This window comes from Onychomys torridus, chromosome 4, assembly GCF_903995425.1.
Source record: "Onychomys torridus chromosome 4, mOncTor1.1, whole genome shotgun sequence".
Lineage (NCBI taxonomy): Eukaryota > Metazoa > Chordata > Mammalia > Rodentia > Cricetidae > Onychomys > Onychomys torridus.
Window position 1 is genome coordinate 145,714,980 of NC_050446.1, and position 71,723 is coordinate 145,786,702.

The 71,723-nt window shown below is 44.4% G+C and overlaps 2 protein-coding genes across 4 annotated transcripts; one reads left to right on the forward strand and one right to left on the reverse strand.

The window, feature by feature from the left end:
• Positions 1 to 17,022: 17,022 nt before the first annotated feature.
• On the reverse strand, positions 17,023 to 46,804 carry LOC118581974 (asparagine synthetase domain-containing protein 1-like). The gene is made up of 3 exons (XM_036184364.1): positions 46,658 to 46,804; positions 21,510 to 21,530; positions 17,023 to 17,454 (listed from the first exon to the last, which is right to left on the reverse strand). The coding sequence occupies exons 1-3, from the start codon at positions 46,802 to 46,804 to the stop codon at positions 17,023 to 17,025; spliced, it is 600 nt and encodes a 199-aa protein (XP_036040257.1).
• Foxa2 (forkhead box A2) lies at positions 46,429 to 50,518 on the forward strand. Of its 3 annotated transcripts, XM_036186471.1 has the most exons (3): positions 46,429 to 46,538; positions 47,494 to 47,563; positions 48,581 to 50,518. In XM_036186471.1, exons 2-3 carry the CDS (start codon positions 47,495 to 47,497, stop codon positions 49,889 to 49,891), a joined length of 1,380 nt encoding a protein of 459 aa, XP_036042364.1. In that variant the 5' UTR covers positions 46,429 to 46,538; position 47,494; the 3' UTR covers positions 49,892 to 50,518. The 3 variants fall into 3 exon arrangements, with proteins under 3 accessions (XP_036042364.1, XP_036042363.1, XP_036042365.1); XM_036186470.1 differs by lacking the exon at positions 46,429 to 46,538 and having other exon boundaries at positions 47,442 to 47,563; XM_036186472.1 differs by lacking the exons at positions 46,429 to 46,538; positions 47,494 to 47,563 and adding an exon at positions 47,929 to 48,118.
• The last annotated feature ends 21,205 nt before the right edge of the window (positions 50,519 to 71,723 follow it).

Sequence of the window (71,723 nt, forward strand, 5' to 3'; positions counted from 1 at the left end):
AAATGGTGCTGCTTACATATTTTTGTCTCTCTTGACAAGTGGCTGTCTTGTGATGTAAGCCAGTTAGATGGTAAATTTCATTGTAAAGTTTAGTCCAATTGACTCTGAAATCACTGTTAGCTAACAGGTCATCAGCCCTAAAACTCAAAAGCTATGTGTTGCACATGCATAATAAACATAACTCTGCATGAGTATTTACCTAGAGAAGAAAACTCCAAATCACCTGTGAAGACAAAGGAAATGTTTCCAACCTGGCACCATTAACAACTGCATTAGCATAGAAATGTCTTGAGTGACACATTTTACAAAATGCTAAGAGGTGGGAGACTAGTGATGTTGAGGGGGTCAAAACAGAGCAAATCTGTCCTTTCTGGCAGGAAATCAATGATGAATGTAAGCCTTATCTGATCCATGTAACGATGCCATCTAGAAAGGCAGGGAGAACAGTGTGCAGCCTCACCACCTCCTCCAGACCACACCACAAGGCTTCTAGGATGGACAGGTCCTTCCTAAGGGCCTCTAGATAGATGGAGAGAGCAAGCCTGCATCTCTCTAGCAATGATCATGATTCTGTTATTTAGCCATCCCACTGTCTCATCTCCAAATGAATGCAGCATTATCCTTGGAATTCTCTAGATCTGATGAACGGCTAGGTCTCAGGTTTGTCTCTGGTGAGATCTAGACAGAAAATGTCTCTCTGCGGAACATAAACTTGAAATGTATGCAGCCCTGCACTGTTCTTAGTTCCTCCCTGGCACTGAGATCTACCTAACGAAGGACAGCAAAGCTGTCATCGAAGGCATTGATATCTATGGGGAAGCAGAGATGTTTGCCCTTGTCAGATGTCCTGAATTCCTTATAAATCTTTCTAGGAACACAGACATATAGTTTCCCAACAAGGTACTGTTGGAGAAACCCACCTCAATAAAACAAAGCAATTAGATTGAAAAATGCCTCTTTTATCTGATTTCTCTTCCCTCCCAGCCCTCACAAATCTAAGCAGAGACTATTTACAAAGTAATACCGTGAAACTATAAGTTCATCCAAAACTTTGGTTTTGTATTTCAAAATAGTTTTATCAAAAGCATTCCCTGTTCCTCAGTTAGGCAGAAATACAGCCTTGAGGGAACGGTCCCAGTTTTGGAAGTCCACATGAAGTTGGGGTGATAAAAGCTTCTAGGTTATCCTCCATCTTTTAAGCAATCATTTAAATGTGTGAATGACTCCAGCTTCCTCAGCTTGATCCCAATCATTAACTCCTCAGAAAATGTTCACAATGAATTAAGAGTAGTCACTGGGTAGTGAATCTAATTAGCAAAGATTCAGCAATGAAGATCCTCAAATAGCTCAGCAAATATTATCTTGTGCAATTGTCATATTTCACTCTTATGCCTTATACACTTATACTGTGTTAGTGCCCTAGAACTAACTTTCATAGGCCAGAGAAAATTCTACCAAAAATGAAACACCATTTCTTTAAATACTACTTCCTGGTGCTGGGCCATAAAGAGGGATGAATACATTTCTCATCATGAATCTCCACTTAGCTGCTCACTTCAGGTATGCATATCCTGTCCAGATCTAAGGTTCATCTAAATCACGTTTGTATGTGTGTGAAAGGAATACTGAAGGCAGAGCCCAGGACCTCCTGAATGCTAGGCAAATACTCTACCACACCCTCAGGCTCCCAAACGTTTTTTACATTATTAAGGATTGAGCTCAGGGCGTTATGGGTACTAGGTAAGGGCTCTACAACTGAGCTGTACCCTCTATGTTTGTTTGAAAGTTTGTCTCCTTCCAGCAAGGCGGTGATGGCACACACCTTTAATCTCAGCACTCGGGAGGCAGAGGTAGGTGGATCTCTGAGTTTGGTGGATCTACAGAGTGAGTTCCAGGGCAGCCAGGGCTACACAGAGAAACTCTGTCTTGAAGAAACCAAAAAAGAAGGAAGTAAAAAAGGAAGGAAGGGAGGGAGGGAGAAAGTTCATCTCCTTCTAAAAGCGAGTTAATACCCTTCATCAATTGCTTTCCTAGCTCTTTTATCCAAACCATTGAGAAGCGGCTCAGCCTGGCTTGAGGACACTCTAAGGCTTTTGAACTCATAGACACAATAACTAAGTTCACTTCTCCTGGTGGAAAAAAGTAAACATTTGAAAATCCCTTTGGTGTTGGCCTTTAATCCTAGCACTTGGGAGGCAGAGGCAGATGGATCTCTGTGAGTTCCAGGCCAGCCTAGATATATAGTGACATGTTGTCACAAAAGAAAATGAACAGAATAGAAACCTGTTCCTACTCTTTACATTTTCAGTGGGACCTGAAACAAGTCCAGATTTTGGGAATTTAAAATTCATTGAAATTTTAGAGTTCTTTCAGCTTTCCTGACACAAGTGACCTAACATTTCCCAAGAGTGCTGGGGGAGTGGGACAAGAAGCATCAGAACAGACTGTCTGACTCTGGCTATCTCCTGCCCCCAGGTGCCTGCTCATACATACAGTCTCTTGTTTTGCAAGGAAACAAGAATGAGCTACCTGCACCCTGAACCACTGTGCCGCAGCCCTTGTGGTCTTAGGACACAGAGGTGTGAGGGAAACTCCACTCTTTGATTCTTGTGTCAGCAGAGCCACCATCCTGCAAGGTTATCCCTACTGTCTTTACATCCTCACTACAGTGTTTTCCTCTCCATAAGCAAAGCCATGTGGCTGCAACTGTGCTTCAGCCTTTAGATGGAGTATCAAGGGGATGAAATTACCCAAGAACCTTCTAGAAAGGAGCAGTCCAGAGGCTAGGGGCTTTGCTTTACAGCTAAGGAGGCTTATTATATATATAAGGTCATTAAAAATCCTAACATTGCCAAAGGTACTGGAACCAGGAGCTAACCTATACAAGGACAGGAGAAGGTAGGTGTTCAGCCCAAGGAGATGCAGTGAGTTCATCTCTGCATTGACTTTCCATTCTCTTCAGGCTCTCAGCAGACTGGGTGATCTTGACTCAGGCAATCTCTCCTAGAAACACCCTCAAAGACATACACAGAGAAAAGGTCTGCAGCTCTTCTCATCCCTTAGCCCTGTTAAATGATAACATAATGTCAGCCATGACACCACAGGAATAGACAAACAGACCTCACAGAGCCTAGATGTGCACCTATACCTGAATGAGAGGATGAAATGTGAGCAGACCTAAGATAGTTGGCGCTCTAGAGCAGCAGCAAACAGCACTTTTTTTTTTTTTTTCAAAGAAAACCAAGATGGAGTTGGAGAGGTGGCTCAGAGGTTAAGAGCACTGGCTGCTCTTCCAAAGGTCCTGAGTTCAATTCCTAGGAACCACATGGTGCCTTACAACCATCTATCACGAGATCTGGTGCCCTCTTCTGGCCTGCAGGGACACATGCAGGCAGAACACTGTACACATAATTAATAAGTAAGTCTTAAAAAAAAAAAAAGAAAAGAAAACCAAGATGTTTAATAAATCCTGTTTTCACTTTGGAAAGAATAAAATTAATTCATATAGTTCTAAAATGTGTATATATATATATATATATAATTGATGAAAAGGGAGACCATGAATTTGAAAAAAAAGAAGGAATGAGCATATAGGAGGATTCGTAGGGTAAAAAGGGAAGGGAGAAATGTTGTAATTAAAATAAATTCTCAAAAATAAAGAAATGAAGCTTCTTAATTGGAAGAAATATAGAAGACAGTCTTTTGTTTGGTTTGATACAGACTTTCACATTCCTGAGCCTCACCCCAAATGGGCTATGTATGGCTAAGGATAACTGAAGTCCTGATCATCCTGTTTCCATTTCTCACATGTTAGGATTACCACCATCTCCCTGCCTCCATCTCTCATGTGATAGGATTGTCATCATGCCTGGCAGGGAGAATTCTCTGGGATTGCAAAACTCACTCAGCTTGGGAGAATTAATTCTGCTGGATTTTTTTTTTTTTTTTTTTAGTGTTCCTGACAGTAGAGATCATGGAAATTCTGCTCAAAGAAGTCTAGACTTCTGTGCTTTCTACTCAGCAAGATAAGTCTTCACATAAAGCCCATGAACTGTTGGGAAGGAGACATTGAAGAAACTCCCCCTGGGTCCCTGCTGTCCCCTCCTGGGGTTGACACCCTTGCTGTAGTCCCATACCTTAAATGGGGGCTGCATTAGAATAAAGAATTGAATCTCAGTATAGAAATCTGTACAAAGTTCCTCAAAAATCTAAAAGTAGAACTACCATGTGATCCAGCTGCATCACTCCAGGGTCTATACCCAAGGGAATTTAAGTCGTATCTATGTTTATTACTGGCTTTCCTGCTATAACCTAGAATGGAGAAATCTAGTTTTCCATCAGTGGATGAAAAAGGAAATGAGGCATTCTGGGTGGTGGTGGCACACACCTTTAATCCCAGCACTTGGGAGGCAGAGGCAGGAGGATCTCTATGAGTTCAAGACCAGCCTAGGCTACAGAGAGAGTTCCAGAACAGTCAGAGTGACACAGAGAAACCTTGTCTTGAAGGAAAAAAAGAGTCAGAATGAAGTCCATTGTTTTCTACACTAAGTAAAGATAATAGTAACAAAACAAAGATTTCATTCCAATTTAGAAAAGATATTCACAGGTTATTTAACTGATAAAAGGAGAGTATCCTTAAAATATTAATAAGATGAGGAACAATTTTATGGAAATAGGTTAAAGATATAATCAGACCAATACCCCCAAATAAAAAGGTAACGTTCATGTTAAGGAAAATAAGCCTGAAATAAGTAACAATAAGAAAGATATCATCAAAATCATATTAAAGACTTAAACCAACAGCCTGGGAAACTTGTAAAGGACTGAGACTTCTTAGGTAGAAGCAGGCATAGCTCTCAGACTCAGGGGGTGGAGGCATTCATGGGATTTGATAGAATACTCTGGATGTTGGTTTTATTAATTTTTAAGCTTCCCATTCCAGCAAATCCTCTCCTAGTTAAGATCATAGAAAAACTCATGATAATATTTGCTGTAGCAGTCATGACAAAAAAATACAGAGCCCAAATGTCCATGGGATAAAGAAATGGACCAAAAAGGTGAATTTGTGCAATCTGATGTTGGACAACTGTAAAAATAACAAACAGACACATTAACTTAGGTGAAATTGAGAACCATCATCTTGGGTTAAAAGAGTTACTTAAGAGAATATATATGACATGAATCCATTTAGGTAAAGTAAAAAATGCTGCAAAATTAATTGATATGTGAATGGCATTTTCCTTGGTACTGTCCTTACAACAGATAGAAAAGAGAGCTTGATCTCTACAGTATGATGATCTGCCCCTAATCCAACCTAGGCAGTGACTGGGTAGGGAGTGTAGCGTGCGTGCGTATGTTCCTAGGAGCCCAGCCTGTGTATGGAGTTCAGAGGACATCTCTGAGGAGTCAGTTCTGGCCTTGCACCTTACTGAGTCAGGACCTCTTGTTTGGCTTCTGCATCTGTGCTGTTTGTACCAAACCAGCTGACCTGTGAGCTCCTATGACTCTCCCACTGGGATTACAGATGAGCCTACCAGTACCTCACTTTTTATGTGGGTTCTGGGAGTGAAACGGAGTGTCAGGCTTGCATGCCTAATACTTTCATCTGTTTTGACCACCTCCCTGGCCCTTCCCGGAACTCCTTCCTTTATCTTTCCCTAATGTAGGGGTGGAGTGGGGTGGAGTCGTAGGTGCTCATATTCTCCCACAGGTGCTGGAAATCCCCAGACTGTAGCTGCCTGTTCTTTCTATCTGCAAAGCCTCATGAGCCTCCCTCTCCTGTGAACTCAGAGCTTAACCACCACCATCTTTGTCACTGTGTGGGAAAGAACAGGAAAACAATGGCAAATTAGCTGAAATTAAATCTCAGAAATTTCTGTGGATTTCAATCAAGAAGGAGTTGTACATCAAACTTTCTGACAAGAACCAATACGAAGGTACATTCTAAAGTAAGGCTCTGACTCCATTTGGGGGGCACCTTAAGGAGCAGAGGCTATATAGGTTGTCTTGCTAAAATATTTTTCTTTCTGACTACTGCTAGAAACTTTCTCAGTAAACATAAGGATCTGGGTTTGCTCCTGAGAACTGAAAGAGAGTGTGTGCGTGAGAGAGAGAGGGACAGGGAGAGAGAGTGGAGGAGAGAGATAGGGAGAGAGAGAGAACTTATGGTATCACATATTTATAGTCCTAGGTGAGACAGGAGGACTGGAAGAGCAAGAACTAGGTAGCCAGGGCCTGTGCTCACCCATCCCCCTCCAAAATTACTCTATTTCCTAGACTTCTTACTGAGGGAAGTCAATAGTAGGGGACTCTGTGCATGCTGTCACTGAATTAAAAGCTGTATGACAGTACAGTGGCTGTGTGACTCTGTCTATGGTAAAAAAGGAAGAAAATGCAGCAAGTGAGCCCTGCACCCCTCTTCTTGTTTCCCAGAAACAATAAAAGATGCCATCTTGGCCACAGAGCCCAGACTAGTCATTTAAGGATAATCAAGGAAAGAACTGGAAAGAACCTGCCTCCCATAGTGGCCTTGGCTTGTCTAATTTTTTTAGATATGAAAAACTGAAAATATTGGTAGTTAGGCCACTTTTTTGTTTCTGTTATAGTTCGTAGCAATTATTAATCTGCATACCTCAGAACACAAAATTACAAAATTATCTATGTAGAAAATTAATAGAAGTATACTTTTTAAAGTAACACAAGAATCCATGTTTTTTTTCCTCTCTTTTTTAATTAAAACAATTCATATTTTTGAGGGCTGGAGAGATGACTCAGAAGTTAAGAGCACTGACTGCTTTTCCAGAAGGTCCTGAGTTCAATTCTCAGCAACCACATGGCAGCTCACAACCATCTGTAATAAGATCTAGCACCATCCTCTGGCCTGCGAGCATACATGCAGACAGAATACTGTATACATAATAAATAAATAAATCTTTTTTTAAAAATTCCCATTTTATAGCCAAACGAATGAAAGCACATGAATTATGAACCAAAGGCTGTGGAGCCCCCAGCTGGATCAGGCTCTCTGGATAAGTGAGACAATTGAATAGCTTGATCTGTTTGGGAGGCACCCAGTCTGTAGGACCAGGATCTGTCCTTAGCACATGAGCTGGCTGTTTGAAACCTTGGGCTTACACAGGGACACTTTGCTCTGTCTGGAAGGAGATGACAGGACCTGCCTATACTGAATCCACCAGGTTTAAATGAATCCCCAGGGTTGCCTTGATCCTGGAGGACATGAGAATGGAGGGGAGGGGCTGGGGGGAAGGTGGGGGTGGGGGCGGGAGGGGGGAGGACAGGGGAACCCATGGCTGATGTATAAAATTTAAAACACATAATAATAAAGAAAAAAATTCCCATTTTAGCATCATGTAGTTTGTTGTGATATTGGATTCCCTACTTCTCCACCGCATCCACCTCCACCCCCAGCCACAGGTGCAGGATCAACCCAGGGGTGGTAAGCAGGTACTACCATTAGGTCATAGCCCTGGCTGCTGATTTTTTTTTTTAATTGGTACTTGACTAGTACCCAAGGAACATGGGTGTTGCTGGGAGAGTACTGTCAGAAACCTAATAGAATTGCTATCCATGGTGTGTGAGAGAAGATACAGAGATTCAAAGACACTCTGACACATGACAGTCCACTTTGTGTTATGACAGTGGATGGAAAGCCATCCTGTTTTGAACAATACTGTGTCAGTTACACAAGAATCACACAGTCAGAGGAGACCTGGTGTGGATGAAGGCTGTACACAAGGAAAAGGGATGTCATCTCCAGAAGTGCATGGGAAAAGTAATATTTAAATATTGCCTTCTGTCTTGTTCCCTTTTCTAATTTTTGGACAACTGGCTTATGTTTCCTGCTCCATTCCGAAATTTCACACCATGGAAATTCCTTTCCCATTATTGTGTGTCAACTAAGGGTGTGCTTTGGCCAAAGTCCAAGGGACTTTCCCACTAGGCAGGGCAGTGGGTTCAGGTAAGCACCTGAGCCACTGGTTCTCAGGAAGCCAACTCTTCCTTTCTTGAGAGAAAAAAAGTTAAGTTCCTTTAGTCCAGGACAAGGTGGTGCTTCCTGCTTTTACTACATGGGCAGCTTATGCCACTGACTCCTGGACAGGACACTTGTGGCTTGTCAGGACACATAGAATCTGCAGGCGACAAGTCTGCCAGAGTGTGTATGACATCAGGTCTGCTGAAACCCAAATCAATATAGGGAAAGAGAAGCTGCTGGCTAGGAATCAGACAGGTGGGTGCAGTACCCAAGGGGTGTGCCCTGGGGCTCCCAACAGTGACCACAGTGGCGTGTGGGGAGGACTGGCTGGTGGGGCTGACAGTGATTTAATATACATCTCTACACACTAAAAGACCTCAATAAATGTTGACTGACTGCCCAACTGGCTTTGACCTCCCCTGAAAAGAGGGTAGGCGGCACTAAATAAACTTAAGGTATTATCATAATAATACCTGTTAGCTAAGAATGTCCTCAAGATGAATGAGTGCCTTTTAAAGGGCAAAATGGGTTTCTCTGCAGAATGACACTAGGTGAATGCTAACTTCAACATCATCTGAATGGGACCTTATATTGCTTCAACTCTGCCCTTTGCTGTATGGCTACCAGCCTCCTGGAAAGGCAAACACTCTCTTCAGACAGCTGAGCCAAAAGCTGACCCCTATCTTGACATTCAGGATTTGCTCTGCCCTGATTGACTTGGAGCCCTAGAATGGAATGATCCTGAATGCTTTGTTATCCACCCAATGATAAAACTGCCCTGAGCGCATCTAGAGGTGGGTCCCGACTCCCCTATCCCCTTGTCCCAAGACATCCCCAGGAAGAGAAATTCTCTACAGTCCCCTATCACTCCCAGGAAACCATGCCAATCAGACTCTTTTGTGCTTGACTCTAGTCCTCCAAGAAATAATTACTCAATTTCTTATTGTTTAATCTGGGTGAATGAAAACCAATATTCCAGTACTCCATGCTAATATTGAAATTCAGACACAACATGTTAATTTTCCAACTTAGGGCTTTATAACTTGATTGTTGTAATGAATTCCAGATAAACTCTAGTTTTTCATAAATATTTATATTTTTCAAATCTCTCTCTTTTTTTTGGTTCCTTCTACCTTCAGCCTATTTTCAGTTCAAACCACAAGTTATTGAGGAGAAGAAAAAAAGAAAGAGAGAGAAAGACATGTAAAAAAAAATTACATAGCATGCCAAATAATGGCTCTAACCCAGCACTAGGGTTTCCTTTTTCTTCTTTTTGTAGGGAGGTGGGGTGTACCTGTCAAGATTGAAGATCCAAACGGGCAGCCAATCATTCTCTCCCACATGCCTAGTGATTAATAATCCCAAGTCTTGGTGTTACTTTTAGTGAGAAGCCTCTAACATGGTGGCTTTCTACCAAGTCGTGGAAACCAGTTAAAAACAAATTTGTTAGGCATTAATTATATTACTGAGGAACTCAATGTTTTTCACTGGATAAACATTTGCTTTGTTTAAATTATTTAAAGAGAAGTGGGCAATGCTGACTTTGGTGCCTTCATTTTTTCATTTTGTAGTTTTTTGGGGGGTGATATCTGCTGCAAGGAGCTTGAAACATTGGAGCGTGATCACTTGATCAGAGCCAGCTGATTTTTTTGGAATGGTGAATATACCTTGCATGATAGCTAAGAAAAAGCAGCTTTCCCCACCTAGAGATGTGTAACTCCCAATGCTGGTGTGTAGGGTGATGGACACTGAGGCTCTCTTCTACTCCCAGCTCAATCTGCCAAGAGCAAGGGTTCCCCAGGAGGTTTTAATGACTAGCGCACATGAGTAGAAGCAGAAGCAGGAACAGCTCAATGGCTTCCCTCACTTGCAAGCGACTTGCACAGAGAGTCAAAGGGGTCATTCATGTGCAGTTTTGCTAAGCTACTCCACTAAGTCTTTCTGGAACTTTTCTATTAGTATCCCACTTTCTCTGCTTTTAATAGACTTCAGAGGAAAGACCAGAAAGTGTCTTCTGTGGCTCCCGAAGCAGTCTGGCTTAGAGACTCAGAATCCTTAGTGGCATGTATCTTCTCAAACACAACAGCTTTGGGGGCTGCTTTTTTCATCAGATGTTTCTTCTGCTATTTTCTGTGATCTGAGAGAGCTGCCAATCTCAGTCCCTATAGCAGTTCCCTGGAGACCAGGAATTCAGGTCATTTGTGTTCCTCTCAAATACACTCTGGACTAAGGAAGAGGTGGGGGGAAGAAAACGGAGAAATAAAAACTTCACAGGCCACAATGAAATGTGAGTTATTTCCATGGAGCCATAAAGTATAGATGTTTGAGAGACAATGTAGTGATGCCTGACCTAGACTTCAGGCTTTGAGAACAGGCTGCCTGGATGCAAAGTCTCTATAGCTAGCCAAAAACAGTGTAGTATGAGTGTCCTCTACTTTCCTGGCCTATGTCTGTCAGTTGAATGTCATAGGGGAAGAAAGGACAAAGGGTTTGGGAGTACAAAGCCCACAGAACAGTGCCTGAGGCAAAGAGTGAGCAGAGAGTTGGGTGAATGTAAACTTAAAGGATAACAGTGACCTGGAACACAATCCACTAGTCTAGTATTTAACTTAGGGAGGTCCAGGTAAAACCTCAGGCCTAGAGAAATAAAGAGAGCTGGGAAGTATACAGTCACAGTGTTTGTCTTGCATCTGTGGGGCCCTGGATTCAATCCCCAGCATCACCACAAAAACAAATGCAAAGATGTGCCCCTGAGGACAAAGTCCTCAATAGCAGAGTGGCAGAGTGCTCTCCTAGAATGCAAAACCCTTAGTACAAAGAAAAACAAAAGACAAAACCCAGTAACAATGACCCAAAATTTACTATCTCCACACAATGGCAACTGCACACATTTCCTAGACTAGTCCTTCCTAGGACTATAAACTGCCTATCTAAAATAGGTTCTGAACAATTGCTGTGGTTATTTATATACATCACATATAATCCCATAGCATCAGGCATGTGTGTGTGTATGTTTCAAATTAGCACATTTCACTGCCAATCCTTTAGTAAACATTCGATTTACATGCAAATTATACAACCAGCCAATTATACAGGTGGCTCAAGACATAACAGACAGTACTCATTTCTACAGTGACATTGCTGAAGTTCCAGATATTTCAGCTTGCCTTGGACCCACTGAGTCCCCAACCCTTGTGTAGAAACAGTTACATAGAGAATTGGAGATACAGCTGGTTGGTAGAGCACTTGTCCATCACACACGTGGCTTTGGTTCTATCTTGAGCACAGCGCAAAGAAAACACACACATAACTGTGGACAAGGAGCAGAGGAACAACAGCACACTACCTGCAAAGATAAAAAAGATGAACTTGAACTGTTTCCACTCTGTCATTGTGGAAAACTCATTCTCCAAATTACATATCCCTCACTGTTCTGTTTTTTAAGTAAACTCACAATAATGAAATATAGAAATATTAACCCATTTGTTGTTTCCTTTTGGCATCCTCATGATTATTATTTGATGATGGGATTATATCAACACATATAAAACTTAATAAAAAGGTTTCCACGTCTGTGTTTTATCTCACATACTTTATTGAACAATCATTGTATTGTACAGCAGGTTGCTAACAAGCAGCCCCCTACTGGTTTCCAGTCGGCCAGCTTTTCCACTTCCTGGAACCAAGTAAGCACCCAGCCAATGCTAGCTAAAATTTAACTTTTCTAGAGCTTCATGTAAATCTATTTTTGATGCTTATCTCTCTCCCCTCTTTTTCATCTTCCATAAAGTGACTATGACCCATAACATAGTTGATAGGATTAAGCATCACAGATATTTAAAATAAAGAGGAAGATCCTTGCATGAATCAAGTCTTCAGGTCTTCCAAGAGAAGCAAAGCAGAGAATATAGTGAGACAAGGTGAAATCAGAAGCAATAAAAAGGATTCCAGGCAGGAAGAAGTAAAAACAAGCACTACACTGAATTCTTGTGTTTTGATTCATGTTGAAACACGTGATGCACCACTGTGTCATTTAGCACACTTCAAATCTGTGCACTACTTTGGCTTTTGAAACATTTGTCCTTTAATTTAAAAATATATATATAAATTACTGGATTTTAAATTTCAGAGCAACATTAAGAAAGTAAGAGAGGATCTGGAGAGATGGCTCAGCAGTTGCAAGCATGTATTACTCTTCTGGAGGACCCAGGTACAATTCCCAGCACCCATAGCAGGTGGCTCACAACATCCTGTAACTCTAGTTCCAGGGATCTCTCTGACCTGTGAGGCACCACACATACCTATGCATACACATGATCAAAAATCAATTTTTAAAAGACAAGGAGGAGGAACCATCCAAGATTCTATAAGCCAAGACAGCCCGTGTTGGCTTCAAACAGAATCTCCATCTCTGTGTCTACACAGAAAGGAAAGTTGATAGGCACTCAGACAGCTAGGGAAAGCAAACCAGAGGACCTCAGAAATGTCCCATCACATCATTGTTTACGTACTTTTCTTTGTACTTATTCAAGTATTTTTATCTTAAACAGATAAAATGACCATGGGCCAGATTTCTGGAATTACCAGAATTCAGATATTTTCCCATTGTAGAAAGGGAATAAAAGCCCTCCAGGTGATCACAACAGTCATTTCTATAACCACATTTCAGCTATGAACAATATCTAGTGCTGGCTATGACAGATGAGGAAATTAGTAGATAACAGTTTTAAATAAAAGGTTTTTGGTTCATCAAGTTACCTGTCTGTGGCTACATATGTTCATTTCAACCTGTATCATTTCATGACTTTCACCCTGTTCATTGAATCCTTGCTCTTTCTTATTATAAAAACAACTCATCTATAGGATTAGTTTGTCCATTTTTAGGTTGTTAGCTTTTTAAAAATATTCCTTTATTTCACAATTTCACAGTATTCTTTTCACTTACTTTATTTTGAGGAATTTTTATTTTTTTTTAATTTTTCTTTGGAGATAACTTCAGATTTACCAGATAATTGCTGAAGTAGTACAAAACACTTTCATATACTCTATGCTCAGCTTTCTCAACCAGTAAAGCCCAGCTTACAAAGCCACCAACAATTATCAAAGTCCAGAACCCATGTCTTCTTTCTTTTCTTTTTGAGAAAGATTTTTTTTAATTAATGTTAAGGAAACACTGTTCCATCTCACCAATTTTCCCGAAATGTCTATAATCCAGGGACCAACTAAGATCACACATTGTGTGAAGTTATTGAATGATTCTTTTATTTTTTTTTTTTTTAATTCATGCTCTCAGTATTATGAGGGTTTCAGTTACCAGAATTTTCTTCCGATCTTTGGTTTGTTATCTCTTCTAATTTGACTTCTCCCATTTTCACATGCTCAATTTTAAAAGTGGGTAGCTGCACATGTGTTTTGGCAAAAACCTTTTTTCTTGCTTCTGGAACCTCCACCTCATTCAGGACTTCCTTTTCCTGGTGCTGGGAAAAGAACTAAGGGCCGTGTATGTGCTGGGCAAGCATACCCCTATCCTCACTCTGGCATCTGCTCTTTAACGGAGCTATTTGGTACCCTGTAAGACGTACAGGTCAATGAGCTGAAATGGTTTGCTGACACAACCCTACCAAAAATACTTTCATTCTGAACTCAGGTGGAAAGAACCTGGGAAGGGATGATTCTGCTGCATGAAGGTTGAGGGGAAGAGAACAGCCTTCTGTTGTCTCTGAACCCCTGCCACTGACTGTGAGAACACGATGTACTGGCCTCTTGGTAGTCAGTAAAAGCCCAAGACAACTGCGTGCTGACCCAGAGAACTCGTGTCAATGAGCCTAAACCAAGGCAAGTAACTAGCTCCCACTAGTCTCTCTAAATGAAGTAGGGGAAACCTCATAGAAGATACTAGCCAGATGCTCTGACGGTCTCAGCTGGAAGCATCCTGACGGACAGGGCTGGCCACATATATTTGTTTTCCTTTTTTTGCTCCAGTCTATTTGCATAGTTGCTTTGCTACTTTTCATCTTACTTATGCGTGAGTGGTTCTGGCCAGACTGCTACTTCCTCTACTGACCTAATGGGACTAAATTGTCCTTGACGACTTTCCCACTTTTATTTGAATCTGGTATGGCCTTGTTTTTTTTTGAAGTAACACGTGAGGGCTGAAACTGCCCTCCAATTCCATTCTGCAGAGATTTCAATTCTAAGGATGGAAATGATATGAACAAGCTCACATTTTTAAAGGTTTCTCCTGTTTGCTCCTGGTTGGGGGACAAGCACAGAAAGACTGGGCCCATTTCATAGCGACTGAAATAGCCCTGAGAACCTAAGGACAGCTCAGGCCATGAGGGCCCCAGAGGATGATGGCAAATGTCCAGGTGCAGGGTCAACTGGTTTTACTTGTGAGTAGTGCAGAGCATAGAGAAAAGTAAAAAAGGCTTGGTGAGTCTTGGTTCAAGGAAAGGTAGATCGACATGAATGCATATACCCTTTTATCAGCATGAACACTGGGAAAGATGGAAGGCAGGACACAGAGCACATGCAACAAGAAAGCAGAAGTTCCTCCAGATCATAAGTAAGAAATAAGCATGGTGCAGAGACTTATCACAGGCAATCTTCTTTTGTTTCTTGCTTAGGCACTTTCAACTGTGGGTTCTTCATCTCTTTTGTGTCGGTATATCACAACAGACATACTGAGCTGTCTATATATTGGGAAATTCCCCCACTCTTCTTTCTTGCTAACAGATTCCCAACTTTGTTCAAACCTATAGGAAGAGAGATCAGCCCATCTTAGATATGAGAGGAAGTGACCAGAAAGATGACCAGGAAGTGACCAGATAAAGGGACCTGCTGCCAAATCTAATGACCCAGATTCAATCCCAGGGTCCCACATAGTAGAAGGAGAGAACTGACTGCCAATAGCTGTCTTCTGACCTCCACATATACACCATGCACATGCTCATCCAGATACATGTACACACACACACACACACACACACACACACACACACACACACACACACAATACACTATTAAAAAAATTAAGTATCTGAGGGTGAGACGGAAAAAAGCATCACTGCTATCTTAGTTTGTGTTGAAGCATGTGTTACTTACGAATTTGCTCATCAGATAGGCAATCTCTGGAGACTTTGTGAGGTTACCACTCAACTCAAGTTATATATAAGTAAACTGGAGATCAAAGACAAAAATCCCAGTGTCCCAACAACCTAAAAAAAGACAATGACATCTACTATTCGGACTCCTTATGACACTCATTCTCCAAGACCATACCATGCTCATGGAAAAGCTTCATTTCCCCAAGTAAAGACCTAATTATCCCCTTCACATAACTGTCTGGGACATCTCAGGCCAGCAGCCAAAATATGCCTAGTGTGGACCTCTTGTTCCTCTCTCCCAGAACTCAGTGACAAGGCTAAGTACACACACTGTAGGGCAGGGACGTCCTTCCCGTCAACAGAAGCATTACTAGTGAACTACCACCATATCATGCCTTCCTCAGGCCCTATCCACAGATGTCAAGAAAAGACAGCAGAGATACACATATTGACAAAGGATGGCTTGTATTTATAACTACAGAGAAGAGCCCAATGAACAGATGTAACTTTTTAAGGACTTAAAATCTAATGTAAGATATCAATTCTCACCGGTGTGAGAGAGGACACCACCCAAGAACTAACCATCATTGACAAGCTCAAAGGAGGTCTGCAAGGAAAAGGCTTTTAGAATGTCCTCAGCTCTGAAAAGTGCCTTTGCTTGAACGTGTCTTCTTGTTACAGTAATGAGAAAGGTATTGCCTTAATGACTCATACAATGCAAATTTTAGTGGTAAAATTAAATTTTGAATGAACGGTATGAAAAATCAAATAATAGAAAACCATTCCTCAAAAGCCTACAGCAGTGACTTGTCAACGTGCTGGGTAAGGCTAAGGAAGATCATTTCTGATTGGGTATATATACAGTGCTGGACTGGTTCTATGTTATTTTCCTAAAACTGTATTTTCACTAAAGCTCCTCCCTGAGCTAAGAATGCATTATAATAATGTTCACTGACGTTCTTTGGATAAACTGGCTTTGAAGCCGCAATGACACTTGCCCAGGTAGTTGTTTTTAGATGTATGGTATCTCTGGGAGTAGACTGTACCGACCGTGGGCAATGGAATGCTGAGCAGATTAAAAGAGACATTATTAAGAGAAAGCAAGTAGCTATTACCCAACGCTCAGCAGACACTTTGAAACACCACTGTACTATCGCTGCTATTAACAATCTCTGTCTTTAACTGAGCCACCTGTGACAGCAAATACAGGTGTAAGCAGAAGCAACTGTCCCCAGCCTGTAGCCATCTCTGCAAACTCATTTGTGAGCTTCTGGAAATGTAGAGATGGGTAACCCTTACAGATTAGTGAAGAAGAGGAGGGAAGCTAGTAGAACTAAGGCAAAGGTCTGTATGGCTAGGCTAACAAGGCTGAGGGCACTGCTGCACAGCACCCAAGAACTGGTGGGTAAGGTGATGATCAGGACTTGAGCCACAAAGTGCTTGCTCCGCCGCACATTGGCTACCCACTGGCTAATCCAATATTTATCTCACAAGTGGTTGTAACACATTTAGCATTGTTTGGTGCTATTGCAGGTCCTGGAGATGCTGCCGTGAATGGGGATCAATAGATCTCACATCTTTGCATTTTACTCTCATCAGAGAAGCAGGAGAACAAACAAGAACACAAATAAGCAAAGGTGAGAGTTTCAAAGGGTGACTGTTAATGTGAGGAAAACAGGAACAACTGGACAGATAGTGAAGCAGGGTGCAGAGGGCCAGCTGAAACACAGTGGCAGGAAGGTGGCACTTGAGCTGGGGAGGAACCGACACACTCATGAATTGCTATAGAAGCTCAATCCCTTTGCTCCAAGATCACTTTGTTCTATTCTATTTTTTTTTAAGGCAGCAGCTGTTTATTTTCAGTGACTGTCATACAGTGTTATTACATGGTAGAATCATTATGTCATCTTCTTGAGAGGTTTTCTAAGGTAGGATTTGGAGCCTTCCACATTTATCAGATGCCATCTTGTTAATTTTCTCCAGTTTTTCAGTTCTAGATCCAAACTGCATGGCCTGCTTCGGCAGAAGGGCAGAGGCCGTGAGACCAAGTTCAACAGCTGCAAGGCATAGAATGGGCTTCTCACCAACCCCATGGGGCAAAGTCAGGTCTACCTTTTTCCAAACCGGCAGGGAATTTAAGAAAGACACAACATTCTCATCCAGAAAAGGAAACCTAGCTTCCTTTCCATGGTCACCAATATCTCTGTCATCACAACCAAGGTTTCTGGAAGAAATGCGAACCAGTTCCATTGCTATTTCCTCATTCAATCCTTCTAGACCAAGAGACTGAAAGCAGACACGATGAAGGGAGTAACCTGCCAGCTGCTCATCCGCACCGATCCCTGTGAGAATCACCTTTGCATAGCTCTTGTAAGCTCTCACAGCATCCTGAGTCACTAACCAACCCATTCCTCTAGAAGCAAACCAGACAGAACAGCCAATGTTATCATCCAGAACTGTGTCCAAGGGATGAACTAAGTGACACATTCGAGCTCTTCTTAGTTTTTGTAGTTCTTCAAGAGGAACATTAATTTCAACAAAATTCCAAGTTCGACAAGGGTTGACAGACTGTAATTCCTTTAGTCCTGTTTTTCCTGTGACTTGGTCTGGCACCTGGGCATCATCAGGACCCTTAGCCTGAGAAATGAGAAAGAACGGAATCATTAATTTTTCAATACAGGTCGGCTTCATCAGATGAAAGTGAGGCACAGAGACAAACCAGAATGGATGAGCAGTGATCAGGAAAGGCCCAGGGAAGATGTACATAAGGAGAAAGAAGAAGGGGGAACTGGAAAAATCATATATGATTATTAGACTTGCCCCATGGAGTTCTGTAAGTCTATCCAAATGTCAATCATGCAAACTCAAAACTGTGGCAAGGTCTCTGGTGACATCCAATTATTCCTACTTGCAAAAGTTCGAAAATTTATGTAGTTTCTACTACTTGAGTGTAAGACTTGTGACTTGCTCCTAACCAGTGGATAGTAATGAGTTGTCACTACCATAGTTACATCGTGTTGCTCATGAGCTTATACCCTCTTGCTGGCTGTTGGGAAGGCCCGTATAACTAGGAACAAAAATGGCCTCCAGCCAAGAGTCAGTTAGAAACTGAGACTCTCATACAGGAGAAGAGAAACCAAATTCAGTCAACAACCCCAGGAAGCTGGATGAAGATCCCTCTGAAATCTGTCCCAGGTACCTTGAATTCATCCTATGACAATTTGTAGTTGAACATCAGAGAAGCCATACCCAGCTAGACCTCAGAAGTGTGAGGTAACAAATGCATATCACAAGCCATTAAGTTTGTCATGACCTGTTAAGAACAAAATGAAATGAAAATAATAGCATTGGTGAAGGTTGATGAAGGACTCAAGAATATGATGAAGGTAAAGAACTAACCAGGTCAATTTCCCCAGAGAGTGAAGATGTCATGGTGGGAAAATTAATACAAAGAATTATGTTTAACTACTTGTGGGCTTCTAAGGAAGCCATGTAACTTATGACCTTAATGTGAATTCTTATGTAAAGATTTTAATTTGTTTTTGAAAAATATGCAACTTGTGGTTGTGAGTTAATCTTTTCTTGCATAAAAAAGTCTTTGTACAAGGATGGTATAAAAGGGGATAAGAGAAAAAAGAGGTATAGGAAAAGGAGAGATGTAGAAGAAAAAAGATCAGGGAAAAAATAGAAGGGAAACATCTGGGAGGTAGAAGGAGAACTGGAAAAAAATGTAAAAAAAAAAAATACAACAGGGTAAAGGAACAGAAGAGAAAAAGAGCAGAACAGGAAGAACAACCAGCAGAGAGAAAAATAAAATAAAGAATTAAGCTTTGACTCTCAAAAAAAAATCCCCTAGGAATGGCCAAGAAGTTGGGTACATAGTGAAGGGTTTGCACAGTGTTATTTCACACCTTCCCTGTGGTGGGAAGATCTGATGAGGAAGCTGATGGTTAAGACTTGCTCCATGCCCAAGAAAAACCGAGATGAGAACAGGAGCAACAGTCGACAAAAAATTTGGATTAATTCAAGAAATGTAAGCCATGGTCTCAGATATAGAGTTTTGCTCATTAAATAAAAAGGCATGATGGCTGGAGAGATGGCTCAGTGGTTAAGAGCTCTTCCAGAGAACCAGGGGTTCAATTCCCAGCATCCACGTAGTAGCTCTATAGTGATATTTTATTTGTATTGAAATGTGATTTTATTTACATGTTAATAAAGTTGCCTTGAGGTCAGAGCAAGCCAGAGCAGAAACTGGGTGGTAGTGGTGCACGCCTTTAATCCCAGCACTTGGGAGGCAGAGCTAGGTAGATCTCTGTGTGTTTAAGGACACAGCCAGCATGGCAGATACACGCCTTTAATCTCAATAGCAACCATAGAAGACCTGGAGGTCTGTACAAACAGGTAGTGACGAGGAGGTCATGTGGCTGGGTTTACAACCAATGAGAAAACAGAACAGAAAATCTATAAAAAAGATAGGACACAGAGAGGTAGCTCTCTTGCGGAGAGGAAGAACAGCAGAAGCAGTGAAGGGTAAGGTTTTCTGCTCTTGCTCTGACCTCGTGATTTTTAACTCTGCAATTGGTTCTGTGTTTCTTATTTAACAAGCTGGTTACATCTACATAGCTCACAACTGTCTGTGACTCCAAGATCTGACACCCTCACACAGACAGACATACATGCAGACAAAACGCCCACCAATGCACATAAAATTAAAAAAATAAATTTTTAAAAGGCATGACAATAATAAAATAATGCATAAATATGATATTTTTTTCAAAACCCAAAGTGACAAAAGTGTATAAAACAGTAAATTAAATCCCCCTCACCTCTCTTCACTCAGTTGCACTGCTGAAAGATTATAGGTCAGGGCCTGTAAGATGGCTCAATGGGTAAAAGGTGCTTGTCACCATGCCCCACAACTTGAATTCAACCCCTGGGACCCATATAGTGGAAAGAGTGAACAAACACCCACAAGTTCTCTGACCTCCACATTCACAATGAAACATGCACAAGCACACACACAAATAAATAAATGTAATAAAATTTTAATGTATTTTTCAGAAATTTTCTACTCACGCACATGTGTACTTTCAATACATGTTAGCTTAGCTGATAACTAAAGTTGTCTGATATTGGTTTTCTTAGCACCAAGATTTGAAGATCATTCCCAATCCTAACACCTCAGTCAGCCCATCCTTGCACACCCTTGCACTCCATTCTACTGTCTTACACCCCCAATGACAACAGTCCCCTAGGGATTAGTACAGACCATATGCCATTTCAATGTCTTCACACTAACAGTAAGTGCAGTAGGTGACTCTGCTCACTTCTGTAGATGAAGGATATCCAAAACTCCAGCTAGAATTGTGGGACTAAAGAGTATGCACCACACACGGCTGTACACATTTTATCCCATGCCCAGCCTACAAGGTAACAATTTTAGCCTCTCTTTGGCCAGCATCACTCACTGACAAATTTTAATCTGTAACTATTTAACAATAAAAACAATAGCTAGTCTCGGTTTTGTTTGGTTTTGTATGCACCTGAATTTATCCAACCTTCCAGGATCTGGGAGTCAAGGTAGCATGTAATAAAATGAACCCCAGTAAGTGAGAGATGCAGGCAGGAGGATCGGGAATTTAAAGTTATTCTCCCCAATATATGGAGATTGACACCAGCCTGAACTACACTAGGCCTTGCTGCCATCATGGCAGCCATCTTAACAATGTTTAAAAACTTCCTTTTACTCTCAAAAGTCTCTTATTGCCTGGAATAAGATTAGGATTTGTAAGAGTAGAAACATGCATCGGGTGCAGTGGAAGCGTATCCCAGTGTGTGATTGATATCAGAAGGCCTGCAACCTGCAGGTCCTTTTACAGATGTCCACAGAAAGACCTTGCACTTCTCAGGCAACTGAGAGTGCTCATACCCGAAGTCTAAAAAGAATAGCCCTTTCCAGGTGGGAGAGTTGTCCCTGCTACTCATCTGTCATGTGACAGCATGCTGGTGGGGGAGAGATTCCCATCCCACCCTCCATCCCTACCTCACTTGAGCAATACAATAGAGCTGGCCCTGAAGATGTAGGTGTGGGGGAACCGCCCCGAGGATGTGAAAGCAGGAGAACTGGCCCTGCCCCTTGCTGCAAAGGGTGAACTAGCCAGGGCAACGTAGGAAAGCTCATCCTGGTGGTGAAGACAGCAGAGAACTGCTGGGCTGACCAACCCTACAACTACCCAGGCCCAGAACCAGGGTTAAGTGTTGGCCCAACCCAATATCCACCCCATCTGTGATCTGCTGGAGCACAGGTGGGGTGCAGGGTTGGTCCTGCAGACCCAGGGCTGCAGTATCTCCATGACACAGGGCAGCAACAGGACGTCCAGAAACAGTCCCATTGAGGGCCCAGCATTGACAGTGCAGCAGACACCAGGGACCTCGAACCAAACCAATGATTCTTTGCCATGAACGTTTGCATGTAAAGATATATGGATAAAGGGGTTTACTGCATGACTCGCTGTGTCACACTGCAGCTTCCAAATTAAGATTTTCTCTTTTTTCCTTTTTCTTTCCTCCCTGCCCCCTTTTTATCTTAAATTTTATTTTGTTTTATTTTGGGGGAAGGTTGAAGGGGAGAGGGTGGATTCTAGGGGTCGGGAGATGGGTGGGATCATGATGCATGATGTGAAAGACACGAATAAATTTTAAACAGGTTTTTTAAAAAGTAGAGTCAAATTTAAAAAAAAAGAAAGAATAGTCCTTTCCTTCTGCTTTCTAGTAGAGACTCCACTCAGTAAGAACAACTCAACAATTTCCTCTCATATAAACCAATAGATTAAAGAATTAAAGAGAACAAATGAACAAACTCACAGATTTATAGAAGGGGGAGGAAATGTTGAATTAACATGTATTAATTTTCTGTCCCGACCATGTGCAGTAGCTTTGAGGTAGACTGTGAACTCGAAAAACTGTTGACTCACGGTAAGAAAAACATACAGGGACAGCAAAGGAGCTACTCAGGTCTCTCCCGCTAGGGCAAGGCTTTGCCAAAGACTGGATTATTTTTTAAATCTATTTTTGCAGTGAAAGGAAGCCACAGGCATCTGAATCCTGGCTTCCCAGCCCAACACCTCATTTCTGCCAGAGCATGGAGAGCACCTTCTGAAAGGCTCTTCTGGACTGTCGGTGGGTGTGAAGCGAGATGGGAGTGTTTGGGTGGCTTTTGTTTTTGTTTCCTGGCTCTCCATCTTCCGGGTATTTCTCTTCTCCAAAGGACACTCTGTCCCCACCACAGCTACTCCTGATCATCCCCAAACACAAATGCAGATTCATTTTGTCAAGATTCATGAGTGAAGGCTTGTCCTGTATTTTTGTTTTCCTCAGCTATAGTCTTCTCATGCCAACAAAAATGAGTGTATTCGTGTTTTATTTTTAAAAAAACCTTTTTACAAATCTTCAGTGGCTCTTTGAGTATAAAATATTCATACCTTGACTGCAAATTATGGTTGGGAACATAACCACTCAACGAGTACTTTTAGTTCAGATTCATTTCGGATTCATACAAGCAGGAGAGGAAATCTTTGGAAACACAAAGTGTCCTTTAAAGATGAGAAAACCTGAATGAAGAAGTGGGAGGAGGGTAGCCATTCCCAACCTGGTAGAACGCCTTTGCCACAGAGTCAGAGTCATGTAGGGTGGTGGAGCAGGCTTTGGCAACCAGCAATGGAGGCAACAGTACTCGACACCCGAACTGAGGAACTTCTCCAGCCATGAGCCCTCGTGGAGAGTCAAGGTAAGCCAGTTCACTGTCTCTGCTCCATCTTCTCCCCTTCAGTGCTTCCAGAGACTCTTCTGAGCATTTACTGCAGACAGCTAGCAAGCTGATTTCACTACAGATTTGGATGCTGGGGGAAGAAGATCCAGATAGTCAAAACCCACTTTTTAGTTTCCGTGAAATGATACCTGTCAGGTCTGGTTGCAAATCATTTTGCAAATGCAAATGCAATTCCCCAAAGCTTTAGGACCTTTCCTTCCCAGGCATCTTCTTAACTGCTGTCAGATATTTTTATAAGGAAAAATGTTACTTTGGTCTAAGCCTTGAGCCTTTTAGAATGGAGGTGATTTTCAAACAGGAAGTTTTACCAGATAACAATTGGAGGGAAATTGGCTACCATTTCTGAAGCCTGCTGGACTGGGAGATCTTTGATAGGCACAGATGTTGTGAAAGACACTCCTCTGGGCCTTGAGGTTACACTTGCTAACATTTTAGCTAACCTGACTCAGCCTCTCTTGGAAAGGTCATACTTGACTGAGCTTCAGATGTAGAGGAGCCTTTGAACTGGTTTGAGCTAGAGGTGTCAAAGTGTTGGTCCTGGTTCACCCATCTTCATCCCCGTGCAGTTGGCCTCATTCAAGGTGGCAAATGGCTACTATTACTAGTTTCTCCCATCACCTTCAGGAAGGGAGAATAGAGATACTTTGCAGAAGAGTGCAGCCACACTCTCTCCAAGTACCTGCAGCCCACTTTGAGGGAAGAGCTTGTTTCTGAACTCTCACTGTGGTCAGAGGTTGAGGTCACACTTAGGAGTTCAAGCCTGAGACCCAAGATACCTGTCAGAGCTAGAAGCCCTGGGCAAAGACTTCTTCTGAATGGACACCAAGGACAGGGATGTGCTAGCTGAGACACTTACTCCTGAAGAAAGTAAACTCTGGCAGGGATTAAGAAATAAGTAAGGATTGTCCTTGCTGACATTGGATTTTTCTCACATTACTTCCTCGATACCCATCATGTCTCAATATCCAGTTTGGACTTAAGCCCTAACCTCCAATGTGACTGTGTTTGGATAGAAGATTTTTAAGAAGTAAACAAGGATAAATGAGGCCCTAAGGGTATGATTTTCATCTGACAGGCCTAGAAGCCTGATATGAAGAGAGAGGAAACATATTTGCCCAAGAATATACTCCAAAGAACGGTCTTGTGAGAACAGCAAGGAAGGGCCCTCCATCAAGCCCAAAGACAGCTCCTGCAAGAGAGCCCCACCATCCTGCACCCTGACTTCAAAATGTTGTTAATTTGCAGCCCCAGGATCTATGAGAAGACACATTTTGCTGTGTGTGTATGTGTGCACGTATGTATGTGTGTTTGGCACTACTAGTGATCATATGCATGCTAGGCAGCACTCTACTACTAAGTTATATCCCCAGCCTTGGTTTCTTGGAACTGAGTCTTGCTATGAAACTCAAACTAGCCTTGAACTTGAACTTGAAAATTAACTTGCAGTAGCCCAGACTGGTCACAATCCTTCTTTCTTCTCCCAACCTCCAGATTACAGGTGTCTGCCAGCATATTCATTCATTTCTATTTTTTTAAGTGTAAGGGAAAAGGGGAAGGAGGAGTAGAGAGAAGGAGGGAAAGGAGAAAGGAGGGAGGAAAGGGGGAAGGAAGAAAGGTGGAAAGGCAGGAAGGAATTGGTAAAAACAGAAAACTCATGACAGCTGAAGCAAAATGCTTGCAGACATGTGCAAACGGGCCAGTTAAGGGTAGGGATGGGTCTATCTCAGGGATTAGAATGTAGCAGACACCTTATCAAAGGCCCTGCCCCAGTAAGCCCAAGATAATTTAGCTCTTGTTCCTCATTGAGGATATTCACCATTCATGAGCCTTAAGATCCAATGCTCAGTCTCTGGGCCCTAGAATTTCAGCCAGTGAGAAGATAAAATATTTTCCTACCAATTCAGTTAGCCCATCACTGCATCCCACTGTGCCAATGCTGATAATAGCCAATAGGTCCATTGTCACTCATTCTCATTATTTTGTCTCCTCCAGTGGGCCTGCTCATTTCCTACACCTGATAGCACTTTTTGTCTTGATTCTAAGTGTGGCTAATGGTTCCCATTCAGCCCGCCTTAGTGAAACCAAAGACCTTCAGCTTTTCACTCTTCCCAACTCTCTATGCTGAGAAGCTCAAGGGTTGGTGCCAGACTAAAGGTAGATAGCTGCTTCCTATTTCCACAGATAGGAAGGAAGAAAAAGAAATCGAAGTTCTGGATTCCAAGCCCCTCCTCAGGCCCCTGGATCCCTTCCCCTGGTCTTGCTGCCTCGAACCTGGACTGTCCCAAGGCCCTCCTTTCTCCTTATTTCCAGTACCCTCTTGCTCGATGTAGTCTAGAAGTTTCTACTATCACATGGTTTATCAGCTTTAAAATTAAAAAATAAAAAACTTAAATTTCTTATCCTTTTGTCATTAACCAATATCTAGGCCAGCACCTCCTGATGGGCACAGTGGCACTAAGGCCTACCACTTCTCTACATTCTGCCTGTGTTAAAGCCCTCCCAGTCACTACTTCCAAATCATAGGGGGCCTCCTGCTCTGACTGTGTAGTAATGGTGATTATCATTTCTCCCGTCAAAATCTACCCTTAGGACCACTTCTCTAAACCTCTCAGATCCAATCCACTAACTTAAATTTTTTTATTGTTATTTTTGAGACAGGGTTTCATGCACCCCAGGCTGAGCCCGAACTCTGTATGTTGCAGCATCTGTCCTTGAACTCCTGGGCCTCTTGCTTCTGCTCTGAAGTCCTGGGATTACAGGTGTGCACTGCCAGACTCAGATCCAGTCCAGCACTGCTGCTGTTTCTGATCTGGCAGCCCAAACTGCCATGTACTGGGTGAATTAACATGTGTTCAAACATATTCCATGTTTCCAAAGAGCTTTCTTACATAGAGGATACTCAACAAATATTTGTCAAATGGATAAGCAAGCAGTTAAATTTTAAGTTATTTATTAGATTATACCTTGTGCCCTTGGTCACTTTAACTGTCAGCTTGACACAGTGTAGAATCATCTGAGAGACTGTCCTAAATTGACAATTGTCTAAGTTAGATTAGCCTCCGGGCGTGTCTCGGAGGGCGGGGGCGGGGCTGTCTTGATTATTCATGGATGTAGGAAGGCTCTGCCTACTGTGTACAGCTCAATCCCTACCTCCGGGGCTGTCTAAAAAAAAGATATCTAAGCTTCAGCCTATGTAGGAGGGACCAATGGAGCCTCACTCCACGTTCCTTAATGTTGGATCGTGACTGGCAAGTGAAGGCCAAACAAACCATTTCAAGTACCTTTTTAGTTATCACAGCAACAGAACAAAACAAGGACAGATTGAATCCATCAATTGCTATTAAAGAATGGCTACATGAGCGTGTGTGTGTGTGTGTGTGTGTGTGTGCGCACACACACACACACACACACACACACACACACACACACGATTTTCTAGAATACATTACTGGGTCACTGTAAGGACCACATACTTGGTAGCTTAAATAATAGAAATTTCTTTTCTTTTCCATTTTTTCAGTGGTTCTGAGGTGGAACCCAGAACCTCACACATGTCAAGCATGTATTATATACCATGAACTAAAGCTCCAGTCCAGAAATTTATTTTCTGACCATCCTTGAGACTACAAGTCTGAGCTAAATGCATAGCAGGAATGGTTTCTTTTGAGGTTTCTCTTGGTCTTGTAGGTTACTAGCTTCGATCTGTGTGGTCACACAGTCCTCCCTGTGTGTGTATCTGTAATCTTACCCCCTCTAATGAAGACACCAATCACACACATTAGGACCTGTCCTAATGACCTTGTGCAACTTAATTATCTCTTCAAAAGGTCTTACCTCCAAGTTCATTCTCTCTCTCTCTCTCTCTCTCTCTCTCTCTCTCTCTCTCTCTCTCTCAGATGGATGGGTCAGAATTCCAGTACACAGCACACTAGTTTTGAAGGCACACAACTCAACTGATAACTATGTACATGATTATCACTCTAGAGACTCATATATCCACATATTGTATGCATACTATATACATATACATATACATATACAAATATCTGCCACCTTTCATAACAAGTAGTAACAAGGTTATAAAATGAAAGTAAGAATTCAGAAGTCTAGAAAAATGTGTAACTATGTATACTACAATGTTAGCCTTTAAAGGACGATGTGTGGTTTGCTGTTATTGTCTGAGGTACAATGTATAGTATAAGGTATATGAACTAATGCTGTTATGCTGGAACAGTGAGACCTAGTTTTATTTAAGTTAGTTGATGTTATGCACTACTGTTTCTATATGCCAAGAAACAAGGTGATATTGTCATTCTCTACAACTGAACTCAGCTTTGAGGCCCCTTCTCTTTCCAGCCCTGCTCATGGCTGGGATGGGGAGACTACACACACTAATGAGAGAAAAGCCATCCCCACTATGGCTGTACATGCAGTGTCTGCCACCCTGTTACCCTGTCCCCTCTGAAGCCATTTTCCTCTTCAGGGGGCTTTCAGCCTTAACAAAGCGGTAACTGAAGAGGCCTTGTCCACTTGCAAGTACTCCTGAGATCCTGCTAATTCCAGGTTAGGGGCCTCGTTCTCTCAGTGGGTACAGACACCATCATCCAGTACCACTCTTCAACACTGGCCTTTCCAGGCTCTTGGGACCACTGTGTGTCCCCCTTCCTAAGTACCTGTAGACCATCAACCTGGATCATGACTTGAGATGTCTGCGCACTTGGACCTGTCCTTCACCATCAGGCTCAGCCACATTCACCTTGGTTCTGTAACATGAGGTTATCACCAAATAGCCCTTTGCCCCACAGATCCCTTCACTCCTGATCTTGGAAACCCACACAAACCAGAGGTAGAAGGAAAGGAAGGAAATAGAAAACAAAACAACAGTCAAGACCCTATAAAAAGCCAGTTGTATGCTTGGTTTTGTGGCACATTAAACTATCTCCCCTCACTCAGGAGACTGAGGCAGGAAGACCAAAAAGTCAAAGCCGGTGTGGACTACATAAGCAAGACTTTGTTTCAAAAGGCCTAATTTGTTCAAAAAAACAAATCAATGGATAAAACCAGTTCTTCCCTCACTGTTTGTAGCTGCCAGGCTTTGTTGGGTATTTGGGGGAAAGCAAGGAGCTTGCACCCAGGTGTCTTCTGACTCTTAGAAAACATCTGGATGGTTCCACACACCCCAACTGGGATTTTTTGTTCTATGGGAGAAAAGCCAAGGCCCCATCTGTCACTTTCCTCTTCTCCCCCTCTCTCTCCTGTCAAGAATCAACAAACCTGCCAGACGGTGGTGGCACACTTTAATCCCAGAACTGAGGGGCAGAGGAAGGTGGATTTCTGAGTTTGAGGCCAGCCTGGTCTATAGATCTGGTTCTAGGACAACCAGGGCCACACAGAATGAAAAAAAAAAAGAATTGGGGAACCTTCCCCATCTACTCCTTGCTTGCTGGGCAGTGATTTTTAGGCCATGTCCTGTGACATTTTTGCCATAGCTTATGGTAAATCTTTGAGGTCTGAGTCTGTCAGCCCTTATTTTTAGCGTGTAAAGTTTCTATTTCTCTCTCTCCAAAACCTGGCTTTCTAAATTATTTTCTAACCCTAAACTCAATAAAGAAAAATTTAAAGGGCTGAAGATGTAGCTCAGTGGCAGAATGCTTAGCTATCATGTACCAGGCCTTGAATTTGATTCCCAGCACCTCCTAAAATCAAGAGTGGTGATATACAACTGTGCTTCCAACCTCTGGAGGTGGAGGCAGGAAGATCAGAAGTTCAGGGTCATCCTTCACTTCATAGAAAGTTTAAGTTTAGCCTGGGACACACAGACCCTGTCTAAAGAAAAAAAAAAAAAAACAGATTTATGTCTTTTAAAAAGTCAGTGTCTATTTTGTTCTTTTTTTATTGCTCATAGGGTGAGCCCTTGGCTAACAGACCAGCATCTCTGACAAGCTGATCATACATGTCTACTGTCACCATTCTGAGGTATCATGCTTTAACACACACTAAATAACTGATCTGGGGCAACTCCTAATCTTTCCCTCAGGGTTCATGTTCATGGTGCAAAAGAATATAATTTATGTAGGTCAAAAAAGGCACTGGTCTGACATCTTCAACAATAGATATATGTTCCTGGTTAAAGCACCTTTCTAAACACCAAACCCCAGAGCAGAGCAGAGCCCTCTCTATGCCTTGAAATGGGTTTACTGGTTTGTGGGATGCATTTTCTAGGCTTTGGGTTTATACCTCCCTATGTCCATGAGCACCAGCTTGTTGGCGGCCACAGTTGGGCAAAGCTTATACCCTCCCACCACCTCATCACCTTGGAGCTCTCCTCAGGTGATTGTCTTGTTTTAAAGGTAGGTTCACAAGGCTCAGGAAAGTCAACAAGCTGACACAGGGTTGTCCAACCTCCAAGATGCAGAATTAGAACAAACCTGGATTACTCAAAACTGTTTCCAATGAGTTTTCAAGCTCTTGGGCACAGTGGCTATACAAAGCTGTTTTTTTTTTTCTTTTCTTTCTATCTTCCCTCCTTTTTTTGATTTTTAACATAGTTTCTTTATTGATTCTTTCTGAATTTTATATCTTTCGCCCTAATTCTGCTACCTCCCAGTCCCCACCCTGTGTCCTCCCCTCACCCCTGCAGAGCCCTCCCCCAGGAAAATTTTTGAAAAATCAAACCAAAGCAAAACAAGAAAACAAAGAGACAAACAAAATAAAACAAAAAACCCTCTTAGATCCTCCATCTTTCCACCTCTCCAACACCTCTGCTTTAGTTCTGGTGGCATTGGGAGCCACAGTGTGTCACACAGTATACCCTTTTGTCTAATTGGCTTTATTTGCAAATGTTCATTGCAATGCATCATTGGTCTGGTTCAAGGCTTCTGGTTTGTGGTACACCATCGTCAATGGACCCTCACCGGAACTCCTCTGGGAACTCCCAAGTCATGGAGATCCTGCAGGTATCCTTACACAGGACCAGTCCCTTCATAATCTCCAACAAGTCCTAGATGGGGTAGATGTTAGGGTAGGCCAACACAAGGCCCAGCTGTGGGCCTGCGTTGTAGTTGAGCTGGTCAGTCTGGACCACTGGGACCAATCAGAAATGATTGCCTTGAGTTAGACAACTATTCTTTCGTGTAATGTGAACACCTCACTCACTGTGGAAGAACATAATTGTTCTTAAGACATTAACTGGAAACATTAAAGGTTCCCCCCAGTTATGGTATTGATGCTAATAATTACATAGAAAGTAGTCAGGGGCTGGGAAGATGGCTCAGTTGGTAAAGTGCTTTCCTTGTGAGCACAACGTCCTGAGTTTAATCTCCAAAACCCACACAATAAAAAGCTAGGCATGGTCGGGTGGTGGCGGCACACGCCTTTAATCCCAGCACTCGGGAGGTAGAGCTAGGCAGATCTTTGTGAGTTCAAGGCCAGCCTGGTCTACAGAGTGAGTTCCAGGAAAGGCACAAAGCTGCACAGAGAAACCTTGCCTTGAAAAAAAAAAATGACTGTAATACCAGCACTGGGGAAGTGGAGATAAGCAGCTCCCTTGGGCTTCCTGGCCAGACAACCTGACCTGCTTGGCGAGTTCCAGGACAGTGAGAGAGTCTGTCTCAAAAAGATAAGTGGATGGCACCTGATGAATGACATCTGAGGTTGTCCTCTAGCCTCTACACACATGTGCATCCACACACATACAAATACATATTATACAAATACACTCACAATTAAAAATAAAAACAAAAATAAACAAGTAATTTGGGCATCTAGTTTCCCTGGAGGAAGTATTAATTATCCTCAACATAAATCTATCCTGGCTGCTTTTCTCTTTCTAGAGGAAGCAAGACCTATAGCCTCCCCGGATGGCAACTTCTCTTAACTCCCCTCTAACGGAGCTTCTTGAGCACCACATAGCCTGTGGTGTAGATCAGAATTCTTCTAAATCCTGTGAAGGAACATTCAGGATGGCTCAACAGGTAAAGAATTTGTCACACAAACCTGATGACCTGAGTTAATCTCCAAACCCACAAAAAGGTAAAAGGAGACAATTGACTTCACTTAATTGTCATCTGACCTCCACACATGGGCTGTGGCATGCACATGTCCACACATACATCATACAGGCACACAAAAACAATACAAACTTTAAAATAACCCATCCAGCTTTTTCTACACCATGTTATAGCCAACACAAGGAGACACATTTCATAGGTAGTGATTAATACTGTTGCTGATCCACTGTGAGTCCTCAACACAAGCGTGGCAGGGATGATCTCCCTGCTGCTTGGGGGAGAAAATCCCATTCTATTCATTGAGAAATAAAGAAACTAAGATGTAGAGAGGCTAGGAATCTGCCCAGTATTACTAAGTTCGGAGTCTTAAAGTTACAACCTCAGAGACTAGCAAGATCTTAACTCTAAAACTTATGCCCTTTACTACAGTGATTCATCAATTTTAAAAGTATTACAATTTCTTTATTCTTGAGAGTTTTGTACATTTACAATAAAATATGATCACACCCACACCCACCCCTGTTTCTTTCCTACAATTCCCAACAAATATCTCCCAATATGACCTCCTCCCAACTTCATGTCCTTTAAAAAAATGGTGTGTGTGTGTGTGTGTGTGTGTGTGTGTGTGTGTGTGTGTGTGTGTGTGTGCTTTATGTATATCTGTGCACCACATGTATGTCTGGTGCTTAAGGAGGCAAGAATGGAATGTTGGATTCCCTTGGAACTAAGTTTATAGACTGTTGTTAGCCACCATATGGGTGCTGGGAACTGAACCTGGGTCCCCTGGAAGAGCAGCCAGTGCTCTTAACCATTGAGCCATCTCTCCAGCTCCCAACTTTCCCCCTCTGCTTTTTTAAATAACTCACTAAGTCCATCTAGTGCTGCCCATCCCATACATATATACTCATATATGGGAGGCTATCCACTGGATCATGGGTACTCAATTAATGTCTACATATCCAAAAAGCAAAAAGGAAGAGGCAGGGTGTAGTAGCACACCCCTTTAATCCTAGCACTTGTGAGGCAGAAGCATGTGAGTCTCTATGATTTCAAGGCACGTCTGATCTACATAGTGAGTTCTAGTGCAGCCACAGCTACATAGTGAGACCTTATCTAGAAGAAAAACAAAACAAACAGCAAAGAATGATTCTCCTCCCTGCCCCCAGTAGCTAGCAATTGCCAATAGCTCCCTAGTAACAGGTGGGGCCTGGAGAGGATCTCCCCCATCTATGGTACAATTGTGACTGGATTATCATGGCAGACCAGCAGTGGATACCTGCACAAGAGCTGTATGTAATCAATCATTTATTAATTGTTATCTTCAACAGTGAGCACCTTTAGTTTAGACCACCTGTTAGGCTATATGATAAGCGTCAGGGGGGGACACTTACTGACAGAGCCCTAAAGGAAGGAATGTCTGATGAAGGACCCTTGGGGACAGAGAGGCAAAGCTCTCCAGACATCAAAGGTATTTCCTAGCAGAGAGGGTCCAGCCCACTATATTGACACAGTTGCAGGGGAGGTGGTGTAGATGAGCAAGACTAAGATAAAGAAAAGCTGAATTTCCCCAGCCAAATTCTGCTCACAGAACCATTTGACAGTGATTTCAACATTAACTACCACCATGCCTTCAACTTTTCTTATAAATTTTTTAAATAAACTGAACTACAGCTCTCCCAGGTACAAGTAAGGGTGTGCTAGAAGCGAGAGGCTCCAGTCCCAGTCAGTTTTCCAGCACAATTTTCTCATGGGAACTAACATGCAATCGACCTGTGCAACCAACGGTCTGCATAAAATTGGAAGACCTTTTTTTCACCATTAGAAATAAAGGTGACTCCCGACCAACTGTTTAAGAGAAGACACCAATCTCATCATCTATCTGTCAACATCTACACACATCCACATGTCCACCTGTTAGTATAATCTTCAAGCACTCCACTCATCCATGTCTCCTCAAGTCCAGCCAAGATGGAAGCCTTGCTCTAACGCCTTTTGATTGGCTATTGGTGGAAGCTGGTGTCCAATCAGTGCTCCTGGAGAATGCAGCCCCTGAGCAGACCCCAGTCATCAGGAAAAGTATGAAATTCCCTGCATAGGCCCCTGGAGAATTCATTATGTGGCCTGTTCTGAACGTGGCTTTAAACACGCGAATCACTTCATCGCTGCTGTACTTAGAATGGAATAGACTAGGAATCAAAGGCTCAGTCCTTTCTTTTTATGCTATACTCATAAAGTCTAAAACATTGTGTGTGCACGTCAGTGCGAGTGAGTGTGTGTGTGTGTGTGTGTGTGTGTGTGTGTGTGTGTTTCACATTGTCCTTGATGAACTTCGAAAAGCAGTCTTTCTGATGTCACTGAGTTTTTAAAAGTTAAAGTGATTCATGTCTAAGTCATAAAACTCATTTATTGGAAAGGCTGATGGAAGAGGAAAGGGGACGGGATGCTAAAAGGCCTTCTGACTGTCTTAAGATCTCATTAGCCTCATGGGGATCTAATCAAAGGCTTAGGGTAAAAAGTAAATCTGTTCCTGGGAAGTGAGAGTTTTTGCAAGGAAGGGAGAAATTCCACCAGAGCTTTGTGGAAATGGCCCTGGAAATGGGGTGTCCCTTCTCACACGTGCTGAGAACTGTGAGTCCTGCCTGGTATTTTGCACAAACGTGCCTAGAGCAGAATTGGGACTGCTTTCTCTGTGGTCTGTTTCTCTCTGTGCCCTCGGGCCTTCCTGGCCTTCAGTGTTTGGGGAGCATATCCAGGATTTCCATGGGGATTTTCTTTATTTCTCATTCACATCAGATCAATCACCTCACCAGAAAATCAGAAGCAAGGCAAAATGGCTTACCTCCTTGGTAGGAGCAAAGTTCATCTTGGCTCAGTCCCCCAGCCTTTTCTCTCATTACTGAACAATGGAAGTGCATAAAATTTTAAAAGGGTTAGGGCTAGGGTGGGCTCTTCTGCCTTCAATCAATGAAGGAATTCAATTCTGAGAAGCATCTCGGTGAGGACAAATAGGGCTTTCCATTCTGTTTCCTGCTGCTGACATTACAGGTGGCATTGGCCTCAACATCCACACTGCTGACATTTGAGGAAGATTATTTCCAGTTACAAAGCTTTCTGGGAAGCTTGCTTAATACACCTAGAGGCAGTTGGTGGAATAAAACTTTTGGTATCTGCAGGTGATTCATAACCCATCAATTTAAAACTTCCAGTGTGGAAAGTTGGTTCCATCTAGCAGGAGTTGGAGGGGATTGATGGTATCCACTTACTAAAAGAAAACAATTTGGAGACCCAGTGCCCATGATGATATTAATATTATTGTATGCCTCCTTGTCTCATTCCAGCACACTAGCCATGCTTGAAGGTATCATTCAAGAATCACAGCAAAGCCACATTTAAACCTTACAACAACTCAAAAACATCTACATTATCCTTGTCTTGTGATTAAGGAACCCAGGCTTGGAAGCAGGTCTTTCTAAGTCCTTGTCATCAGGAAATGGAGACTATGGTCCTTATCCTACTCAGACACACTGGAAAGCTCTAGAAAACTAAGACCATCAGTAGCAGCTGTCAATAACCACAGGAGCCTGTTCATCCTTGCTCATGCTCCTTTTTCTTTAGTAGGGACAACTCAGGACCCTACCGTCCTCTGGCCCTAAGAGGCCCTAGCATGATTTAGCAATGATCTCTTGCTTGGTGCTGAATCCTCTCATCAATGCCCACACTTCCTACCTCATCCTTTAGTTCCCTTCTAGACTTTCCTGGGCCAAATACCCTGCATCTTAGTTAGAGTTTTTACTGCTGTGAAAAGACATGACTATGGCAACTCACAAAGAAAACATTTAATTGGGATGCATTGCTTACAGTTTTAGAGTTTCAGTCTACTATCACCATGATGAGAAGCATGGTGCCATGCAAGCGGATGGGCTGGGGCTGAGAGTACTACATCTTACAGGCAACAGGAAGTCAACTGTGACACTGGGTAGTATTCTGAACATAGGAAATCTCAAAGCCTACCCCCACAGTGGCACACTTCCTCCAACAAAGCCACACCTCCTAATAGTGCCACTCCCTTAGAGCCTATAGTGGCCAAATGCAGTCATACTATTACACCCAGCTTACATTTTTATTTCACTTGATGTTTTCCTGGTTTGGAATTTTCTCAAGAGACAGTTGGAGGCCTAACCTACCAGAGAGGTCAACTTCTTCTAGAACCAGACTGTCTCCATTTGTGCCTAGTGGAAGCCCAAGAGAGTGTTCCATCCAGAAACTCACCCTCTCTACCTGAATTAGTGTTGTCCTGCATGGTAACCTCTAAGTTAGGTAAAGTGTATTTTTGTAGTTGTCTGAGCTGGGCTGAGGTGATCAAGCCTCTGTATAAGCTTGAATTCAGCATTGGATATGGGTCACCCAAGATGAGGCAGGACCTCACATCTGAAGCTGAGATGATCCCTGAGAGGCTGATAGCTGAGGGTAGCAAGTGGCCTGCACTCATAGTGGGGCAGCTGGTACAGTAGTTCCTTTGTTTCCACCCAGGCAGTGACTCACCTTCTGTCTAACCCTGGGTCCAACTTCCTTTCCCACCACCCAGCTAAGGAAGAGCCTTTCCAAATTTGTCCTGACTTATTTCCCAGGCTGCTAATTTCAGCACTCAGAATGGGGAACAAAAGTCTCTAGCCTCTGATGCTTCTGGTGGCCCTGTAGCCTCCTAGCACCTGGCCAACTTTTGAGGAAGCTCTTTCCCCACCTGAAACTGAATTGCCTCCATGCCTCTATACAGGCATTCTCCTCCACAGGATGGGCCTGTAGTCCTCCCCTTCCAGTCCTTTTAGTCTGGAAAACACTTCCCCTTCCTTCAGAGACTTGGTTTCTTATCAGCCCACATGCAGGAGGTACCTAGCCTTCTCAACCCAGGACCAGTAATAATTGCTCCTATCTGAGTGAAACATGACCTTGCTGACATGATCTGGCATTATGTGGTGGTTATTCTTCTTTCTGGTTTACTCCCAGCTCAGTGACCTCCTTGAATACATTCATGGCACCAGTGAATCTTGACACCATTAGGGATATGGCTATTTCAGAAGTGATGGATGTGGCCTGAGTCACTATAGGAACATGGACAGATATGCCTTCAAATGAGGGCCAAAGTTACAGTGATAATTTGGGCTGTTGTTGAAAGGGATAAGGACCATTCAGTGTAGGCCTTTTGTGTGGTTTAGGGTAAATGCTTGCTATGATTCTTCATCAGAGATTGCTCTTATCATATTCACCTAGGCAGTTACAAGTATCTGGCATGGGTAAGGCCTTTGGCCCCACAAGGGCCTTTAACCAATGATGAGCAAAGTCCCTTTGGGATCAGTCGGAGCTCTTCTCTATGAGACTTTACTCATTAAATTGCACCAGTGCCAGGGACTTCTGCCTTTATCTGTCTAATAAATGAGAAACCTGAAGCCTCTTTGCAAGAACTAATGTGCACTTACCTCTTAGTGTATGGAATTTCTTAGGTTTTAGACATCACACCATGGTAGGGCAATGGATTTCAAATCCTAATGCAGACGTACATTTATAACAGAACCAGATTTTTCAAGACTACACATCTTTGCTGTGCAGGATGAATGAAGAACATTTATTCCATTCTTCTTTCCCTTGTGTTTATTAAGTGTAGTGAAGCAATTTGCTATCACAACACAAGAATGGGTCATCAATAGAAGTTTGATCAATAGAAGTTTGAAAAGCACAGGCCTAAAATTTGTGATAAGCTGGTTCTATCCAACCCAAACTAATGCACACAAGTAAAGTATATGTTTGTATATGACAGTAATGTGCATCTGTCCTACATTCCACCCATCATTTACTAGCGCAGAGAAGCAACTTTATATCTGCATTTCTCATCTTGAGAAGGCATATTATCTCACCAATGTTCTGTTCCAAAGAATCAGTATATACAGATACCTGTTCTAGAAACATTCAACAAAGCCACACAGATGTTTCCTAAACTAATACAATGGGCATTCCCTTGTTCTTTGTCTCTCTTCTTCTTGGGGGCAGGGTAGTGAAAGAATAAAAATTTTCCTTCAGACATTCAATTACAAAAACAACAAAATTATTCATATCCACTGGCAAGTGCATGTGCACACACACACACACACACACACACACACACACACACACACACTCACTCACACGATCACTGTCAAATTCAAGTTCTTATTTCTGGAGGGCTTACCCAGCATATATACAACATGAAAAGGGAAGATGAAGAGGCCCCAACCCCACACTCCTTGTTTCTGGACCTGTTGTGAGCGCTGCTGTGCATGACCACAGACTGTTCAAAATTACACTGTTTGCCATATTTAATTTTCTTCTGTGGTCATAAATATTAATTAAGTGAAACCACACAGAGCCTACATTTCAATATTTTCCCTTCCCGAGGACCATAAACAATTAGAGCCAAGGCAAAGGGAGGTTTGCTGGTTCTTTAAGCTGTCTCAGACACTCACTTTTCCTTAATTGGGTCAGATTTATTAAATCCTGTTCATGTTTTTCCTTCCTGTCCTCTCCCAGCCTATGTGTTTCTGATCTGATTTCTTTCCCAAAAAAATAGAAACTGTTTCTCCAGAGAGAAGCTTGCTCATTTTCTCTGAAGCAAGACACTTCAGGGTAGGTTTTGATTAATGAAGGCTAGAAATACACATGTGCAACATAATAGCTCTCCAGAGGCAAAGGTCACATTTCTCAGATTTTGTTTACAAAAACAGAAGATACAAGTAGAAAAATTGGGCAGACATAAAATAAATGTCTCTCCCATTCTTCCCAAGTCAACTTCTGGGCCTGTCAGTGTTGACAGTTTGGCATTCAAACTTCAGAAGTTTCCTGTGTAGTGACAAGTTTGTTATTCTTAAAATCAAATTAATCATATTCTATGACTATTTAACACTTTATCGTACGTGGAAGTTTCTCTCCTGCTTGCCTGTTTCCAAATACCCAGCAGCCACTTCCCAAATAATTGACTCAGAAGCCTAATATTAATTACAAACAGTTTGGCCTAAGGCTCCGGCTTATTGCTAACTAACTCTAACACTTAAATTAACCCATAATTTTTATCTATGTTTAGCCACATGGCTTGGTACCTTTTCTCAGTGTGACATTCTCAACTTGCTTCATCTGCACCTGGCTGGCGACTCTTGACTCCGCCCTTCCTCTTCCCAGAATTCTAATCTGCTCATCCCACCTTTACTTCCTACCTGGCTACTGGCCAATCGACATTTTATTAAACCAATTAGAACGACAAGTATTTACAGTGTACAAGAGTATTAACCCACAGCACTTCATTATAAAATGATTATGAGGGCAGAGCTCAGCAGCACAGCACTTGTATGGTATGCACAAGCCTAGTGGTTCCATTCACAGGATCAAATACGAAATAAATAATAATAAATAAATAATATAATAGATTATATATTACAATGATATAATAAGTATTATAATTTTGTATTTTATAGTAAATAATATATTTATATTATTGTACAATATAATTATATTTTTGTAATTATGTTATAATATTGTGTAACATTATATATAATATTGCATATATGCATATTATATAGTATATAATATTATATAATATAATTACAAATAAATAATATAAAAATAAAATACCAATTTCTCTATGATTTTATAGACATTTATATCATTTTTTTAAAACAGTACATGAAGACAACTCTTTCTAGAAAAAGCACCAGCATTTGGGAAGAGGAATACAGGAATGAAAACGATAAAAAGAATGTTCTATTTCCAAATTTTACATGCCAAAGGGGAGGAAAGAATGAAAGAAGACAGAGAAGTATCTAAAGTCATGTTGGTCTGACTATGAGACCTGGGGGATCGGTGTCCGGGCCAGTCGGGCGTCCTCCACAACGAACAGCTACTTAGCACCTTATTTGGAGATATGGAAGGATGAATGCATGTTTTCCACTTCAAAGGTGTAGCCGAACCTTGGAGATTTTGGCAGTATAGACCTATTCATAGGACCTTCTCTGATGAACACGAACCTGCACTTAACATCCCCCTTTCCATCTAGCACCCATGTGGTCAGTCAGCTCTCTTAGACCAAAAGAAGTGCCCTCTTGGGTGATTTAATAATTGGACATAAAAAAGACAAGTAATAAGTAAGTTTGCGTTTCCTGTCCATTTCCACCTACATGTCTGAAAAGTACATTAATACAATGACCTTCCTGTCTTTATTAATCCCCAGTCCACTGACACAGATGAAGCCATTGGTCTAAACTCCTCAGTGACTTGCATTAGTTCTTCTTGTGCATACAAAAGCATTGTATAAATAAGAACTCGCCCACAGAAGAGGTGTTTTGCTTTCCTTACAGAGGTTCTGACATGAAAGGAAGGAGCTCTTCTCAGAAAGAATGCTTCATTCAAATTCTCACAGTGGAAAGATGGTCCTCCCACTAACAGGAAAAGCACATTGCAGCTGGAATAAGAGTCAGTAGCAGCCTGAGGCCTTCCATTTTTCTCACCTCTGAGACTTCAGTTCCAGTTCCTAAACTTTTCTTGCTGTGTGTGTTAGAAAATATTTGGATGGCATGCCAAGGTTAGTGGAGGAATTCACTGTGATGTCTAAGAATTCAGTTGAACTGACTCTTAGCTCTTTTAGCATACAGTGACAGGCAGTGTGGGTTCAATATTGTGTTACATTTTAGGGAAGAGATTCTTAGTCCCAGTAGTCTTCAAAAGAGGCCTGGGATTCTTCCAGGGTGAAGAGGCAAACTCCACTGGAAACTCAATAAACAGGCTTGTTCTTGTCACTTTCTCATCCTTTTGATCCTTGCATTTTGTTTCTGAAATGTATATTAGGATGAGGATGAAGATTAGGGCCCTCAGCCTGTGCTCAGGGTTGGACCACCACCCAGCCCTCGCCTGGATTCCTTGGGCATCTTCCTTCCAGAACAGTGGTGAAAGAGTCTTTCTTGTAATCCTAGGCTGATGTGGCAGCAGCGGAGGGAGGCTTTGTTTCCCTGTTTCTCCATACTTGGAAAATATCTATCAGTGTTGCAAACTGATAATTGCTATAGATCCTCTGTCCTCTCCAGTCAACCAGGGAGGTCCCTGTCTCCGGAAAACATGCCCAGGTGGTAGAGGGGGATGTGAGTGAGCTAACAATGCACCATGGGGGAGCTCTGCTTGGAACACTTGCTGCAGGGGCCCAGCTGCCTAGGGGCTGTTTCCACAGTTTTTGCACAAGTGATGCCCTGCAGACCCTAACCAGGACAGTGAAGGGAGGCTCATAGCAAGGCAGGTACTAGAGTAGTAGCAGAAACTGAAGAGGGGCCTCCAATTCTCATTTTATCATGTGACATCTCACCACCTGCTCAGTACTGACTGCAGGAACAGTGGGGGAAAAAAAGGTCCCGTAGGGCTGAGACCACCTGTGGTCAGTGAACCAGCAGTTCTTCCCACATTGAAGGAATGCTAAATCTACCTGCTGAAGCAGAATATGCATTTTAACGAGATCCCTGGCAGGGGTGGGAGTTCCTATGCACATAAAAGGTTAAGGGGTTTGTGTGTCGCAAGCCTGGCTAATTAGCCCAGTGTCAGTGGGGCCCTGTAGCTGTAATTTAGTAGCACCCCTTAGAAGCTGCAAGGGGAAGGCTAGTCCACAATACTTTAGTTGGGATTACTTTGACAAGTCCACCTGAAACAGCTAACACAGACACATGTATCGCAAACTCTTCAGACCAGCATTTGTCAGACTTGACAAGTTTTGTAAGTTAGTACCACCCCTGGAGCAGCATCACACCCTTCCTAAAGCCAGACTTCCAGGCTTTGTATACTCAGTTCGTATTCTCAGTGGTAGAGTACTTGTTCAGAGTGGCTCTGAATACAATTCACAGCATCACACCTAGGCCACCATAACCAACCAACTAGACAATGACAACGAAACCCTTTAAAGAAAAAACAAAAGACAACGCCAATAGACCGCAAGAGGCAGCAATGTAGCGTCCATTATGTGGCAAACTGATGCCACATATAATAAAGGGACAGGGTCAGAGATGACAATGCTCTTTGTGTAGCCACTTTGCGTCAGATCTGATCTGCTACTGTGTTCTCCATAGGAGTTCTGAGTCCTTGGTTTTCCGGCTAGCTGGTCCTGCTGATTTTGTTCAAAACGGACAGAACCCATCATCTTGAAATTTAGTCTGTTTTTTGTCAACTGAAAGACTAGTTTTGAATAAGAGAATGTAGATTTTCCCACTTGAAAGTTCCTGGATCACTGTTGGAAAGAATCCTGACAGTAGTAAGAGGTTGGAACTTTTTTTTTCCCAGACAGGGTTTCTCTAAGTAGCCCTCGCTGTCCTAGAAGTAGCTCTCTATTCAAGACTGGCCTCGAATTCAGAGGTCCCCCTCCCTGTCTGTGTCTCCCAAGTACTGGGATGAAAGATGTGCACCACCACCACCCAGCTAAGGTTGGAACTTTTGACAGAAGAGAAAAGGGAAGAAAATAAGGAGGGAATCAGGATTAGTCTCCATAAACAGGTGGCGTTCCCTGTGTATGCACCACCTAGAATAGAGTAAGAGCTCATTAAATATTTGCCAAATGGGTAAGAATATATAATTTCCCCCTCCATTGTCACTGCTAATATTGAAATAAGTTGTGTGCAGTTCCTCTGTGTTTATGCTATTCCCCTGCATGACTTTGAAATGGAAACAAAGATGCCAAGAGCACTTTCCAAGTCTCAAACTTGAACTCCAAGCCTTGCTGCCCTGTGTCAGGTCTCCACACTGCTCAGTGCCCTACTGCTTCTTACTTACTGGGAGAACATTTGCTTATCCACTAAGTCATCAGTGGTTCCATAGATCTAATGGAATCTCTTCCACATTAGCCAAGCAACACAGAGAAAATAAATGGCCGGAGCCTGTGAGTGACTTCCTAGGACTGCTGTCCTTCATGAAGTTTACCTTGTTGGCAGAAATATCTGATATTTCTCCCAAGACCAGCTTGCAAATGAATGAAAAGCTCCCAGGGCCATGGATGTAGGTGTGTTTGACTTTAGGGATCCCTCAGCAGAGATGTTTTTCTCACATTGCTCTGTTATTATTGCTACCAAATGTTGCCTTTTATTTTTATCTTTTCCAAATATTTCAATTAAAAGCCCCACATACCAGAAGCATGCTAAAGGTGAGCAGGCCAGATGTTGAGTGTATCTCAGAAATACTCCTAAATTCTTGCCCAGAACGGACAGAACACTGGCTTTCAGTACTGAGCAAAACAGATGTGAGTCCAGTCTGTAACTGCTCTACCCAAGCGCCAAGACAGCCTATAAATGACAAACATTCATAACTAAAACCTAGCCTCCAAACAAGATAGCCTATAAATGACAAACATTCATAACTAAAACCCAGCCTCCAAACAAGCTCTATGTGCATTAAACTGGGGTGGGGTGGGGGTCTGTGTGTCTAATGAATTCAGCTGAACCTTAACCCAGATCCCACATAGTCTAGTGTCCCCTGCTCTGCCAAGGGACCGAGCTAGGAATGACCCCTGTGGTTGACATCAGTAGCTCTTCATTTCCTCTCTCTGAAGGGCAGACTCCATCTGCTGATACCAGTAAGGTGGTAAAAAAAAATTTAGCAAAATCAGAATCAGTTAGAAAAGTGGCTTTTTCTCATTGTTCCAGGATGAGAAATTAGTCATTAACTACACAATTATTTTTCCAAGACTTCCTTAACATGAGAGTTAATAACCTTATTGTGTACTTCACCATAACATAATAAAAGAGGATGCAACAGTAAAACGATATATAAAATGATATCACTGTTCTGCAAAAACAAATCTACATTGAAGACACAGTTCTATCACCCAAATCCAATCTCGTTTTGTTTTTAATTTTATCTATTTTTATTTTATGTACACTGGTGTTTTGCCATGGGTTTCTGGTCTCCTGGAACTGGAATTACAGACAGTTGTGAACTGCCATGTGGATGCTGAGAACTGAACCTGGGTCCTCTGGAAGAGCAGTCAGTGCTCTAACCACTGAGCAATCTCTCCAGCCCCTTGTTTTGTTTTGTTTTGTTTTTGATGTTAGATAATGAACCCAGGGTCACGCTCACACAAAGCACAGTCTTCCATCGAGTTACATCACCAATCCCATCAGGGGTACTAATATCATATTTATCTAATTACTTTATTCCCACTCTTTCTTTCCCATAGATCGTGCCACAGGAGACAACACAGCTTTAAACTTAAACTTTTGTCCCCACCTCACTTTTATAGACACCTTTTTTTTTCTTTGTTTTTACAGAAGAGTTCAACCTATTAACTCTTTTCTTCATTTGCACATGTAAATATCCTGTGGTGATGTGTTCATGGCTAACTGACTTTTAGTACTCCCCATAAACAAGTGTTTCGACTCAAAAAAAAAAAAAAACTAAACTAAACTATGAAACTCACAGGAGAGGATTTGACAGTGTTCACAAGTTCTACACAGACGAACTCTGGGGGTCTGATTTTTAAAAATAAACTTCAGAAACAACAACACACCCACAAAAAGTGAAATGTTACCTACAACCTTTGATATACTATATAGATTTTCTGCATTGAGATTTGGGGTTCACCCAGAGAATTCCACCGTGTTTCATAGGGGGAGTTGCGTTCTGTTTCATGAAACTAGCTAGTTTCATTGACAGAAAACTTTGGGGAGTAGTTTTTACTATGAGACACTGGATCTCAGTCTCTCCCCAGCGACAGCAGAGATAGCCAAGATTTGAGGCCAAATCAAAGGGGCCCCCTTGCCGCTGGCGCGACGTCCAGAATAAAAACAAACCTAGGAGCAGTGGCCGTTTGTAAGGAAGCTTTACCCGCCACTGTGCAACACCGAAGAAAGGGCGAAAGGGGAGGGCGCAGGCAAAGGAACTCTTTGTGTAGCTCGGCCCTAGGTGAGGTTTAGACTGTCGGGGATCAGAGCAGACATCTGTGTGTAGCAGGAGCTCCCGAGAACTTTTTCCTGGAGAGAGGCACCTGGGGCAGTTTACAGCATTCCAGCCTGGAACTCTGGTGCCAAAGCTCTGAATAAACCTTTAGAAATCGCAGCGGCTCCGGGGGGGACCAGTGTACGCGCCACCAAGAGCAAGCGCCGGCAAAGAATGTTTCCCCTCGCTCCGCAGCTCGGGGGCGCAGGGCTCCCTGGCTGCTCACTGTAAGCCAGGGGCCGGCGGTGCTTGGAGGGTCGCAAACCAGCTACTCAAATGTTTCAGATGGCGTCATACGCAGACCACCCTTTCTCGGAGATAGGAAACTAGAAGCGGGGTTGGCTTTGCGCATAATTTCAGGGACCTCCAGGAGGTGCTTTCGGGTGGAGATGGATTGTCTGGCCAGAAGAAAGTGAGCGTAGGAGTTACGCAATTAGGAGCCCACGGCTGACTCAGGCCTAGGGTTGACCCCGGGAGCTTCGCGGCCGACAGGGGGCGCCCTGCCACTGTAGAAGTTGGAACTTAGCACTCCGAGATATCCCGACAAATCTGAGCATGCACGAAGCTTCAGGCGAGGGTGGGAACTCGCAGGTCTGTCTACAGAGGGAAGCGTACTTTCCTCCGCAGACCCAAGCTCCCAGCGCTTGGTAGCTAATTTCACACGTGGAATGATTTCTAGAACTAAATTTCAACTAGGAGCCCAGAGAGTAATGCAGCCCACAGGCTTACAAATATCCTGGCTTTCAACAGAGAGGGATGGGAGAGGCAGACAGTGTAGTGGGTGGGGGAAAGGAGGAGAGAGAGAGAGAGACAGAGAGAGAGAGAGACAGAGAGAGAGACAGAGAGAGAGACAGAAAGAGACAGAGAGACAGAGAGACAGAGACAGAGACAGACAGAGAGAGACAGATAGAGAGACAGAGACAGAGAGACAGAAACAGTCACAGAGACAGACACAGAGAGTGTAAACCAGACTATTGGTATCCCTACACTGGGGAGGCAGAGGCAGGCGAATCTCAGTGAATACGGGAGTTCCAGGACAGCCATGGCTGTTATACAGAGAAACCCTGTCTCGAAATATGAAAAAGAAAGAAAGAGAGGAAGAGGAGGAGGAAGAGGAGGAGGAGGAAGAGGAGGAGGAGGAGGAAATAAAAAGCTTGGTATCTTGGTATCTTGAGTTTCAGTACCTGAAGGAAGAACTATCCTATCCTTGTGTGGAGGGAAGTCCTGTGCTTCAAAATTTAAGATCTCTGTGGACAGAACTGGAGTGTGTTTAAGGGTCTCTCTCTCTCTCTCTCTCTCTCTCTCTCTCTCTCTCTCTCTCTCTCTCTCTGTGTGTGTGTGTGTGTGTGTGTGTGTACAGGTATATACCTGTATTTTTGATTTTGAAAAACAGCTCTTATAAACAGCAGGTGTACCCCTCTTTTCCTGTAGACAGCCCACCATCCTTGGTCCTGGGGGTGATGCTGGGGATCTGATCTCTTTGGGTTCCCTGTGTTCACTAGGTGAGCATGTCAGATTCACCATTCAACGGGAAAGCAGGTCTTGCCTTTGGGGAATCTTGCCCTGTACTCCTTCAGAGGACTTTACTTGTTCTGCAAACTGTCCAAACCACGCATTTCAGTAGCAAAAGGAGCTGCTGGGTCTTCAGTACAAAAGGATGCTGACCTCTTTCTCTACCCATTCCCTTGGTTCACCCTCCAGTCTGAGCCTCATTCAGGTTTCCATGTTCAAAGCTCACCCCAGTGCCTGCCACCTCCATCTATTCTCTGCTACCATGACTCCCAACTCAGGACATCTGGATTTGAGCCAGGGGCCAACTATTTATTCCCTATTTTCTCCGCTTCTGAGGCGGAAGAGTTCAGAACTGTATCCCTACATTTCAGTCACATTTTCCAGAACCAAGGGAAACATCTACATATAACCGTTTGCCTGCAAGACCCATTACTCAAAAATCTTGGCTTACCGTAGTCTTGGTAGCAAACAATACAAATGACATCAAATGACATGTTCTATTGTTTTGGTTTTGGTTTTGATTTTCGAGACAGGGTTTCTCTATGCAGCCCTGGCTGTCCTGGAACACGATCTGTATGTAGACTAGGCCAGTCTCCAACTCAGAGATCAGCCTGCCTCTGCCTCCTGAAAAGGCATGGGCCACCACACTCAAATGACATTTTTTTTAAGCACCCAGAAGCTGAAGAAAAAAGAAACTCAAATTTTCAAATTTTATAAAATGGTCCCTCCCTTGGCAGGCAGAGAGAACACGGATCCTCCTGAAGTCATCCCATAAGGCCTATTATTGATTCCTTTTTCTCTCTCCCCTCCTGCCCTACCCCCACCACTGCCCTGTTTGTTTTAGTTACGAAATGCTGTGGGCACCTTGGATTTAACTGAAAAGTAACCTTGAAACACCGAGGCCCGCATGTCAGAGACAAATTGCAGCCGACCAGGCATTGGCTGCAACTAAGAGGTGCTCTCCGGGACGCCTGGGGTAGGTAGCCAGAAAAAGGTCTGAGATAGCTGACAACTAAGGCGGCCTGACCATGCGTGTCCTGTGCGCCTCCGGAGGCCGCCTCAGGACTTAACTGTAATAGGGAGGGGCCTCCGGAGCAGCCGCCAGCTAGTTAAAGGTGTGTACAGTTTTTCTAAATAGGACAGCGCTTAGCAAATTGGCTGTCACCTGCTTGTTGTTTTGACAGGGAATGTGCGCGGAGAGGATAGAAAGCTGGGATAAATAAATCTGGCTAGCCTCGGCTCTGCGGGGCACCGAGGCGGTACGCGCCCTCGGATTGATGTATCGGGTGCTCAGGGAGAAGAGGAGGGGTGGGGCAGGAGTCCAGAGCTTCTCCAGGGGTGGCCTGATCCCAGGTGCCTGGGTCCACGGAAGACTCCCCATGGACTCAAAGAAAGGGACTCCACCAGGGCGCCCGCGCGCCTGCTTGCAGGTTCGGGTCTTGGGAGTACGGGGGACAGCAGGAGCTGCGCTGGCTCCCGGCGCCGAGCGGCAGGTGCGGAGAGCCGGACCGGGCTTCCTCTCACCTAAGTGTGAGATGATTATTCAAATGGGCTGCCCGGGGTCTGGGGATTGGAGGCCTGCGCCAGCGCGCCGCGCTATATCACCAGCCGCCCACGTCACTGCGGCACTTGTCCGCTGCGCGGTCCACACCTCCTCCTCCCCCTCCTCTAGCTTCCCCCCCCCCCCCCCCGCGCCGCTAGCTTCCCGCCGCCTCCCGGCAGCTCGACACTGCCAGCCTCAGCCTGAACCGGCAGCCCCAGGAGCGCGGCGACGGAGGGCACGCCCGACGGCAGGGCTCAGGTTCCGGCCTCCTAGGTTCTTTGACCCCCTCCTCCACCAGCTACCTTCCCGCCCACTCCCAGCTACCTCCCGCGGCCTGCCGCGGGAGAGAGAGGAAGTGGAGCCGAGGGAGAGAGAGAGAGAGAGAGAGGGAGCGCGAGAGAGGGAGGGAGGGAGGGGACGGTGCCTTAGCTGACTTTTTTTTTTTTTAAGAGGGTGGGGGGGGGGGCTGATTGCTGGTCGTTTGTTGTGGCTGTTAAATTTTAAACCGCCATGCACTCGGCTTCCAGTATGCTGGGAGCAGTGAAGATGGAAGGGCACGAGCCATCCGACTGGAGCAGCTACTACGCGGAGCCGGAGGTAAGCGCTGGCCTTCGCCAGGGGAAAGTGGGGTGGTAGCTGTCTCAGAGTCCCCAGCCTCCGCATGCTCCCTTCACGGGCACCCGCCCCCCCCCCACCCCTAGCCTTCCTGGACAGCCGCCTTTTCCGCCCTCCTTCGACTCAAATGGGTCTCTTTTTTATACGACACACTGTTAGCCTTGAGATAATATTAACTTTGTGATCAAATATTGACTTGCGGCGCCTCCAAATCCTCTTCGTGGCCGAGCCACGCACTATCCTAACAGAGTTATGTTTGGCAGCGCGCGGCTGGGGAGGGGTGGGAGGTCGGCTGGCGAGGGGGTGGGGAGCTGCAGAAGAGAAGGTGGGTAGGAGTTGGGGACAGAGGTGCAGGCAAAGAGTCAAAGACTAGTGGACAAAGAGAAAGAAAGTTTGTGGCGATGAAGCCAGGACACTAACAGTTCGGAGCCGAGCTGGCGATCCCTTCCCTATTCCTCCACGCAATGCCTCCAACTGCCCGCGGACTCTGCTCAGGCACTGCACTTCATTCCCCTGTGACTAATGAGTGGGGTCCCGGTACGAAGGCCCAGAATAGGGGACACTGAGACTATTTCCACTTGAGACTGCCCCAGTGACGTTCCAAAGGTGGCTTTTGACGACCAGGGATAGCAACAGAGATTGCTTGGTGCTGACTCAGTATGCCCGCCAGAGGGTTTGGGGAGCCCCTGAGGAGAGTAAAATACATTTGGACGCCTAACTTGGTGGTGGTCCAGGGCACCGATGTTCTAGAATCTGGGCAAGGAGCGAGCCTCAAGCCTAGAACTGCAGCCCGCTGGCCACCTCTCCTAGGGCGATCACCCGTCCTGCTCGCTTTGAGGCACAAGAGGACTTGGAATTGGTGAACTCGGACCCAGGGAAAGAAAGAGATCCTGCAGAGGCCTCCACAAAGGCGGAGGACTGGGTCCTACCGATGTGTGGGAGGGTCTGGCACTTTCAGCCTAGGTGCTAACCTGTCTCCTCTCTGGGCTCTGTCTGCAGGGCTACTCTTCCGTGAGCAACATGAACGCCGGCCTGGGAATGAACGGGATGAACACTTACATGAGCATGTCCGCCGCCGCTATGGGCAGCGGTTCCGGCAACATGAGCGCGGGCTCCATGAACATGTCATCATATGTGGGCGCTGGAATGAGCCCGTCTCTAGCTGGCATGTCCCCGGGCGCGGGCGCCATGGCGGGCATGAGTGGCTCAGCTGGGGCGGCCGGCGTGGCAGGCATGGGACCTCATCTGAGTCCGAGCCTGAGCCCGCTCGGGGGACAGGCGGCCGGGGCCATGGGTGGCCTTGCTCCCTATGCCAACATGAACTCGATGAGCCCCATGTACGGGCAGGCGGGCCTGAGTCGTGCGCGGGACCCCAAGACCTACCGACGCAGCTATACACACGCCAAGCCTCCCTACTCGTACATCTCGCTCATCACCATGGCCATCCAGCAGAGTCCCAACAAGATGCTGACGTTGAGCGAGATATACCAGTGGATCATGGACCTCTTCCCTTTCTACCGACAGAACCAGCAGCGCTGGCAGAACTCCATCCGTCACTCGCTCTCCTTCAACGACTGCTTTCTCAAGGTGCCCCGCTCTCCGGACAAGCCTGGCAAGGGCTCCTTCTGGACCCTGCACCCTGACTCCGGCAACATGTTTGAGAACGGTTGCTACTTGCGCCGCCAGAAGCGCTTCAAATGTGAGAAGCAGCTGGCACTGAAGGAAGCCGCGGGTGCAGGCGGTGGCGGAGGCAAGAAGACAGCTGCTGGGACCCAAGCCTCGCAGGCTCAGCTCGGGGAGGCTGCGGGCTCGGCCTCTGAGACTCCGGCGGGCACCGAGTCCCCCCATTCGAGCTCTTCCCCATGTCAGGAACACAAGCGAGGCGGCCTGGGCGAGCTGAAGGGAACACCTGCCTCCGCGCTGAGTCCCCCGGAACCGGCGCCCTCGCCTGGGCAGCAGCAGCAGGCTGCAGCCCACCTGCTGGGTCCACCTCACCACCCAGTCCTACCACCGGAGGCCCACCTGAAGCCGGAGCACCATTACGCCTTCAACCATCCCTTCTCTATCAACAACCTTATGTCCTCCGAGCAACAACACCACCACAGCCACCACCACCATCAGCCCCACAAAATGGACCTCAAGGCCTATGAACAAGTCATGCACTACCCTGGGGGCTATGGTTCCCCCATGCCAGGCAGCTTGGCCATGGGCCCAGTCACGAACAAAGCGGGCCTGGATGCCTCGCCCCTGGCTGCAGACACCTCCTACTACCAGGGAGTGTACTCCAGGCCCATTATGAACTCCTCCTAAGAAGATGGTTTTCAGGCCCTGCTAGCTCTGGCCACTGGGAGAAGGACCAGAGAGAAGAGAGGCTGTCTAGAGACTCTGGGAGAACTTTGAGGAAAAAGTAGCCACCACACTTCAGGCCCCAAGAGAGCAGTCTCACCTAACTGCTTGTGGTCCTAAATAGATGGGCCACAGTGATCTGTCATTCTAAATAGGGAAGGGAATGGAAATACATATATATATATATATAAACGTTTTTAAAGGAGCCTTTGGTAGACCCTATAGACTCCTTCTCAAGGCACCTGCAGATTCTGATTTTTGTTGTTGTTCATTATTGTTGATGTTGCAGGGAAGTCTGACTTTAAAAACAAACAAAAACTTTGCGAGTGACTTGGTATAAAACCATGTAGTTTTAACAGAGAACCAGAGGGTTGTACTGATGTTTAAAAAGAGAAAAAACAATAATGTAAGAGTCTGGTGTAAATGACCAGGAGAAAGAAAAAAAAATGCATCCCATTCTGGACATGGTGAAATCCAGGTCTGATTTAATTTATGGTTTCTGCGTGCTTTATTTATGGCTTATAAATGTGTCTTCTGGCTAGGATGGCCAGAGTTTCACAAATCTATATTAAAGTGTTATTGCCAATTTTACCCCTTGGGTTCTTTTTCTTTTCTTCTGCTCTCTCTCTCTCTCTCTCTCTCTCTCTCTCTCTCCTTAAAATTAAACAGATATAAAATTATTGCAAGGGAATGGGAAGGAGGAGGGAGTTTGTTGCAGGGATTTCATGGGAGGCTGCGCAGGTCAGTGTTGCTGTTTACCTAACATTTTATTTAAATATCAAAGTTGAATGAATTTTCCTGTAAGCACCACTGCTCAGTCCTAGGAACATCTCCTGCTCCCCAGGCTTGTCCACATAGCCATACTCCCATCTTGCCTCCCTAAATGCGTTTTCAGAGTGGATGGGAGACAATCCCTAAATAATGCAACAACAATATCAGTAAACAAATTAAAATTGCTCATAGTCACTTTAAAAATTTTGAAGTTAATATTACTAAAAGTTACAGAACACATAAGTCTCTGATGGACAATCCCAGCGTCTTTATTCATATCGATATTTTTATTAAGACACAGAGATTGGAGACAAAGTCTCCTAAGTAGCCCTGCCTGGTCTGGAACTCACTATGAAGACCAGGTTTTGGCCATCCTCCTGCCTCTGCCTCCCCAGTGCTAGGATTACAGACCTGTGTCACTGAGCCCACCCAGCTAAAGTCCAGTAGTGTTATTTGTCAAGCCGGAAGCAAAAGCAATCTGGGTGCACCTATCTTAATTTTGCACCTGAGTTACTGGAAGATGTGGTGTTGCAGAGGGCCCTTGGGCTCTTAGAGCTGGCTATGCTAGAAGGGCAGAAGTTTACACATGTTAGCTGTATTTTTATTTTTATTTTTAATCTTAGGCCTCTTTGCTAGTAAGTGTGCCTAGACTGTATTTACAAATTCTTGGAGTAGCCTTTTGCCTCTTCATGGCCACTTCTATCATACAACCCCTTTGACCTTCCTGTGGAATTGAGATCATGGGCTCCTGTCTGTGACACCCCCTGCCCCCCCCACACACACACCCAGGCTCCTCTCACCCTCTCCCCTTATGGGTGTTATCCTGGTGCTGGGAAATCACGATAGCCTAGAGATGATGAGCCACCTAATGGGGGGGGGACATTTTGAATATTCTTCTGCAATTGGTTTTAGTTGCATAGCTTAGGGTAACCTCCAAATCTCCTTTTATAAAACTATATTGGGGAATGAGGAGGCAGTGAAGGATGCCTTGAGCAGCCTACCAAATGACTCCAAAAGTAGTGAGAACCCAGTGTCTCAAGATTGATGTCCCCCTTCTACCAGCTAACCTTTGTGGCCCTGACAAAGCTCTTTTAGATCAGAAAGACCAGCCAGGATTGTGGCCCAAGAACTGAACTGGTAGTTTGCGAGCTTCTGGGGAAATACAAAGACCACCAAACAAAATTTTACCAGTCCTTCCACCTCTCTCCAGATGTTCCAAATTGACAGTTAACTAACTCTAGTAGAACTGAGCTTTGCAACAGGAACCTCCTCATACTGGCTTGTATCTCCTTTGCAAACTGCCTGGGCTAGGGTAGGAAACAGCATTTTTCACCCTCCAGTCTGACTTTGGGGGCATTCCCACGGAAAGCAAAAGAAGTTTTCTCTGTGTAAAACCCTAAGCAGGCATCAGAGGTGTTTCTAATCTTAGGGGGCTGCTTAGAGCTGACATCTTGGTATTCCTATCTATTCCAACCTGGACCGTCTGTCTGACCCACAAAAAGCCCGGCCCAAGAGTCCACTTCTCTGAAAGCTTTCTAACAACACCTGGCTCATCCCTTTCCCTCCTCCCCGGCCCTGGCTTCCTTGCGCTTGTGTGTGTGTGTGTGTGTGTGTGTGTGTGTGTGTGTGTTTCTACACCCCCCCACTCCCCCCCAAAATCCCCTTTTAACAAGCCTCATTGTTCTGAAGAACACAAGGAAGAGAAATTGAAGAAGGGGGGACTCGCAGGCCGCGGCCAGCAATCAGGCCTTCTCTTTGCCTGGCCAGGACACACACGTCGTCGCGAGCCCGGCCTGAAATGTGTTTCATTATCACATAAAAGGCTCCCGTGGCGAAAGAGCGGAGAGGCAGGGCGGGGGGCTGAGTGGGGGACAATGGAGGCTGAAAGCGCTGCCCTAACCTGCTATGTTTCTTATCGCACGCCCATTGTTCGAGGGTCGTTTTAAACTACTTAGCGTGCCCCCCTCCACTGATCCCTGCCGATAAGATATAGTTCTGTGCGAATACATAAAAAGGATGTCGGGGAGTTGCGCCCTCCGAGGCTTTTCTGCCCTTCTGGTGTCTTATCCCCTCCCCACATCAGTTCCCTCCCCCAGTTTCCAAGTTTAGGAGCTCAAGGATTCCCCCCCCACACCAACTCGACGCATTGCAGGGTGCAGCGGCTTCCCCCCCCTTCACACACACACACACACACACACACACACACACACACACACACACTCTTTTTCTTCCTGTTGCCCGTCGCCTTCCTTGCGAGGGGTTTAAGCAACCGTGATCTGTGAATAAACAAAGTCAGTAAACAACCGAAAAAAACATTCTAGATCCGAATTCCAGGAGGGTAAACTTTCCATGCCACGTCACACTTCAGCAAATTTGCACAGATATTATATTGCCTCCCCCCCTCCTTTATTATTCTTTTTTTTTCCAGGATCCCATTGTACTTAACTGAATTTTATAACGCTGATCGATATCTTGGTAAAATATTCATTTTTAAACTAGCGGGCAGTGAAATCTTTGCTTTGTGTGCTAAAGTCAACAGTCGCTCGGTTTGAGCTTAAATAAATGCTGGGATGCCTCGGCTGGGAGCAGTCCGCCGCCTCCCTCCGAGCGCAGGACGCTCCGACGCCCGCCTGCCCGCAGGCCACCGCAGGTAGGGAGCGCGCCCACTCGGGGGCCACGCCCGGGTTCCCCCGCACAGAGTCCGCCCCCCACTCGGGTCCACACGCCTCCCCTCCCCCCCATTCAGTCGAGAGTTTGCGTGCCTCTAAGGGGACTGGGAGGTGCACCTAGTGGATGAAAACCCGGGGGGTTGGGAAGTAGTGTTTTTGCGAGGTAGTGGGAGATTCGAGACTGCACTGCGGCTTAGAACGAGAGGTCTAGGAGTTTAAAACTCCCAACAATTTCGTAGTCTGGGTGGGTTCCCGAGGCGTTGAAAAACAAGGACTGGTCCTTGCAGCCTTTCTGGCTGGGGAATGGAACAGAGAGTGTCTAGTTTCCTAAGAGCTGTGGTGGGGAGGCATAAGCGCGCCCTTGGTCTCAGAATCTAGAGTGGAGTGCTGCCGATAAGTGCGTGAAGCTGGGGTATCCTGAGAGGTGGAGGCCACAGCGTGCGGGGCAGGGCACGTACATCTCTGAGTTCTGTTCTCTGCTGCTCCTCGGATCCCGGCAGTTCAGGGCAGCTCCAAACCGGTGCAGGGAGCTGGGCAGCGCCTTTCTTGGAAAGGAGTCACTTTAGGTCTAGTCTGCATGAAGAGGCGCTGGCCTTTACGTTGCGGAGAGCCATCTGGTTCACAAGCAGGGCCCAGCAAAGAAAGTCAAAGCACGCGGCGGGGTTGTCTATCATCCCAATCCCACTACAACCCAGTCGCGCTACCCTGAGGCAGAAGTGTGCTCCGTGGTGTTGCAAAGAACAGGTCAAAGAACAGGACTTTGGAAGACAAACTAGACTCCCGCGCTTCTTTCGGTTACCTGCAGGAAGGTGCCTGACTTTGCCTAACTAGCTTCCACTGTAGCCTGTTGAAAATATAGTATGCTAGACTTTTGAGGGCAGGGTCCAGAAAAGAGCTCTTTTGGGTCAGGGGTGTGGCTCAGAGATAGACGATTGTTTAGAATGCAGAGCTCGGCGTTCTAAGCACATCAGAGGGAGGTGGGGGGTCCGAGAAGGAAAAGAAAAAACATCTTTTCGGTGGTCTACCAGTCCCTCTATTCTTTCTTAAAGCGTAGTTCTCCCGGTGCCTTTGCCTTAAACGCCTGGATGCCTGACTTTGGAAGAAACCCACTTCCAGTTGGGATTTTTCTGGGACTTTGGACAAAGGGTGAGACGCGCTAGATGAACAGGACAAGGACATTACCTGCCACCCTAACTGGAAATCTATTCCAGGCTGCACTGCCATCTGCGGATAGTGAACTCAGTGGGCAAAAACAGTCCATCGGACCCTCTGGGTCCATGCTATGAGGGCACCTTCGAAAGTGCAGAACATAGGCACACCCTCTGGTCCTGCCCTTGCATCCCAGGCTGTGGGCCCACGTTACAGACACTGGAGGTCAACTGGGACGCCCTCGCAGCGCTCCAAGTTGGGGCTCCGCCTAGTGTAGCTGGTTGTCTTCCGGGAAAGAGATGGAAAGCCTGGAGGACACACGGCGAGGCTAATCGTTTTTAAATAATTAATGCCTCCCCATTCCGCTGGTAATGCAGGGCTTCGAATCCGTCAATTACTTGTCATTAGACGAGTGTCGCCTCACGGCCTTCCCTCGAGCCTTTGATGGCGCCGGGTCACCTAGCCCTGCCCACTCCACGGCGGAATTAAAAGGTGCCCGGCCTTTGAGAACCGGTGCGGAGTAGCCACGGCCCTCAATTCAGTGAGAGTTTAGAAAGAAAGACCGTCGGTGAAGAGATGTAATCTTTCAAATGGCCAATTTAAACGCCTGATCTTTATCGCTCTCCTCCTCCCGGTTTATACAGAGAAGGCAGTTCGTAGTGCTTTGGGGGCTTTTAATGTGGAAGTGGGACGGGGTGGGGCGAGATAAGGCTTAATAGGGCCTAGGGGAAGGCGTTCACCAGAAGACGTACCTTGAAGCCACGGTCGGTTTTGGGTTGTTGTTTTCCCGCCCCCCACCCCCACCGCGTCCTCCCGTCCCCCAGCATGGGAGCTAGGGGTACTCCCTCTCCCGAGGAGCCAAGGTCCCTATAGCAGGCCTTCCTTATCGTGCAAAGCGGGGACCCCGACTGATTCTGTTCTCTACAGGCTAGACACGGTAGGTAACAAAGAGAACGCTCAGGACAGCCCCTCATTCTTCCAGTAATTGTGGACCCAGAGGTGCCCTGCAGCCAGCGGGATTAAGGAAGATTCATACAGGGGCTTCAAGTCCTGCCCCACAGGAGCGACACCCCACCCAAAACAAAAAAACAAAAACAAAAACCCACCTAGCAGCCTCAATCCCAGTCGGGATTCTCTCAGGTGGCAAGAGAACAAGGGTTCAGACTTGAGGTGTCTCTGTTGGGTCAAGACAGTGACGACAGGTCCCTCGCTGCAGCACCGTAGCAACCAAGCCCAGCCAGGAGTGCTCACGTGAAATGAAAAATGTTAAAACCAAAGCAAGGGGAAAGGCCACCAAAAGTTTGCAACTCGATTTAATTACTCTTCTGGCCAGTTCCTTCCTGGGTCTAGTAGGTTTTTGTTGTTGTTTTGTTTTGTTGACAGTAAGTAAAGATGGCAAAACTTTGAGCTGTGTCTCTACCCTCCTGGACTAAGAAGGCATCTGTCTCCACAGTGGGCTTAGACTAGACTCCAGATAGTGTTTTTTGTTTGTTTGTTTGTTTGTTTGTTTGTTTGAGTTTTTTTTTGTTTTTTTTTTTTTAACACCCTCTCACCCCTGGAGAGGTTTTCCTTTGGCAGGGCGGGGAATGGGAGATGGAGGAAAAGATCCGCCGTGAATGGAAAAAGGTGGAGAGTCCTTTGTATCTGGCCCACCCCGAGCTTCTGCTTGCTTCTTAGAACTTTGTCTCCACTTGCCATGCCTTTCCAAGCAGAAATACCAGATTAGAATAAAAAATAATCAAATTAAGGAGAAATGCCAGATATGGGTAGGCACTCCCATATCAGAGCAAAGAAAAATACTAAGGAATTGATGTGTCCCCCTAAGGAGCTCAGTAGGGCTCAGCTCCTAGTGGGCCTGAGCTCTTTTAGACAAAACTCCCATACTCTCTGTCACTCCAGGGGTTGCCTCGGAAGCCTAAATCCTGGGGCATCTTCCCCATTCTGCTCACAGCCTTCCTGCCCACTCTCTTATCCCTTTTCTTCTTTAAAACAATAATGTGTGTCTCCCTCACTCCCTCCTCCCATTGTATTTGTTGATGACCTAACACGCTCATACCAAAAGCCACACACAGAAAACCAACAACGTGGGATGGGAGGAAAGACCAATTATGACTGAGGCTAACAAGCAGGGAACACCCAAGTAGAAGCTGGCTGTCTCCTGGGAGACTGATGGAGGCTTATTTTACAAGCTGTAATTCCGTCTTGGTCCCGATCTCCAGACTGGAAGTGATGCCTCCCCATCCCCAACCCCCCTCAGTCTCGTGCTCTTGGAACCCATTCCAAAGCTTCTGCAAATTCTTCGGGAGAATCTCTCTGGACAGGTGAAAAGAGCAGAAGTGTTTTCCAAGCTTGTCTTTAGAATGTCATGCTTAATTTGAAGTCATTGTCAGTCACTCTCAACAATGAGGCATCCTTGTGACAATCCACATGAACACCACCTGGATGCACATTAAAAAAAACTCCCCCGTGTGTGTGTGTGTGTGTGTGTGTGTGTGTGTGTGTGTGTGTGTGTATGTGTATTTCATTTCACTGTTAGATGACACATCAGATAGCCAGGAGTGCTAAAAGAAACAACACAAATTAAGTGACATTTATGCCTGGATTTAACTCCATTTTTGCTTATTAGCAAATACCCCAGCAATGTTAGGTGAGGGTATCAGCAACACTGTATTCTTGACTTAAACATGTTTAGCCTAGAAGGGAAATGTCAGCATCACAAATGTGTAAAAGAGAAGTCCAGGTATACTTCATGCACCTTTAGCCTAGAAGGGAAATGTCAGCATCACAAACCTGTAAAGAAGCCCAGGTTTACTTCATATTTCGGGGCTTTACTGCCTACATTGGAAGTTTAGAATGAGCCATGCACGGTATTTGCTTTTTTGTTCAGTTTGCTTCTGTGATTCTGCTCCCATGTGCTTAAATGGTTCAGAACCAAATTATTTCCTTCACATATAAATTAGTTTTCCCTCTAGTTTGATTTATTTGAAAATGATAAGAAAGCTTCAAGAATACACAGAGATATTATATAGGGGTCGTGTTAGATCATAAGCTATATAGACCAAAATAGAATTACCTATGGGTCTGTGAACTTGCTAGCTTCTCAGAAATTTGATCTACACCTATAAAGCAGACATAACTGTATAATGAGTTCTCTTGGAGGTTGCTTAGCTGTTTCAAACAAAGCATCAAATTCTTAATTTGAAACTATTAATGTTAAATGTGCAATACTTAAAAATGTGAAATGTAATCTTGGGATGTTTGGAGGGTAAGGCTTGGAAGGAGAAAAAGCATGAGAGGAGTGGGTGGAGCATTAGAGAGAACAGAGGAATAGGTGGCACTTTCTGTGAAGGAATGGGGCTGAAGTGTCAGGCAGGGCAAGACCTGAGCCATAGAGAGCTCTGCATGGAGATCAGAAGCATCTTGAACAAAGAAATCAAGATGTCAGGGTTGGTTTGGTGGTATAGCCAAGTGATGAGTATGTGCCTAGTATGAGGCTCTGGGTTCTACCTCCAGCATGTGGGGAAGAAACGTAATGAAGTGTTTCATCTTATATAAAATAGACAGTTCTGCTCAAGCTGTTTACCTTACCCTTTAAAGCTCTTTCTAAAGTGAGTAAGACTGACTTCACCGAGTGCTCTCCATTTGTCCTGCAGTTCTGATCTAATAAAAGAACTTGTAGTTTCTACTCTGAGTCTTGCTGGCTGGGTAATTTTGCCTTCTTCCCATAGTAGGGAGCCCATTTCTTGGCAGGAATCTGCCCCCCCTTTGTTCTGTCATCTTAGGCTCCTGCCCATCATGAGACTCCCCCCTCTTGCTTCTTTATCACAATCCTATTCAGTCCCACCCATACTGAACAGACCTTCCCATTTGCCACACACCCTGTAATGTGTTCTCATCCCCCTGATGGAAGTCAGAACTTATGAGTAATGCTCCTGGGCTTAGAGTTTCAAAATTTCCTCAGCACTGGCCTCTCGGCTCTCTGATTAGGGCAGGTGACTTATATTTCACCTCAGTAATCTTTCAACTTCCCAAAGCTTCAGATTCTCACTACACTTGGATACCTCCAGCTCCAAAGCAATAGGAAGCCTGTCTTCCCTGAATACCAGAGACTCCAAGGAGAAGAGGTTGTCTGAAGTATTACCGGAAGGTTGGAAGGAACAAGGGAGAATAAATAAATATTGGGGACCACGTGGCAAGATGGCAAAGATGCCACCCCTGATCCTTGTAGAGATTAGAGTGGGAGTGTCCCAGGTTAAGCTGATTTGTATTTTTAAAATACAGTTGTCATGGGATTGTGTTCCTTCAAAGCCAACCAGATCTGGGCTACATTTTCTTGACACCTAACTCTAGGACGACAGGGTAAGGCAGGAAGAGAGGTGCCAGCAAGAGAATCAGCAGCTAGATAGTTGGTTCTTGAATTGCGATTAGAAAGACAAAATGCCAGAGAAAAGGAAAATGTCAGGGGCAGAGACCACCAGCAGACATGAGGGCTTAGAACAGAGCACACTGGCAAATTATTTCAGAACTGCAGCGTCTCAGTCAGCTTATCCTTTGCCAGGAGATCTTGACAGCAGGGTCCAGGAATGTTCAAAGCCACTCTGAACTCCTTCTGATCTGCACCTGGGGGCATGATGACACAGGTGACAGCAGAGACATATTGCAGGCACTGCCCACATTGTGTCTCCAGCATGTTCCTGCCCAGCTGACAGAGAAGCAAGGCCCAGCTCAGGCCCCTGGTGAGATGCTGGCTTGGCACCATGGCCAACCTTGCTTGTCAGCAAGGAACCAGCAGGTGTCTTGACATAGGGCTGCCTGTCTGTATGCCTCCTAGTGAGGGTTTAGAACTTGCTTGCACAGGCCCTGGGGACACAGGGTGGAACTGAGAAGGAATATTCAGCCTTAGCACTGAGGTCTCCTTATTTTAAGTCCAGGTTGCTGGCCATGTCTGGGATTTTCTTCGGTCTTCATCTTTTCCACTGTGGCATTTCAGGACTCCATGAACAGTGATGGTCAGCTTTTGGCGATGAACAAAGTTCTAGAATCAACTATACTTCTCACTCTAAATGGGCTAGCTGAGGTCTTAGATTAAGATGGGGACATGGGATCTATGTAAATGGAACCTTCTTAAGACAGTGGAAACAGAGAAGATGCCATTTGGAACTGATCATGGGATGGATAAATGGGGAAGAGGACCCAATCAATCTATACTTCGTCCTCTTAGGTTTTAATTAATACGCCTCTCTCAGCAGCAGATTTTGCCATTACAGGACAATCTCTCTTGATTCATCGCTTTAAAAGGACATTTCGATTCACCTAGGCAGGCAATTAAATCCCCCTCAAGCATCTCCCTTCCCAAAGCTCTGAACAAGCTGAGTCCTGACTACTCATAGCATCCAGCATAGAGTCCAGGCTGGGAACTGAACTTGAGTACTCACCTGCAGTTATCAGAATGCCAGACTCACCATCTAGGGAGATCAACCCTGGACCCAAAGCCAATCCCTTCAGTGATAGTGGGAAACACTGTTCAGATTTTGTCTTTGCTGGATATACAACTAACAGTAACTTTGGGGTTTCTCAGTACCTCCCCAGATCCCAACCTCCAACCCCCAGTCTCTTTCCTGTCCACATTTTCATTCCTTCTTTTCTTCCTCCCTTCTTTCCCCATCCTCCCATCTCTCGCCCCTCCCTTTCTCTCTTCTCCCACCTCTTGAAGAGGCAACTAGATTATATCCCCTTTACTTTATACCATTTTTAATTAACTCTTCCCTTTTAGAAGCCTGGTATCTAGCTGGGCGGTGGTGACGCACGCCTTTAATCCTGGCACTCGGGAGGCAGAGGCAGGCGGATCTCTGTGAGTTCAAGGCCAGCCTGGTCTCCAAAGCGAGTCCCAGGAAAGGCACCAAAACTACACAGAGAAACCCTGTCTCAAATAAACCAAAAAAAAAGAAAAAGAAAAAAAAAAAAGAAACCTGGTATCTGAAGGGCACCAGGCCTTCATCTTAAGACCTACATCACTCCTAAAGGGCAAACCATCATCCCAAGCCTCTCAGTCTGTAAGGAAAGTGCCCCTTTGAACCTTTGGTTCTGCACCTCTACAAGTCCTTACCTGGCTGCTAAAGTACTCAGAGGGACTTTCTAAGTGACAGGCTCAGGAGAGTTCAGGGTTAGTCTTTGATAACCTTGTTGCAGAACAAAGTTGGGTGTATGTGGCATATCTACAGCCCCCACTGTGCCCACACAAGGCCATCTTGGAACCTCTAGTCTGGTATCTGGAGTGTGGGGAAGGTGAAAAGAACCGGCAAAGCCACTCTCTGAGCATTGTGTTTTAATGACCTTAACAAGACCCCCATTTACTCCTCAGTTAGAAGTGAGAAGGGAGAGGTGTTTGATACTCCTTGTAGCCAGCCACCAGCAAGTCTCTGAGTAGACACTTTGTTACCCTGTGGCCTTTTCTTTCACGCTCTACCTTAGGCTTGCCAGAAGGGATTGTGTTAGTAAGGCGTGCACATTGCCATCTGTTTGTGTAAAACAGAAGTAATTGCCAGCCAGCCAGAGCCATATAAAAATTTAGGACACACCCCAAAGGATTATAACTTAAAATTCAATAATTATGCTTCGGAAAGCTAAATGAGTGAGCTTTCCTCACCTTTGCACAGTTAACTTGGAGTGACTGGTGTTTTGTTTTGTTAATGTTTGTTTTTGTTAAATTCAGAAGCTTTCTCTTTCAAGGCTGGTATAATAAAACGGAGTTCTTGTCATATTTATCTAGCCTCCTTCCACCGGATAAAAGATATTTTTCAAATTGGATCACCTCAGCTTTATTCATGAATTACTATTATCAGTTCTTCCCAGGATGCTAAATTTTTAATCTAAAACACCATTAATCTTGCCTATGAAATAACTACTTAAAAATAAAAACAAAATGTTTTAACTTGCAGATTTTTAAAATTTTAACTAGAAGTAGTTTAACAGTATGGTATGTTCCACAGCAATGGGCAGCAAGCAGGTAAACATATTCTGTAAGGAATGATGAGGCTTGAGGTGTAGTTCAGTTGGTATAGTGCTTGGCTAGCACAGGCAAGGCCTTGAGTTCAGTCCCCAGGGCTGGAATAAAATAAATAAAAGAAAAGCTATTTTATTGTGTTTAAAAAAAATAGAGCTCCTAATATTAGATACCAATTTTTAATATAAAGTAGCCCTGGAGAAACCACAACATCGAATTTCCTTGCTCTTTTCATTTTAAAGAATGGTTTTCAAAGAGGTTACAAAAATGCACTTGGGGTTTTAACATTTTGTGCCCATCTATCTGCCTGTTCGATGGTTCTCAACTACTTCTTTCCATGGTGTCCAGAGCGCCCCGGAGAAGAAAGGCTTGGCTGCTTTCACACTGGTGTTTGGTACCACTGTTCACAGCCGGCTGACACAGTCTGTCCTCTTTGTCATTGGCAGCCCTATGCACTTTTGATATGAATAAAAGTAATTACCTACTTTGACTTTATAAATCTTTCTCTTAATTGTATGTTCGACCAAAAAGGTCAACGATGCTAACTAAACCGTTCTGGCAAAGATATTTAGAAATATTTCTTAATACTTTTCTTTCTAGAGTTAAAAAACAAAACAAAACAAAACAAAACTACATTAACGCATTGCTGGAGGAAGCACATTTATTTGTTACTTTTAGATTGCTTAGAAAAGATCGGTACAACATTGAAAACATTTCTGGACAAAACCACAAATGTTATCTGTGGGAGGGGGATTCGTTTACTTTTCAGCCTTCACACTGGGGGTGCGAGGCGGCTTTCCCGAACTTTTCCTGTACTGGTGCGCAGGACCTACCTTGTTAACCAGCCGGTCACCTCCGAAGTCCAGGCAAGGCCACGCTAAGCTCTGAAAAATAATTCAGGGAAAGCTTGCTGATATTTTTAGGGCCCATACAATAAACTCCCATGACACTGAGACAGACATTTTGTTTGGTGTAAGCGGCAAAAAACCACAACCTATCAGTGTTTACATGTGTATTCAGCCATGAAATTGAATATTATGAGAGTTGAAAATGCAAATTAAATTAAAAGCAGAGAAAATTGCCTTTGGAATTATAGTACCCAGGAGCTCCAGAGTATTTGCTTAAATGGAAACATTTTTTTTAAACTAACGGAGAGTGTCTAAATTGCCCTCTCACCGGTGTCTCCCACTTCCCATGGACTCATTTCTTAATTTTACCAGAAAATACCGTCTATGCCGAGGTACAAACCATCCACCCACTATAACAAATTACAATTTGTTTTTCCAGAGCATCACTTTTCTTAAATAACAAATTGCCCCTGTTTAGCCACTAAAGTAAGGCCTGTTTCAGCATCCCCGATTCACGTTGGGAGCTGAGCAGCGGTTGCTGTCCCCCACTGGCGCGCTCGGGTGCGTGGCGAGTGCAGGGGAGGCCCCCGGGCCCTAGAACCCCCACAGCTTGCGCGGCCCTGCAGGACTCGGAATCTGTGGATTGGCGAGAGGAGCCGCCTGTGCGGCCCGGGTTGTTTCCACGTCGCCGCCGACCACTGGCTGCAGAGATATGCCAAACCTCTGAGAGCCAACGGGTCCAGGTAGAAGGCTTCTCCTCTCTGCTTTCACAGCCCTCTGGGACGCCGCGGGGCCAAAAGAAAGGGGGAAATGCCTGCCCAGTGTCGGGGAGAAGCGGTAAATTAAAGTGCTAAAGAAGCAGGATCGCAGCAGGTGAGAGGGGCAACCTTTGGCCCTGTGATCCAAGTTCTAGAATGTGAAGAACCCACCCTTGTGCGCCCTGATAGCCAGCCGGGCGAGACCGGACCTACTCCGCTGCCCCCACAGTGAGCACCACGTTTTACTTCTCTTCCACCCCTCCCCCACGTCCTCTGGATCCCTGGGAAAACCAAACTTGGGTCTCTGCTTCAGGTGCCAAAGTCAGCAGCTTTCAGAGACAGCCTTGGGCCAAGGGTGAGCCAGACTAAGGCAGCCTTGTCCACCTGGGTCCTAAGTGCTGGGGACCCCCCAGTGTCCAGGCTGTGCTAACTCGGGATAGGAAAAACTTTCATGTTATTTGATGACCTCTGAGGATTTTCGTTTCCCCCTTCCGACACCTGTCCACCTTCTCCCGGCCCAAGCAGCCTTGGCTCTAGCCCACGGTCGGTCGCAAAGGGCGATCCTTTTTCTTCTCTGGGGAGGAAGACAGTTGGTGGCCTGTGCGTCCTTCCTCCCTCCCTCCTGCCTATCCCAGACCTGGTGGTCGGAGGGGCAGCCCCAGTTACAGAACGATAACTCCTGTCCAGCCGTGGGCAGTAGTAGAAGCTGGCTTTTACTTGAAACCTGCGGGTCTATTTCTTTTTCAGGAACCCCACCGGTGCAGAACAGTGCCACTGCGCCGAGAAGACAGCCCGAGGCTCCTGGGCAGATCCCGTAAGTTCCAGTTGGGGAGATTCCGGAACCCTTTTCCAAAGAGAGTTGTGCCGATCGCGTGTGTGTTGTTTTCAAAGCCAATCAAAGGACACAGCAGCCAATTAAAATGAAATATTTTCAGTTCCCTCCTATGTTGTCAGTGGTTTGCCCCCGGGGATCCACAATTTTCCCAAGCCTGTTAACGGGTGACAATGAATGAGTGCCTCCTGTAATTTAATTTTCCTGTGACACTAAATAGAGCTACATTGTAAACCTTAGATCTCCTCTTACTGATAGCATCGCCTTGTTTTGTCATTTGCACCATAAAGACCCCCAAAAGGGACACTGTATTGTGACCGCCACTCTTGAATTATTCAAGAACTTAATGACATTTTCCATTTTAAAAAGGGAACTAATTGCCATTGATGAGAAGCATGTGACCTTCTGGGGTGCCCAGTATGAGAATGTTACCATCTGTACACCCATACGGAGCCACAGAACAGCAAAAATGGGGGGAAAGTGTAAACAAGATGGACTCAAAATGGACACTGAAATTATCCATATTATTTAATCCCACCCAAGCCCAAACAGATAGTTTCAAAACTCTCTTTACCTGACCTAAAATCTAAGTCAAGTGTGTCGTCAATCAGGTCCACTTTGGGAGACCAGAAGTGACTTTTCAGTTAGGAAAGACGCAGTTGCTATTCTGAAATCAACTGTCCCTTCTTAAATGTGAAATTACTTGGTATGGTGTCAAACATAATATTGAGTGGTCTGCCCTCACCCTTTGCTGGCTTTTCTTCATTTAATTACTTACTTATTGGAAAGAAAAATGTACTCAAATTATGAAGACAGTAGCTTCAGAATGTGCTGTTTGAATCTGTCTTGAGTCCTCTGAAAAGCCAGGGTTGCAATTTTTCATTAGTATGGCTTTCTTCTTAAATTATTGAAATGGGTGTTTTTCTTTTTTCAGAGTAGAGAAGACAGCTAGTATGTTTCCCATAGTGTTTTTGCCTTTTCTCTAGTTCCCAGGAAAGCAAAGGGCATAAAGGGGTTTCTTCCATCAGCATCCTGTGTCTTCAGAAATACACATACCATCTACAGAGGTCCTTGTGTTCCCGAGCTGATCTACAGCCACTAAGAACCATTTGAAAGATGTGAAGGCGTGTTAGTAAGTTCAGAAGTAAAACACGTCCCTGTGCTGGGCTCTAGATAATTCCTCGAATTTTTAAGTGGTGATTGAGATTAGGCATGGAGATTTCTGCTGAGAACCAGGTTTCCATTCAAACCACTGCCCTCAGACACACCCAGTTTAGCAGAGCTAAATATCTTGTTGGAGGGGGGGGCTTTGAATCTTCACCTCCACCCTTCCTCTCTCTTGCAGAATTTCTGGAAAGAGGAAAGAGATATTTGTGAGCATCTAAGTAACTTTTTCATGAGTACCAGTGTAGCCTCGTGTCTGACACAGCTACTGCTGGGGCATCATGGAGTCAGCTGTGAAACAACTGGCTTGTCGGCTGGGGAAGTATATTAAATGCTTTTCAAAAGAGGATTGCTGTAAAATTGTCATGACTTGAGCTATATAATGAAGCAACTGTTTTCATTTTTCCTTAAAAGAAACATGTTCTCTCTTTGGCGATATGTGCTCCTGTGTTCAGTAATATGACAGAAGAAATGCATTAAGGATATATAGGTTCTAAATTATTTGTTTATTTGCTTTGAGACTGGAAACCAGGCCTTGAATATAAAAGCACAAGCTCTACTACCCAGACACACACCCAGCCCAGAATACATAGTTGTTACTTATTAAATAATAAAGACATTTTAAGAACATAATATAATGTGATGAATGCAACTCCTTATGGATCACATGTTAAAATTATTTTAGAGATTTTTCTCACATATTTCTATGCTTTTTTTCTCTCTTGAACAGCTTGTAGACTGTAAGACTAGACTAAATTATCAAGCATCTCTTGTCTGAGCTCTATTGTATTCTGTGGTGATATTATCCAGGAATTTGGTATGCTATCAAAATAAAAATTAATTTACCTTACAATTCTTTGGATGCAGGGCCACTTGAAAGGCATTTAAGTACTGTGGAAAGTTCTAAGCATCTTCTGGACACAGCGTTTCTCTCTTCTGGCTTCATTTCTAGAACTCACCCTGTCCTGAATGAGTATTAGTGTTGGTATTTCTAAGATCCAGGTATGGGGAGTTCATTCTTATTTAGTGGATGGTTCTAGAAACGTGTAAAGAACTTCTGCTAGAGGACCATGCTTAACTCAGTTGCATCTAATCTCCAATTGCCTTCCAATTAAAAACAGTCTTTGGAAAGCCTTCCCAGTTGACTTTTATGAAAGAACAAACTTGATATTTCTGCCACAGGACAGGCAGAAACATCCAATTCTGCATCTGTGAAACGGACTTCTTATTTCTCCACCCAGCTCATTGTGAAGGGATTCCTCTGAGGCTTTCTTGTTGAGGGAGCCACATTTTATCACTCTCATTTGTGTTGGAATTGCTGGAAAGTTGAATGAGCATGTTCTGTATTTTGGATCTTTTTTTTTTTTTTTTTTTTTAATGCTATACACACATGAGAAAGGATAAGTAAAGCCATTATTTTAGAAAAAATTCACTTAACCCTAGAAAGACACACCATCAGACCATTTCCCAGGCTCTAAAAGCAGTCCAAGAATCACACCATGCAAACAGCTGGCTGTCCTGTCTCCGTCCTTAAATTCCAGCCAAGAGTTGTGCATATGGTTTCAGCCTGGCTACCTAGGTTCAGCCTTCTGTACTTAATCCTTCAAAGATCAGAACTACCAATACACCATTTTTTAACTCCTAGAGCTAGCAAAGCCAACAGCAACTTTCTGCCCTGTCATATTTAATTGAATGTCTCTGCACTTAGACATATTTACTGGTCTTCTGAGTGTCTATGTTTCCTCCCTTGGGACATGGCATCAAGATAGCTTAGCTGTGACTTGGTTACCAACAATACCTTTAAAGGAAGCACAGTTCTTCCTGTTTTGTAAGTACTTGTTTCATAAGCATGGATTGTGTTGCAACCCTGGGTAGGGATTCTGATTAGACATGGAGCATCATTTCAGCACAAGATAGTTACTGTATTACTTAGCAGTGACAGCATCCAACTTGAGCAAATTACACCATGGAGACAGAAATGCCCTGTCCGTTTTTTTTTTTGTTTGTTTGTTTGTTTGTTTGTTTGTTTTTTCCTCATTGAAATCAGGGGGATATGAAACCCTGACATGATTTTCTATGTACTTGCTGAAGTTCGTGCTTGGTTTTTGCTTGTTCTCTTTGGTGACATTTTAAGTTGCTAATTGAAGCATTGATAAAAATCCATCTGAATGCATTAGGATAGGAGAGATCATTTCTGTAGTGACAATATAGGGGACCTCACATGTGCCATCAGGAGGAATCTTTCCTTTTTTCCTATTTCATACAATTCTAACAGGAACAGGATCATTGCTCTTCTTTCTTTCTTTCTTTCTTTCTTTCTTTCTTTCTTTTTCTTTTCTTTCTTTTTTGTTTTTTTTGTTGTTGTTTGTTTGTTTGGGGTTTTGTTTTGTTTTATTTTGTTTTGTTTTGTTTTGTTTTGTTTCTGTAGACAGAGCTGCCTTGGAACTCACTCCATAGATGGTAGCTGAGGCTGGCCTTGAACTCAGAGGTCCACCTGCCTCTACCTCCTGAGTACTGGGATCAAAAGACACCTTTCTTAGTCTTTCTGAGGGGAGGGTGTGGATCTCATTCTGTAGCCTGGTCTAGCCGCAAATTTGTGATCCGCCCTCCTCAGCTTCTGGAGTGCTGGAATTACAGCTGTATGCTATCACACCAGGCCCTTCTTAGCTATGCTCTTGTTTTCTCTAGATTTGCTTATTCACAGCTACTGGAACAAAAAGATGAGCCAGAGGAAAGACATTGGCGCGTCTGTTTACCTAAGAGCATCATGTGACTTAGGAAATACAGAAGCTTCTCCCCACACTGAACTTTGACCCTCACAAGAATGTCCCCAGAAGGCCATCATGATACTACAATCAGATAGCCTTGCACAGTCTCCTGGGTGTTTACTGCATCTAAATGGAGGAATGAGACAAAACAAGGCTGGCTTAGAGCAAAGTGGTGGTGGTCCTGCCCCAGGTGGGTGCTGTGCTGTGGACAAATGTAGACAACTGGATGGTGAGACACAATGGAGCATCAGCCTTGAGAACTGTCAATGGAAAGATCTTACTGAAGTGTTGATTTGACCTCCCTGCAGAACTGAAGTTATGGAAGCTGTTTAATCTCCCCCAGAGTTACCAAATCTTATGAGGAATAAACAGTGAGGTGTGTGTGTGTGTGTGTGTGTGTGTGTGTGTGTGTGTGTGTGTGATAAGACCCAAGTTCTGACCTAATACAAGAGTCTTCTTCCATGACCAGGAAGTATCCACTAGCACAAGAGCAATTCTGTGGTGAAAGGTGGCTGTTACCCAGGCCTTGGTACTTCTTTGTTGGTCTGGACAATCCATACTTCTCAGAAAGGTAAATAGGGACAAGAATAGAAAAAGCTCCTGGAGGACTATCTTGAGAGGTGCAGGGCAGACTGACCAAAAAGCTCCTGAACCCAAGAGGATTTACCAAAAACCAGGCCACACTCAACATCTGTTGACCAGTCAGGGAACAAGGATGCCACACCTATGGTGATGCTTTTCTACATTGCAAATGTGGAGAGACTTTTACTGTTCCTTATTCCCAAGTGAAGAAGGACGTATAAGAATAAAGGCCAACCTGCTTAAAGTTAATTACATGAAGCCCAGCGTGCAACCTGCCACCTTCCCTTCGCTTAGGAAGGCCTTTCCAAATGGTGGCACTTGCTGAGTGGGGGCTAATATATGAATTTTCAGGGTGCTTTGTTTCTGTGGAGAGGATTCCAGAGGCCCTTGAAGTCCTCAGCCTTAAATCCACATTAATAGGGAAAGTCTTCTCCCCCTACCTGCCTTGGGGAGGTTTGGTTGGAAGAAAACTGACCCTGAGCACACTCGCGGCAAACTAGGGTGAAAGACCTGAGATATGGTCTGCAGGGTACTTATTAACCACCGTTCCTTTGCAGGATCAATACTTTTGGCAAAGGAGTCAACATTGAAGATATACCACGTTGTCTGGCTCTTTCCTTGACACAACAATTTATTTAATAAATGCATCTCCTGCAGAAGAAGGCACCAGGCACTGTGTCTTTTATCTGCAGAATATGCAAACTGCATTTATTCAGCTTTTATCTCTGGAATTGTATGCTGATCCCATACATATAGATTGATTTTGTTCAGGTAGATAATGAAAAGTCAAGTGGAAAATTACACAATGGCACTCACGATCCTGGTCTTATATCGGTATATAAATTGGTTTATTATTTCATTCTATTAAAGGGGCTCCCCCCCCTCAGGAAAACTTGAAAACGCACTGTATTGTCTGCCTGTCTGGTTTTTCTTGGGAGAAGGAGGTTAGGTTGAAAGGAGAGGGAGATGATTTCCATATTTTCCATTCTTTTGGCTAACTATACCAGATAAGTAAGAGGCACCCAAGGGTGTCCTGGGGACTGCCTGCTTCCTACAGCCCACTTCAGAGTCAAGCCTAGGGCTTCTGCGATTTAGACCATTACGAATGAAAATAAATCTGCCCCTCACAATCATCCTGTTACGGAGGTGCACATTTTTACCAAAGACAATTTATAATTTTGTTCTGGTGACTCAAAGTGGCAACTCCCTCTGGAGTGTGGGGAGGCCAGGGGTAAGAGGGTGGCGGTAGGGAGAAGCCACCACCCAGGGACGGCTCTGAGCTGGAATCCTGGAGGAAACGTTATTAATAAACATCTTCTGGACATTTGGCAGCCCATGGAGCTTGCTCCAGCTTAAAGCAATTAATTCAGGACACCGACATCAACTCTCCAGGTCTTTGACAGCTTGGAGCTGAAATAAAAATGCTAGTTCTCCGGGGAAGAGGGGAGGAGGGCCCGCTCTTTGCTGGACTGTTTGCTTATGGGCCCAGCGAGCAACCTTCCCTGCAGAATGAAATGCAAGGTCGCACACAACGAACCGGCAGAGAATAGAAGATGGGAACGAACAGTTTGAACTATTTGCTCAGCAGAAGGGCACCACAATGCTGGGGTAGTGGCTTTCCCATGCATCCACTGTCCCTTCTTTGGGATCTTTTGTTGTCCCTGTCTCCTTTGGCCAGATAAGAACACAGCTGCAGCCTTGCAGCTAAGTAAGGCTTCGCTTATCCCCTTAAATCTCGGGGTGTCTTTACTGTACCAGGCATAGATCAGCTCTTTCTTTTTTTGACCAGGGAACTGGGAGGGAGGGAATGAAGAATTGAGGGGGAGGGGACAGAGAGAGGACTCTCACATTGCTGATGTCTGGCTCATGCCTTTCTTTCTCTCCTTTTTAAATCCAAGCTGGGATAAGATGTGATCTTTGTGGGACAGTCTTATTGATGGGTCGGTGTTTTGTGCCCAAATGCTGCCTTCTTGGGGAGAGTTGTTTGTGTATGCTGTGTAGGGAAGACTAGTTTTGAACCTGTTTTGAACCATTTTCAGATGCCTTCAGCAGCTACAAAGAGGGTAGAATTTGGAGGAGTCGATTTTAAAAATTGTTCAGTTACAATTCACGGTTTCTGAAAATCATTTTGGACTTTTCTTCTTGCTCTTCATTTATTCAAAATTGTATAATGATAGCTATATCATATTAAGAAGAGGATGACCTGGAGATGGGACATAAATGTGCTTCTATATTTGCTATAAATTGCACTTATAACCAGAGTAAATTCTATCTGAAGCATGAGTACCGTGTTCTCCCACATTCATCCTTAAAAAAAAAATCAGAGCTCTTGGGGCCAGAGAGATGGTTCAGTGGTTAAGAGCACTGGCTGCTTTTCCAGAGGACCTGGGTTCAATTCCCAGCACCCACATGGCAGCTCACACCTGTCTGTAATTTCAGTTCCAGGGGATTTGATGCCCTCATACAGACAGACATGTAAACAAAACACCAATGCACATAACATAAGAATAAATAAATCATTAAAAACAATTAAAAGAATCAGAGCTCCTTTTAACTACCTACTACAAATGAAAATGGACTTGAGTTAAAGCTTTAATTTATATCCAAATTGTTTTTTTAAGGTAATTCAAAGTCAAAATCTGAGGTTTTGCACTGCTGCATGGTATGGCCTGACTCAGGGGGTTTTGCCACTAGTTGGCTTTGGAAAGAAGGCTCCTCTTATGCTTATTGGCTTTGGAAAGAAGGCTCCTCTGATGCTTATTTCTATTATAGCAAGGTTGATTTAGCATGAATAGTTTTTATAAGGTGAAAAGGCAAAAATTTTTAACACTGAAGAAAATGGTTTACTGTGACTGCATTAAACATTTGCCACTAAGCCCACCTGAAGCAAGTGTTGGTGCTTTGAAGGCATGAATGTCTGCCTGTTTTCCACTGTCAAAGCTGGTGGGGAAAAAAACTCTTCCATATATTTTTCCTGCTGGGTGGTCAGAGGGAAAGGCCAGGAAGCCAAAGGCCTCCCATTGAGACACTGCTCTGCAAGAGGCGACCTCACATGGTGCTTCTGGGACACCTGTTCATCTCTACTCACTATGGGTGTGAGCAGTGAGCAGGCAGCCAGAGGACACGGGTCAACTCCCTTTCCTGCTGGAGTGCTCTACTGCAGGGAAACTGCCACCTACAGTATGTTCACCTCAGAGGGCCTCTAACATGTTCACAGGCTGTTATTCAGTATAGCTGGGAAATGACTTTTAT

Excerpts from the sequence above, each read along its gene's own strand:
- LOC118581974 (XM_036184364.1), bottom strand. The coding sequence starts at position 46,804 with ATGGGGAGTCTTCCGTGGACCCAGGCACCTGGGATCAGGCCACCCCTG. Across the intron at positions 21,531-46,657 it reads CGGTGCCCCGCAGAGCCGAG|GTCCCTGGTGTCTGCTGCAC; the intron begins GCTAGCCAGATT and ends GTTTGGTTCGAG. Across the intron at positions 17,455-21,509 it reads TCCCTGGTGTCTGCTGCACT|GTGATTCTCACAGGGATCGG; the intron begins GTCAATGCTGGG and ends AGCTATGCAAAG.
- Foxa2 (XM_036186470.1), top strand. The coding sequence starts at position 47,477 with ATGCACTCGGCTTCCAGTATGCTGGGAGCAGTGAAGATGGAAGGGCAC. Across the intron at positions 47,564-48,580 it reads GCTACTACGCGGAGCCGGAG|GGCTACTCTTCCGTGAGCAA; the intron begins GTAAGCGCTGGC and ends CTCTGTCTGCAG.